This window comes from Rhinolophus sinicus, chromosome 5, assembly GCF_057876585.1.
Source record: "Rhinolophus sinicus isolate RSI-liver-muscle chromosome 5, RSI-T2T, whole genome shotgun sequence".
NCBI lineage: Eukaryota > Metazoa > Chordata > Mammalia > Chiroptera > Rhinolophidae > Rhinolophus > Rhinolophus sinicus.
The window spans coordinates 33,435,364-33,505,051 of record NC_142505.1 but is presented as its reverse complement, the minus strand read 5'-3'; the positions used below and the strand labels follow the sequence as shown (position 1 = coordinate 33,505,051).

The 69,688-nt window shown below is 41.9% G+C and overlaps 2 protein-coding genes across 2 annotated transcripts; both read right to left on the bottom strand.

The window, feature by feature from the left end:
- Positions 1-3,476: 3,476 nt before the first annotated feature.
- SRPRB (SRP receptor subunit beta) lies at positions 3,477-21,436 on the bottom strand. Its single transcript, XM_088798337.1, has 7 exons — positions 21,215-21,436; positions 20,524-20,618; positions 19,608-19,685; positions 16,977-17,059; positions 11,239-11,375; positions 10,010-10,064; positions 3,477-4,685 (listed from the first exon to the last, which is right to left on the bottom strand). Exons 1-7 carry the CDS (start codon positions 21,366-21,368, stop codon positions 4,472-4,474), a joined length of 816 nt encoding a protein of 271 aa, XP_088654463.1. The 5' UTR covers positions 21,369-21,436; the 3' UTR covers positions 3,477-4,471.
- Positions 21,437-25,236: 3,800 nt separating this feature from the next.
- Positions 25,237-50,141, bottom strand: LOC109444538 (serotransferrin-like). Its single transcript, XM_088798336.1, has 17 exons — positions 50,048-50,141; positions 48,008-48,180; positions 42,502-42,610; positions 41,555-41,731; positions 40,687-40,834; positions 39,823-39,878; positions 39,102-39,280; positions 38,138-38,315; positions 36,701-36,855; positions 35,239-35,329; positions 34,611-34,649; positions 33,087-33,242; positions 30,793-30,937; positions 29,372-29,436; positions 28,088-28,272; positions 26,742-26,931; positions 25,237-25,420 (listed from the first exon to the last, which is right to left on the bottom strand). Exons 1-17 carry the CDS (start codon positions 50,088-50,090, stop codon positions 25,386-25,388), a joined length of 2,124 nt encoding a protein of 707 aa, XP_088654462.1. The 5' UTR covers positions 50,091-50,141; the 3' UTR covers positions 25,237-25,385.
- Between the last annotated feature and the right edge of the window lie 19,547 nt (positions 50,142-69,688).

The following is a 69,688-nucleotide window of genomic DNA, read 5'->3' as shown; positions in this document are numbered from 1 at the left end:
CCATTTAAAGGCAAGAATTTAAGGTGAACCATAATCAACCTTTTAGGTGGCACCAAGCTGCCACATACCGTGTCCAACTTCACGCCACACCCATTAGAGAACATTTCTACGAGGCCCCCTTCAGGTCTCAGTCCTCTCCAGACCGAAAGATGCCCTGAAGGCCAGGAGCATTGTGGGACCAATCCAAAGAGGACACAAAGGCCATGACCAGGCACAGAATTGCCCTGGCCTGCGAACGCTAGGTGTCCTGGGGCTGCGGAGTTAGCCAACTTCACCAGGTCTCATTCATCTCCAAGTTCAACTTCACTAATTATCTTTCCCCTTTAAAGGTTCTGAAGTTTCTGGAACACCCTCCAATCTGCCACCTCAAGGAAGCCATCTCTGATTAGGAGGGACAGGAAATAGCTGTCCCAGCCCACTCACTTTTCTGCCTGCCAGATGTAAAATGTGAGGCAGAGGAGGTACAGCGGCCTGGGAGCTAGAGCACAAATGCTTGTATGGACCAGATGAAAGCCAGAGTAAATTCCAAGAATGTAAGGGGAGCCATAAAGTTCCATGATTACGGTATTTGGGGCACCGTGACTTCAGACAGCAGAGGGAGAATCATCTGAGTGGTGTTACACACACCACTGTCCAGCGGCCCCTTCCTTCCCTGGCCAGATGACGGAGGCACCATTGGGATGCCCCAGATGTGAGTGTGAAGAATGCAGCTGTGGACATCCTGCCTAAGGGCCTGCATGGATCAAGGGATGGGGCTCAAGCTCATTTTCCTTATTACTACAGCTGTGTTTTGCCGACCAGTGACTACGTGCAGAAAGGAGCTTTGATAATCCTATGCTAACCTCTAATTTTTTTAAAGGCCTATTTCAGTTGAAACAAAATGATCTTAACACCACACCAGTGCCTCACACTAACAGGACCCCAGGGAAACACGAACCCCAGGAGGTGCTGAGACACAGGCCGTGGGAAGAAGTGGCAGCCCTATTGGGGCGGTATGGTTCCTTGAGCCACCCAGGAACTCAAGGATAGCAAGGGCGAAGGTGAGGGCAGCACTGAGGGGGTTCACCTTGGAGCCCACACGGTGCTCAGAGGTCCAGCGCAGTCGTGATGGAGATCATGCTGAGGGAAGAGCAGGGTGCCACACTGAAAGAGTACATGTTTTTCACCTCAGAATGGGACCGTGTGCCTCGAGAAGCAGGAATTGTGCGTGTTTAGTATTCCTGGCACAGTATTTGGTGTTTTCTGAATGAACAAACACTATATACAAGGGTCTTTTGAAGTCTTTTGAATCATCAACCATGTAGGGCTTTATCATTGAAAAGTGGGATCACTTCCTGGCACAGAAAGCCAGGTGTAGTAATCATCTTGTAAATAAAAGTATATGAAGGGCTGAAATAGAGGAGGTAAGCATCTTAATTGAGAATATCCTTCAGCTGAGAATGGGCATCAACCACCTGTGGCTTCGATAAATCTGTGCTAAACTCAAACCTTCCAAAAAAAAAAAAAAAAGCAGCACATTGTTCTGGCTGAGGTGATTTCAAGTCAGCGGACCATGGCCAGTGCCTCCCACGAAGCAGGACCCAAAAGGTGCTGGGACGGAGGCCCTGGGAAGGTCAGTGGCAAACGCCAGGTCCTCCCCACCAATGGCAGCTGTTGATCAGGAACCAGCACCCCCGCAAACTGGCGGGGATACCAAGGCTGCAGAACCCTCAGGAAAGGGGCTTGAAAGAAGAGCCGGAATAAAGAACCGTGCAGCCAGGGCCTAGAGCCCTGTCCGTGGGTGTGCGCCACGCCCCGTGGAAGACTCCATCCCAGAAGCGGGCAGTGTTTGCCAGTGGAGCACCCAGGGCTCACCGCAGCTGCGTCTCACTGTGGCCTGCGCCTCTCCCTTAGCAAGGAATGATCATTCCCACGAGATGGCAGCTGTCCTGGGAGTGGATCTCAGGGCGCATGCACACGCAGCGGCTCAGACCCTGTTCTCGAGGAGGTGTTTCGAGCCACGACGGTCTCGTCTAGGACACACAATCGGGCCTCGTCTGCCAGTCCTCAGGACCTGACACCCCTCTTTTCACTCTGGCCACACTTGCCCCTCATCTCGTCAAGAAACGGGCCTACTTTGGCTAAATGGCTTCAGGACCACAAGGGGATACCACCCGAGTAAAGAACACATTGGATCTCCCATCAGAACCCCTTCCCAGCTCCCAAGGACTAGTCCCCATGACCTTACCCCGGCCCGAACCCACGTGGATGAAATGACTGGCACAGGCGTAGGAAGCAGGATAAAAGGCCCAGGAGAGACTCGCTAACCTGCCTGCTTACTTTACTCTGTTAGAAAAGCTAAACAGGGCTCGTGACCCAAAGCACCTAAGACCAAAACACACTAAAGGCACAGCCCAGGCCAGTCCCTTCTGAGGGTGCTCCCAGGAGCCCTGCGTTCCTGTAAAGGGCACGTTAAGCATGCCGGCTCCTGAGACCAGGCCATCTGCTGTCAAACTGCTTGTTCAGGAGCAGGGCTCTCAGATCAGCTGTTTAACCAGCATCGCAGAGAATTCTGATGCTAATATCTGAGATCCACTATCTGAGACATAACTTTCCTTTTTCAGATGATCATCTTTAGGCCTTGAATAAGATTCAACCCCGCTCCCCTTCTTCAGTCATTTTTTTGGTGTATTGCTTCCCCTAATAAAGTAAAACACTTTAACCAGAAAAAAAACAGCCACAAAAAAACAGCCACAAAAAAAGCTGAGAACCCATGCCTCTTAACGGAAGTATCAAGCCATTGATTTTTACTCACATGAGGACCTACTATGATTGTGTGAACACATCACGTTCATCACATTCCTTTTTGATTTCTGAATCAATGTTCTTACCCACTTCCTTGAATTACTACTTGGCGGGTAACAAAAGGGCAAGAACTAAGTCCAAAGGACAGTAAGAACACTCATAGCAACAAGGCTTTCGAATAAGAACTCTGCCAGGGTTAAGGTCTCAAGTCTTCTCTGTTTCAGCCTGCATTTATTTCACACACCAGTAGCAGGTGCAGGACACAGGGTTTGGGCGCAGGGGCAGGAGGGGAGCTGGAGTTCTCATTCAGAGCTAGAGTGGGTGACAGCAGGCAGAGGCTTGGGCTGTAGTGTACGTGGAGACCGTCCTCACTGGGACGTCATCAGCTCCATGCTTTTATTCTTCGACTCTCCCTGAGCCATCAAGGCCAGGTGAGGTGCTCTGGCTGCACGCCCCAGGGCACCCTGCACCTCTCCTGTACGGCTCTTCCCACACTGTTCTGGCGTTAGCTTCTCACTTATCCACAACCACCCTCGTCTCCTTTTAAGCTTCAGTTCGGCTTATCCCTGGGTGTGTGAAGTATGGATAGTTTGTTCCTGTGTACATTGCAATCTTTAGCCCTGGAAACGTAAGAGTTAGGCCAGAGTCCTAAGACACACTCCCATTTGTACTCACGAAACCATTCTACTTACTTGCTTTAAGCCACATATGTTGTTTTATTTACCAAGAAATGTATTAATAATTTATAAAAGCCATAAAAAAGCCATACATTTAAGAAGACAGCGAAGAACATCACTTTGAAAAGGCCGACTTTTTTTTTTTTTTTAAACCATCAGTGAATATGCACTTTAAAAATCTACAGAGAACTTTTCTCTTTTTGCATTTGTTCCACAGCATTCTAGCTAAGAGTACGAAATAGGAGCTGAGCAAACAGTACATGAAGACAGCTCAGAGCCCTCGGCTGCCCAGAAAAACAGAACAGCCTCTACACGTCCACATACCCCCCCGTCAGGGGAAACCACTAGGACGCACTAGGCCCCTGGCGTGAGGGGACTCAGGACGTACAGGCCTATCATCCGGGAATGACTCCAGGGTTCAGGACATGTTTTTGAAACTTCACTGCTATGAGGCCGGAGTGGGGACACGTCACCGAGCTGATGAAGCACAGGCTCACTGTCAGCACCGCCTTGATGTTTTCTCCCCGTCGTCACATGTTGCGAGACATAGTGTAACTGTACCTGCACATCTGAGAAGTCACAGGACTAGATGGCAGACTGTCCATGAACCTCAAGGGCAACTGGAAATCAACTGGTTTCATACACAGACAGGTTGGTTTCCAGGAAAAAGGGACCAAAGCACAAGATGAGAAAACTTTTCAGATGATAACCATGTTCTCTTGATAATATCTTCTCTATGTGGAGTCCACTTCTTCGGGTCACAAAGACCTCAACCCGACAGCAAGCAGACACTAAAGGGACATCACACTCACTTTAACAAAGGGAAGGCACACAAATGAAATAAAAGCACCTAGTTTGAAAGAAACAAGGGGAACTGAACTTAAACAAAAAATTCCAAGCTGAATTTAACAATAATTTGTTTCCAGAACAAAGAAATGTTTCTAGCTACAACCTTTTCCAAAACTGCCAGTCACCCCATACACGTTCCCGTCTTGCGCTGGAGCTGCCCCTCAGGCGATTTTAGCCAGCCATTTCTCCACGTCCTGGATGTCCGCAGAGCTAGTGTCCCCTCGTCCGCCCTTGGCACTGCACTCCAGGAACTCCACTTTGAGGGGTAACTGTGAGAATTCAAATTCTTTGCCTTTCTTTCCCAGCAGAGCAGGGGCAGGGCTGGAACTGTCCAGCGTGCTGGGGGCAGCAGAACGGGTGACTCGTAAAGTGTTGCTGGAGGGCAAAAGGAAAATGAGTCAGGAAGCAAAAAGGGATACAATTTGAGTATCACAATTAAAGGGCTTTAGGATATCAAACTCCTTCCTAAGTATTTCAGCACTCATTTAAATACTTAATCTTAAAACTATCATTTATGCTGTAACAACTGTTGAATAATCCTTTACATTTACAGATCATGCTCTTGGACAGAAGAGAGAGATGGGGGTCCAACCTTACAAGGCTAGATGACAGCAGCTCGTAACGGGTCACACCAACCTTCTTTCAGCCTAGCACCCCCTCCATTAGGATCTGCATGATGCTACTCCTAAGTATGTATTTTTAAATACATGCCATAAATATTATAAAAACTTAAGTTTCTGAAAGTTAAGGGTAGGTAGATAGGGTATTTATAGGTATCTAGAGTCTATTTGGATATAGAACTGAGAAATCCACAAACTCCAGATTCTCATCTCCAATCTGGGCCCAATTACTATTCTCCAGCCTACGGTACTGAACCACAAAAACCATCTCAGTTTAAATCACCGTACCGCCACCTGCTGGCCTTAATAAAGAGTGCATAAACAAGGCTCGTCTACTTCTCTCATCCCTTTCACTGTCCAGAAGCAGAGGAATATATACGACATGCTGCCAATCTGCTTTCTTACAAAATAAAGCATTTCTTGGTGCTGTAACATTGCATGAAAATTAGCAAAGAATCCATATGAAAAACAATGTAAACAATACCTTGTTTACAAAGACATACACATATATGGAAAAAGTATTTTATAAAACAAATAATACAAAATTAAGATATTACTTACCTCCTGAGGGAAAGAGGGAAAAGCTTTTGGGAAGAAGCACCTAAGTAAGGTGGTAGGTTCATGGGCATTCATTTCAGTATTCTTCAAACTCAATATATGTGTCTATATATTCATTTATATGTAAGATATTTTATAATTAAAAAAAGAGAGGAAAGCCAAACATTATATGTATTCAGCTCTTGCCATAAGGCCATGTAGATATATAAACCTTGTTATTCAGAAGACTATGAAATGCTTCAAAGCTGTTAGGGCCGAAGTCTCACTAACACAAGAGTAAAACAAAATTAGACTCCTAATTTAACAATACTAACTCTTACAACTTTTTAAAATTTTACTTCAGTGCCTTACAATACAGCATTTCCTTCTGTATTGTTTGTCTATGGCTCTTTAGAATGAAAAGCAAACGGGCTAAGGAAAACGTATTTTAAACATAGGAAGTAGACTATACTGCTTAATAAAAATACACAGATTAATATGATTGCTTTTTCCCCAAAGATAATTTCCAACAATTGCAACTGAATTTTTAGAAAAAACAAATCATCTAATTGTTTCAATGCCCTTAGCCCAATGACAATCAATATGTAGTCTCAAGAGAGCGAGCATCAAGAGTATGGGACGAGATGAAAATTTCAGAACGAGAGCAAACACTGACAGAGTGCCATCAGCAAGATGGCAGAATAGGAGTTTCCAGCACAAGTCCTCTCACAAAACATCAATCTGAATAATCATCCATGCAGGAAAATACCTTCACAGAAGCTAAGGAATCCAGGTCAGAGATTATAGCACCTGAGTGCAGCACAGAAATAAAAAAAAATGCATTGAAGAGGGTAGGAAGGACAGTTTCACACTACCAACGTTACTTCGCCTGCAAGCTTGCATAATGTAACATGGAGAGATACACTCCACGTGGGGGAAGGAGACTGAGTGAGCACCTACTGCACTACAGAACCCAGCATCAGGCCAGCCCATGGCCCGCAGGCCCCTCCTTTGGACCCAGGCGCCTGGCCAGACATGACAGATTCAGACTATAGGCCGACCCAAGTGGAAACTGGTGCCAGGCCAACTGTCATGAATCCAGGCAGTAGGCTGACCAGCCCATGGACGCACGCAGGAGCCAGGCCAGCCTCCAAAGGCCTCCAGAAGCAAGCCAACCCTGAATCTCTGGCCAGAGTGACTACAGAAGGGCTTTCTCTGGCAAAGCCAGTCTGTAAAAAGTATAAGTACTTGCTTTTTCAAATGTGCAAACACCAATGCAGGGACACAAAGATCACGACTCATCAGGGAAATATGACACTATCAAAGGAACAAAATAAAGTACCAATAACCAACCCTGAAGAAATGGAGCTCTACAAACTGCCTGACAAAGTAATCGTCTTCAAAATAATCGTCTGAAAGTTCAGTGAGCTATAAAAGAACACAGAGTGACAACTCAACAAAATAAGGGGAACAATATATGAACAAAACGAGAAGTTCAACAGAAAGATAGAAATCATAAAAAATTCTGGAGCTGAAGAACACAATGACTAACGTGAAAAATTCAGAGCTTCAACAGCAGAGTTGATCAAGAAGAAGAAAGAATCAGAGAGCTTGAAGACAGATAATTTGAAATTACCCACAGAGCAGATCAAAAAGAAAGAAGAGTGAAGAAAATCTACATAACTTATGGGACATCATTATGGGAGTCCCAGAAGGAGCAGAGAAAGACAAAGAAGCCAAGAGCTTATTTAAAGAAATAATGGCAGAAAAGCCCCAAAGCTGGAGAGGGCAATGGACATGCAGATCCGCTGAGCCCAAGGAATTCCAAATAGATTAAAGAGAGCTTCACAGGGACACATTATAATAAAACTCACAGAAGTCAAAGAGAGAATTTTGAAAGCAGCAAGGCAAAAAAGCCAATAGTCACAAAGGGAAACCCCACTGACTAAAAGTGGATTTTTTATCAGACCCTTGCAGGCCAGTAGAGAGTGGGACGATATATTCAGTGCTGAAAGAAAAAAAACTTCCAACCAAGTATACTATACCCAGCAAACTGACCTTCAGATATGAAGGAGAAATTAAAAACTTTCCTAGACACACAAAGTTGAAGGAGTTCATCACCACTATACCAGCCTTAAAAGAAATTCTTAAGGGAGTTCTTCAAGGTGAAATGAAAGGATGCTAATTAACAACACAAAACATATGAAAGTATAAAACTATTACAGTAAGAATATGCTCAAATTCAGAATACTCTAATACTGTAATGGTGATATATAAATCACTTTTAACTCTAGCATAAAAGCTTAAGACAAAAGTATTAGAAAAAACTACGGCTAAAAAGTACAAATAGAACTACCACCATATGACTCAGCAATTCCACTTCTGGGTACTGTGTTTCCCTGAAAATAAGACTTAGCCGGACAATCAGCTCTAATGCGTCCTTTGGAGCAAAAATTAATATAAGACCCGGTCTTATAGTAAAATACTATATATACTATATATATATGTAAAATATATAATATAATATAGTCTTACATAAGACCGGGTCTTATAATAAAATATTATACACACACACACACACACACACACACGTATATAAGACTGCGTCTTCTATTAATTTTTGCTCCAAAAGATGCATTAGAGCTGATTGTCCAGCTTGGTCTTATTTTCGGGGAAACACGGTATTTATCCAAAGGAATTGAAATCAGGATCTTGACGAGGTACCTGCACTCCCATGTTCACTGCAGCATTATTCACAAAGCCAAGATACGGAAGTAACCTAAATGTCCACTGAAGGATGAATGGATAAAGAAAATATGAGACGTATATACAACAGAATATTATTCAACCCTGGAAAAAAAGGAAATCCTGCCATTTGCGACATGGATGGATCCAAAGGACACTATGCTAACTGAAGTAACAGACACAGTAAGACAAAAACTGTATGATCACACTCATATGTGCAACCTAAAACGGTCAAACACACAGAAGCAAAGAATAGAATGGTGGCTACCAGAGGCAGTAGGGAGGGTGCAATGGGGAGATTATGGTCAAAGGGTATAAAGATTTAGTTATGTGAATAAATAAGTGCTAGAGATCTACTACACAGCACAGTCTATAGCTAACAATACTACACTGTATACTTAAAGTTCGCTAATAGGGTAGATCTTATGTTAAGTGTTCATACTTATGTTAAGTATGAAACACACATACACAAATTTAAAGGGGGCAGAGGGAAACTTTGCAAAGTAATGGAGATTTTTATGGCCTTAGTGGTGATGCTTCTGCAGGTGTACACTTATCCCAAAATGCACTGAGCTGTGTACTTTAAATATATACAGCTTTTTATATACTTCAATAAAGGAGTTTACATTTTTTCTTTGATATTTAATTTGAAGGCATGATGTCTTTGATAAATCTGATTAAGTGGCTTACTTTATTCTTCTATTTATATATTGAAAATTTAAAACATGTTGAATTAAATGTATCATTCTCAATTAAAAGAAAAAAAAGAAGCCACAGAAAATGATAAACCAGAGACCAAGGCTGGTAAACTTTTTCTGTAAAGAGTCATAAATTAAATATTTATGTGGATGACATTTAATATCTGCACATATTTTTCTACTTTTATTTTTTTTACCTGCCCTTTAAAAATGTTTACATGACTCTGCTTGCAGACCTGGAGCAGGAGTTCATGAACCCCTGAAGCAAACCATATTCTACTAGACTCTAAGCTCCTGAGTACAGAAACTACGTGACATTTCTTTCTATAGCTGCATCCTGAGTGCAGGGTGTGGCATACACTAGATGAAGTACAGATGCTTGTTAAATGAATACAAGAGTAGGTCAATGATAGTGGGAAAAAATGTGCTAAAAGTTGAATTTATACAGTTTTTCCTCATCAGATCTTTTAATAAAAAAGTCCTTACACAACAGCAATAAGAAAACATCAACTTGTTTATTATAATACTGGATGGTATCGCCTACATAAATAAGCTGTTAGCTAGCTCTCATAAATTGGCAGGACACAAAGACATGCTAGATTCCTTAAAATTCAAAAGCTTATTTAGCTTAATTTATAAAATTTTGAACAGGAAAATCAAGCTAAGTAATATTGCCACGTAGCTTGAAAACAATAAGCTATAAAATAGTATCACAGATTTTTATATTCTCCCAAAGTGTTTCTTTCTTATTCTGACAACAAAAATTTCCATGGCTTTCAAATTTTTTAGTTTCTAAAACCTTTGTCATCTACTACAAAGAAACTAGAAACAGGGGGGAAATAAATTGAGCTTAGTCTCAATAAACCTCAGATCATCTTTCCACAAAAATTTAAAATATTTATAAATACTCCATTAATGCTTTTTATAATTCCATTAATTATTTTTTCATTTATTTAACAAGAATATTTCACACTAATCTTCAGGCTAATTGTGATAGTCGTACACAACCAAAGACCTCAGGCAGTATAATTCATATTTCCTAAGTGTTAAGATACAGAATTAACCAATAGGACTTCAATAGGACTTAATTCATACTTACAGTTCTTTCTCAAGCTGCTGCTGAATTAACTTTGCTGATTTTGCCATTGTAATGTCTGTAAAAAAAAATAAAGACATTGTTGTATTTTAAACCAGAAAAGGTCTTTTCCTAAGACTTCTTGCACATATGGAAAATTCCTATTTAAACCAGTAAGTTTTTCCCCCCACTGTTTTAAAAGAGCTTTTTATCACTAGTAGCTTCATTACCAAAGTAAGTTTTATATTTGCATGTATGGGTTTTCTTACAGTAATGCTTATAAATATATTAAGCTGGTGACTATAAAATTGACTAGCTCTTTCATAAAAGTTTTCCATTAAATTAACATATACGTAACATATTAACATATACTTTTAAATTAACATATATGTAAGTCCAGCCAGTGTAACAAAAAGAAAACCTACCAGCTTTGTGACTGTAACAAGAGCCTTCACTCCAATCAAAATATTCTACCTGTCATATAAAAGTACCCTAAGTATATTTCCAGCTGATACTAAGATTACCATCAAGTACACACTGGTAAGAAACAAGCGCTGGGTTGACACACAGCAGAAGCCAAATAAATATCATCATCCCCTCTTCTTACACTGAATAGAAGGAATAAAGAGAAGGTCAGGTCATGCCCCTAAGACCAATTCCTGATTAGGCATTGTTAGAGATATTACCTGATCACTTCTGAGAAATATGCTGGGCTTTTCACAGAATCAGAATCTTAGATCTGAAAGAGGCCTGTAAAGATCAACTAATCTATCTTATTTTAGAGGTAATGGAACTGAAGCCTAGTTTCATTGGATGTGATTAAAAGTTTTTAATGGCTATGAGGTTAAAGAAAAAGAACATGTGCAAGCAAGCTCCCCTTAACGAAATGTGCTGGTTGATATATTTGTTTGAGAGACTCTATCGGTTCCTCCACAACTGTTTATCTGGTATGACATATTGTCAATCTGATGAACTTAACTAGGTAAAGGAACATGATTTATAATTAAAAAAACAACACTGTAGCAAAGAAAAATTAATAACAGTCACTCCTTTGTCATTTCTTAGAACAGCCTGGTAAGAAGACTAATGAAAATGCAGGCATATGTATTTTCAGATTTAAAAATCCTTCAATTTATAATTCATTAGCAGTTGTCTCTCATCCTAAATAATAACAATTGTAGATAACTATGTTAATTCTTATTTGCAATCCCAGAAAAATCTGTTACTAGGGGCAAAAAAACCCATGGTGTTACCTTGCTTATTGCAGGCAATTAAGAATGCTGGGGAGTTTTTCAGACCCATGCTGTCAACGAGGACTTGATACAGAAACTCAGCCACATCTTTCACCTCTCGCTGGAAGGCTGCACTATCCACAACAAACACGACAGCCCTGGAGGGGGAAAGAGAAAAACAGGCATGTGAGCACGCCATAGTGCAACATTATATTGAAAAACTATATCCTTAATTTTGTCCAATTCAATCCTAATGAATAATACAGAACAGACTCACATGCATAGGGAATCACATACACAGTCGTCACTTGGTATCTACAAGGGATTGGTCCCAGGACCCCGCCACCTGTGCCAGACACTAAACTCCTCGGATGTCCAAGTCCCTTAGATAAAATGGTACAGTATCTGCATATAACCTACACATATGCACACCCTCTCGTGTACTTGAAATCATCTCTAGATTACTTGTAATACCCAGTACAGTGTAAATGCCATGTAAAGAGTTGTTACACTGTATTTTTTAGGGGAAAATGACAAGAAAAAAGTTTGTACATGTTCAGTACAGATACAACCATCATAGGCCTAACACAGTCAGTATGTTGTTACACATCAGTAACAACATAACTTTCCCCCCCCCCCGAATATTTTCAATTGGTGGTTGGTTGAACCCACCGTTGTTGGCTGCACCAAGGGTGAGGAACATCTAAGAAACTGTGGAGCAACTACAAAAGATGTAACATATATGTAATGGGAATTTTAGGAGAACAGAAGTATTTGAAACAATAATGACTAGGAATTTCCCCCAAATTAATGTCAGGCACCAAATTACAGATCCACAGAAACCACAGGAAGCTCAGAGAACACCAAGCAGGGTTCATACCAAAAGAACTACACCTAGACATATTTTCAAACTACAGAAAATCAAAGATAAAGGGAAAAAAAACAAAAAAGTCAGGTAAAGAAAAACTCTGATTTATAGAGAAAAATAAGAATTACATCCACCTTTTCCTAGAAACCATGCAAGCAAGAACAGTGAAATATTTAAAGTGTTAAGAGAAAAATCCCAACAATAGAATTCTATACCCTGTGAAATTTACAGCATTGAATGCATATATCAGAAAAGCAGACAGACCTAAAAATAAATAATCTAAGCTTCTACCTTGGGAAACTGGAAAAATTAAGAACAAATTAAATCTAAAGTAAGCAGGAGGAAAGAAATAATAAAAGAGCAGAAATCAATGAAATTGAAAACTGGAAATCAATGAGAACATCAACAAAACCAAAAGATGGTTCTTTGAAAAGATCAATACAATTGATAAACTTCTAGTCAGGCTAGCTACAGAAAAAAAGAGAGAGGACATGAATTACTGATATCAGGAATGAAAAGACATATCACTACAGATCCCACGGACATTAAAAGGGTAATAAATACCATGCTTCTATGCTGACAAATTTGATAACCTAGGTGAAATGGTCTAATTCCTTGAAAGACACAATCTGCCAAAACTCACACAAGAAATACACAATCTGAATAGGCCTAAATCTATTAAAGAAACTAAATCAATAATTAAAAACCTTCTAAAACAGAAAGCACTAGGTACACATAGGTTCATTGGTAAAGTCTATCAATCATTTAAGGAAGTTTATACATTGTTAGATGTCAACTAAACAAATTTTTTGAAATAAAACATACAAATTCTCTACAATCTCTTTCAGAAAATAAAAGCAAAAGGAATATTTTCTAACTCATTCTATAGGTTAGCATTTCTCTAATACCAAAACCAAAGACACTGAAAGAAAATAAAACTATAGGCAAATACCTCTCATGAACTCAGATGTAAAAATACTCAATAAAATGTTAACAAATCAAACCCAAAAATGTATGAAAAGAATTATAAACCACAACTAATAGGTTCTGGACCCAATTCCAATGGGTTCCCACCATCACCAAGCAGTATTCCTGACACCAGCTGGGTGTCCTACAATTCAACTCTATTCTGACACTATCTACCTGAAGATAGCCTAAGATTCCCCAGGTTAAGGGCTCAGTCCCACAAGACTGCCCTCCACTTCAGATGTGAATTCACAAGCCCAGGTTATTACCTGTGCTTCTGACTGACTGGCCACAGATGGGAAGTTCCCACAACTCCCTCCTTGGGTTCGATCAATTGGCTAGAGCAGACCTCAGTCGCCAGTCCCAAGCCCAGGTTGTTACCTGTATTTCTGACAGGCTGTAAATCAGAGGTTCCCATGACCTGTTCCTTGGATTCAATTAATTTGTTTGAGTGGCTCACAGAACTCAGTAAACCCATTTACTCATTAAATTACTGGTTTATTACAAAGGATATTAAAGGATACAAATCAACAGCCAGATGAAGAGATACATAGGACAAGGTCCTGAACAAAGGACCTTCTGTTGCCATGGAGTTTGGGTCCTACATGGTGGCATGTGGAAGTATCCTGCTTCCCCAACCTGGGACCTCTCTAAACCCCACCCTTTGGGTGTTTATGGAGGCATAATTACTTAGGCATGGCTGATTAAATCATTGGCCAAGGCGATTGATTTGAACTTTAGCCTCTCTCCTCTCAGGATGGGACTGGAAAGTTGGTTCTCCTGGCAACAAGACCCCATCTGTAGGTGCTTTCCAAAAGTCAGTTCATTAACACAATAAAAGACCTTTATTGCTCTCATACTTAGGAAATTCCAAAGATTTTAGGCGCTCTGTGCCAGAAACAGGAAGATCAACTATATATTTCTTATTATAAATTACAGTATCACAATAACCAAGTAGGAGTTATCTCAGGTATGCAAGGCTGGTTCAACATTCTAAAATCAATTAATGTAATCAATCACATCAATACACTAAAAAAGAAAAACCATATGATCATATCAATAGACACAAAAAGCATTTGACAAAATCTAATATCCATTCACGATAAAAATACTTTCAGTAAACTAGGAATAGCAGGGCACTTCCTCAACTTGATAAAGAATATCTACAAAACACATATAGCTGATATCGTATTTAATGGTGAGACATTTGACATTTTCCCTCTAAGACAAAGAACAAAGCAAGGATGTCCCCTCTCACCAATGCTTTTGGAATATTGTACTGGAATTCCTAGCTAATCCATTAAGATAAAAAAAGGAAATAAAACATATATAAAGAAGGAAGAAACAAAAATGTTTTTGTTGGCACATGAAAGGATACAAGGTTAATACCAAAGTCATTTGCATTCTCAAATATTAAGAATGAACAATGGAATTTGCTATTAAAAACACAATACCATTTACCTTAGTTAGCATCCAAAAAAATGAAACTTTGGTATAAATCTAAGAAAATATGTACAAGCTCTATGTAAGGAAAACTACAAAACTCTGATTAACAAAATCAAAGTAGAACTAGGTAAACAGAGAGATATTCCACATTCATGGATAAGAAGACTAAATAGTGTCAACATGTCAGTTCTTCCCAACTCGATCTACATATTCAATGCAATCCCAACCAAAATTTCAGCAATTTATTTTGTGAATATTGACAAATGGATTCTAAAGTTTACATAAAGAGGCAAAAGACCCAGAATAGCCAACACAATATTGAAGAACAAAGTCAGAGGGCTGACACTGTCTAATCAAGACAGCGTGGTATTAAAGAAAGAACAGGTCAATACAGCAGACAAGAGTCCTGAAAGAGACCCCCATAGTCAAATGATCTTTGACAAAAGAACAAAGGCAACACAATGGAAGAAAAATAGTCTTTTCAACAAATGGTGCTGGAATAAGTAGATATCTACACGCAAAAAAAAAAAAAAAAAAATGAATCTAGATACAGACCTTACACCTTTCACACAATTAACTCAAAATTGATCACATACTTAAATGTAAACTACAATATTATAAAACTCCAAGGAAATAACACAGGACAAAATCTAGATGATCTTAGTGAAAATCTAGATGATGTTAAGCAATGAGTTTTAGATACAACACCAAAGACACAATAATGAAAAGAATAAACTGGACTTCATTAAAGATAAAAATGTCTGCTCTATAAAAGTCACTGTCAAGAGAAGAAGACAAGCCACAGACTGGGAGAAAATACTTGTAAAAGTTGTATCTGATAAAGGACTGTTATCCAAAATATATAAAGAACTTTTAAAACTCAACACTAAGAAGATAAACGACCCAATTAAAATATGGGTCAAAGATCTTTACAGACACCTCAAACAAAATAGATAGCAAATGATTATCTGAAAAGATGCTCCACATTATGTCATCAGGGAAATGCAAATTAAAACAATCAGATGGCACTATATACCTATTAAAATCCAGAACACTGACAACACTAAATGCTTGTGAAAATGCGGAGCAACAGGAACTCTCATTCATTACTGACGTGAACGCAAAATGGTACAACCATTTTGGAAGACAGTTTGGCAACTTTGCACAATACTTTTACCGTATGATTCCACAGTGGTGCTCCTTGATATTTACCCCAAATCTATGTCCATACAAAAACCTGCACATGGATGTTTATAGCAGCTTCAAAATTGCAAAAACTTGGAAGCAACCAAGATCTCCTTCAGTAGGTAAATGAATAAACTGTGATACATCCAGACAATGGCACATTAGCACTAAAAAGAAATGAGCTATCAAGCAATGAAAAGACATAAAAGTAACTTGGATGCATATTGGGAAGGGAAAGAAGCCAACCTGAAAAGGCTACATACTGCATGATTCCAACTATGACATTCTGGAAAAAGCAAAACTATGGAGACAGTAGAAATATGAGTGCTTGTCAGGGGTTAGAGGAGAGAGAGGGATGAATTGGTGGAGCACAGAGGATTTTTAGGGCAGTGAAACTACTCTGCATGATACTAGAATGGTGGATACATGTCATTATACGTGTGTTCAAATTCGTAGAATTTACACACCAAGAGTGAATCCAAATGTAAAATAGAGATTCTGATGCATCAATACAGGTTCATCAATTATATAAATGAATTCGGTGGAAGATGTTGACAATAGGGGAGCCTACACATGCATGGGGGCTGGGGTACACGGGAAATCTCTGTCCCTTCTGTTCATGGTTTGCTATGAACCTAAAACTTCCCTAAAAAATTGTTTTGTTCTTTTTAAATCACAACAGTCTCATCCGTACTAGATTGTTCATCATCACCCTCTTGTGGGCAAGGAAGCAACAACAAAGTGTAAGTCCATACATCTTCAAAAAATAAGAAACAACCTCATCCCATCAAACCTAAGATTCCATCAAATAAAAGACATTGTTTCAAATACAACTAAGAAAGAGAAAATACTGCCAATTAAACTACAACACCATCAACTGTGAGTAGCATTCCAATTTCATAGATACAAAATGTATTTTAAAAATCCATGAAATGGGATATATTGATTTTCCTCGTAAGTTCTTATCAGGGTTAGAGACTAAACAAAAATAAAGCATTTTAAACTGCAGCAGCACAAGAATTTTAGAAAATAAGAGTCAGTAACATTAGAAGAATACTAAAGAATTACATGACAAGGTTTAGCACTTTCTGAACACTGAGAAACACTTCCAACATTCTCTCATATAATCCTCATAAAATCCTAGTGAGGGTGGGCTTGCAACCCAGAAACGGCTGAGCCCAGGGTCCATGCTTTTCCACCCTAGGATATCCGTCTGCCTCCCGAACACCTCCACAGCAAACATGGGGGCCTTAATATACAGATTTCAGACAAGCCCGTCCCACTTCCTACTTACCTTGCTGAAGCCTTAAACCGCTCTAAGAACTGAAGTCTCAAGCTCTCATGGCCAGGGAGGTCAATCAAGGTTAGGCTAGTACCCTAAGGACGGCAGCAATAACATTAAATTAATGCTTCAGTCCTGATTCACTTTCACAATATAAACCTTTCTTATCCAATTTCAGATAACCGAAGAGTGGCCAATTAATTACTCAAAAAAATGTTCACTCATAATTAATGAATCAAACAAATGTCCCCAAGTATCTTCTATTTATAAATCATCAGTCAAGGAACAGCGAACAAAAACAGACAGGGTCCTGGCTCTGACAGGGCTTATAATCAGAAAGAGCAACACAATGTAAAATTACAACTTTGATAAATGTTCTGAGGGTACATGAGAAAATGGACCCTGTGGTCCATCTGAGGCCGGGGAACTACACCAATGTTAATAAAAGCCAAAACATGTGAAAACAGTAATAAATATTCACAAACTAAATAATATAAGAACCTATATGTTATCATATAGCATTTACCATTATAGGGATCCCCAATCTTTGTAACAAAACATTCTTTTACATTTCCACTGTAATTTAATTGTAAGTATTTGTCTACGAGACACATCATTTATTCCAACTCTGTCAGTATTTTCTGTCAATTCTTGATCCATATGACATCATTGATACAAGGAGGGGTTATGCCCCTACTGAACAGACTCTTTAAGCACCCACTTAAGTCAGACCCCTGGATCGTTTCGCAGATGTTCTCCTTTATCCACAGCCAGCCTTAACCACTGTTCAGCAGAAGGAGGTCAGCATCATGCATGGATTTAACATAATTACAGCTGGACGCATTATGACCTATCACTTAGTCTGTGAAGTCTTTTATGGGTAAATATAAAATGCGTATTATCCTTTTTAAAAAAGTTTGGGAGCCACCTCCGTTTGGGAGCCACTACCACATTTCATATTTAGCACTACATCACACACTATAAACAATCTAGAAGATATATTACTATCGAGAGAGAGACAGAGAGAGAGAGAGAGAGAGAGAGAGAGAGAAGATATAAAACATGGGGAGGTGAGAGAAGTAAAAAAAAGAAGGGAGGAATGTTCTACATATTCAATAGAAATATACAAGTCTCACATATATAACGTTAAGTTTTCTGAAAGCCACATTAAAAAAAGCAAAAAGAAATAGGTAAAAAGTACTTTTAAAAGTTTTTAATCCAATATATTGAGTAACTAAAGTATTACCATTTTAACGTAATAAAAAAAAAATCAAGACATCATTGATATTTTACATTCTTTTTTTCATTTCAACTCTTCATGAGCTAGTGTATATTTTACACTTACAGCACCCCTCAATTTGGACTAGTCACATTTCAAGTGTTTAATAGTCACATGTGGCCAGTGGCAACTCTACCGGAAAGCACAGGTCTAAGGCATACCCTGGAATACCCCACTTAAAAAATCTGGTACAAGTGCCCCAAGTATTAGAGATCTCCCGTCCCTGAAATTTCAAAATCTGAATCCTTGAGAGTTTAAAAAAGGACTGGGCTGGAAAGACTGTCATTACTGAAAAAAGCAAAAATATCTCTAAGACATTTAAATGATGTCTCTTTATTTTTGCTTGCAATGTTTAATTCTAGAGGCACCAGAAAAGTAGGGGGACACAAAAAGGGGACAAGGTCTCTAAGAACACCATTCTAATTCATCCATCTATACACCTATCTCATCAACCAGCCACCCAGACATCTCTCCATTCACTCACCGAATACTCATTAAGCATTAAAATTGGTTTGGCAGTCATTATCGACATTCTGGAGCTACAAAGGTATGTAAAAAGTCCTCTCATGATTCCTTGTTGGTATTTTTGATAGTCACATGTATACTCTTTAAGCTATCCACTACAACACTGTTTGTAAAAGCAAAAGATTATTACAAACTAAATGTCTGTTAATAAGGTTCTTATTAAATAAGACATTAATTGTACGGTGCAGCCACACAATGGAATACTGTGCAGCTCATAAATCAAGCATGTACAAATGAGGGAGAGAAAACAAAAATCAACCCATGTATCAGTCATATTGCTAAATTCAAAAATCAATCAATCAATCAAACAATGGTCAGAACAGAGTGTTAAAAGAAAAAAATTAAAGGCTATACAGATATGTTCATGTATACTAATACGTAGACAACCTGGAAGAGTACACAGGAAAATGGGAAGTTATTACCTGTTAAGGAGAAGACCAGATAGTAGGGACAAGAAAGGTAAAATTACTTTTCACCAAATATCCTTTTTAACTTTTTGAATTTTTGTCCTATATACATGTATTACATATTCAAAACATGAATGAAAAGCAAAAGGCTTAATGCTCACCCTTAAGAACTCAAGGTAAAGTTGTAAAGAAGACACAGACACAAAAACCAATAAAATGTGATGTAACATCAGTGTACATGAGGTACAACAAAGCAGGGGAGGGCATGATGAAATTCGTTGCTTGGATGGTGAAGAACAGAATTTGACACATGGTCTATATTTAAAATAAGCCACACCCACCCTTAGAATAATTTATCCTAGAAATGTATTTTCCTGACACATCCAAGTAAAGTAAAATTGTCAGACTCCCAACATTCTAGGAATCCCTTACCCTGGTATTGTTGACTCTGTACACAGCAGAGCTATCAGTGATGGAAGTCTGAGTGTCTCTGTAAAGGCCCGTTAACAACTGTAAAAAAAAAAAAAAAAAAGGGAACAATAATAATATGGGGGAGATCAGAGTAAACACCTAAATAGCAAATCTTGAGAGCACTTTTGTTCTAACTCCCCTAGTTGAGAAGCACATATTGATTTTTTGCCTTTTACTCGTAGAAAAATCTAATGAATTGCAAACTTCATTCCCCTCTTCCCAATGAAGAGATGGGGACAAAAACACTATTATTTTCAAATAATAGTTTCTAATGTTTAGTGGCCAAATTTACTAACGCTTCATAAACATTTTTAATCATTAAAAATGATTCAAGATTATTATTTCTTTAGTGGAAGGGAAATAATTTATACTCTCAAAAGGAATAATAATGAGAAAACCTCTGCTACTCTTCACAGCAAAGAAAAACCAGTTAAAAACACTAAATAGATTAAAAATAAATAGGGAAAAGAAGCCTAAATAACTCAATATGTCAAAGAATCATCCTCTGAAAAAGTTTCTTTGACAAGCTCTCAGGAGAGATTATACAATGAATTATATACCATATACAGGTTACTGTCTTCTCTCTCTTCAGTTGTTCTGCCATTCTTGGCCAGGGCATGAAAGTAGTTACGTAAAGTCCTTAAATGGGATAAGGACTAAATATCAGTATCTGCCCAGTGCAAGAAGATAGAAATGGTCACAGAATTCCAACGTATGAGTTTTCAAGTCTTTTTGTCCTCCCAGGTGACTCAAGAATTAACCCCCAAATTTGTCAGCCTCCGCTTCTTTTCCAAAATAAACCGTGGCTTCACAGGAAAAATGGGATGCCCTAAAATTTCCTATCAAGTTTAAGAGAGATGTAAATCAAAGCATTTACTCTGACAAAGAGTAATGTTTTCCCGGAGTCACAAAGGCCAACAAGCAGAACAGCTCTTTGACTGCTCCTTCTGCTCCGGATGAACTTCCAGAACACTGTGGAATAGAGAAAAACAACCCGAATTACGCGTTGATTATCAATAATATGAGTGTATGGCTGGGTGGGGAAATTAACTGAAGTCTACCACTGAACAGCTCAATCACCTGGAACTTACTGTTACTGTTATTGCCATCACTATAGTCGTTATTGTTGTTAGGGACCCCACTGAGTGCCAACCACGGTCAACTTTCCCGTCTGCACCTACTAACTACCCTCACTGTGGACTCAAGTGCAATCTTGTTTTATTAACTCTCTATCCCCAGCGCCGAGCTCGCAAACACAGGACTCTCAAACTTGAAGCAGAGACCCTGTGTGTCTTGGTAGTAAAAGCAATGGGGGCTGGGGGGGTGGGGGGAACCACGCACTCAGGTAAAAAGGGCCGATGAAGAAGAGTAACCCGTGCCCCAAGGACCATCACTCCGGGGGTCGCGGGGGATCCGTTTTAACGCAGCGCTGCTCCCGCTGCTTCAAGCAGAGGGCAGGGTGGCATAAGGAGTGAGTCTCCCTCCCTAAACGCCCCCCAGGTGCCTTCTTCCCACATCCTCCCAGTCCCAGCCCGGACTCTCCCGCCCGGCACCCGCTGCCTCTTTACCCAGCGTCAGCAGCACCGCGAGAAGCGCCACCACGACTGACAGCAGCGTCGGGTCGCTCTGCTGCAGCTCCTGCCGCAAGGAGTCGAGGTAGGGCTGGAAGGCTCCCCCGACGCCGCCACCATTCCCCATTCGCCGGGAGTCCGCGGAAGCCATGCTGAGATGCGTGGTCTCCAGCGCCGCAAAAGCAACGTGTCTCTAGGCTCTGCGCCGACGTCTGAAGCGGAGCATCACGGGAGTGGTAGTTCCTAAGTTGTATTTCCTCCTTCGAGGGCCGCGATCCCGAAGGCCCTGATGGGAGTTGTATTTCTCACGGACGTCGCTCCTCCGAAACGAGATGGCAGCCGCAGGTATTTCATGAGCGACACCCTTATCCTTTAAGATATGAGTCAAATGTCGCCACCCTCTTCATGGTTGTTGACAGAATGAATAAAATGAATGGCTCAAGAAATCACTGAGGATATCCAGTCGTTCCCTTTGTGAGGCGAGCCTTGTGAGGAATTCAAGCATTACACAAACATTTAATCTGAATATAATGTGGCATGGGATGTGACAGAGGATGTACGGTGCGATATGGGAATACAGAAAGGGACACTTAGTTCATCATGGAGTCAGAGAAACGCTCCTGGAAGAAAGTGACCGGAACTGAGCTATGAAAGATGAGTTCCTCTCCGGCGTTCAAGGAGAAAGGGTGCTCTGTACAAAACAAAGTGAGCAATTCAGTGTCCCTACACTGTCAATCCAGGGCCGCACCTAAAAGGTCTACGTTAATGGAAGCAGCCATGAAAATCGGGCTTTTGAAAACTGCAGCTGTCATTCCTACCCAAAAGGGCAGCCACAACTCTGCCAGGCAGGTATGTGGGACCCAGGTGGTCAGTTCTTCCAGCCTTTCAAGGGAAGCCATAAAGGCAGGTTTTAATGGGGAATTTTCCACTTTTCAAATTTCAGCAAGTAATGGGAAACATTAAAAAACGTGGAGCCCAAATAAAACACTTTAGCGAGCCAGAAGTGGTCTGCCTCAGGGCTACCAGTGTGCAGTCTCTAAGCAGGTGTCATTTCAGCTGAAGTGGCAGGAGATGAAACAAGAAAGGTTGGCAGGACCCAGACCTGAAGGCACTGTGTGCTATGCTGAGGAACCTAGACTTTATACAGAGCAACAAGAAGTTTCAGTTGGAGGTGACATAGATGATTGGCATGTCAATGGAGAACTGTCATTTGAGGGAGAAAAAAACTGTAGGCAGGGTGACCAGCTGGGGGCTTTTGCAGTGTTTTGGCAAAAGATGCACAGGGTCTGACCCAGGGACAGAGGTAGGTATGGAAAGGTGGGCAGAGATTTGAGAGATGTTTAGAAGGAAAGTACATAGGATGTGGTAATTAATTGAACATGCTGAGTTAAGGAGGAGAATTATCAAAACTGCATCTGAAGCAGATGGTGTCGGTTACTGGGAAAGTAAATTGCAAGACTCGGTTGGAGAGACTTTGGAGCTGCGGACACAGCCAGACTGAAAATTGCCCCTCTTTTGTATACGCATATATTGAGTTTCAGCTGCCTTGGGGAAATTAAAAATCTTATATCAAGTAGGTGATACCGGAAACAAATGTAAAGTTTCAGCAATAGGTGCTAGGTTTTCATTTGGGAGTCCTATGTAAGTGTATGGTCATTAAAATCATGGTGAGCATTGAAGAGTGAGAAGGAGAAAGGGTATTAAGAAGGAAGAAGAAATGTGCACACCTTCCACACTCAAGTCAGAAGGTGCTGCTGCCATTCTCAGGAAAGAGAGCAGGAGAGTATGGGATCAGCTGCTTCCTGTCCTCTCCTGTCTCCACCTAGTGGACACAACAGGTTTCCAGGAGCTCTGCGGGGATGAATCACACAGGAAGGACACGCAGATACAGACTGCTGCTTCCTGCAAGTACTCTGCTCCTTGATTCAAATAGCACACGGAGAATTACAACAAAACAAACGTAGTGAGACAATATTTCCTTCTTTTCCATTCATTAAAATATCTCATTCACCAGACTCGTGTTTCCCTCCTCTCCTGTTCCCAATAGTTCCAACGCACAAAGGAACCTATCTCAGACTCAGAGACACCAATCATGTGATTCCTCTGCTCTGGCTTCTCTTTAACTGTTTCTTTGAAAAAAAATATATATATTTAGAGGAGTTTTTTTTTTTTTTTTAAATAATTAAAATAAGACATGTTTATTATATTAAAAACTCAAGCAAAGAAGCAAGCCACAAATCACCTCAATTTTTATGCTTATAGTATCTGGTAAACATTATTTCAGACATTTCTCTACACATATGTTTCTCTGTACAAGAAGGCAGTCTAGAGGGAGGAATAAATAAACATATACAGAATTATTTTAAGAGACTATAGCATGCACTGTTGTGTTTGCAGTTTCTAGAGCAGTGTCTGGCTCATGGCAAGTGTTCGGTACATTGCTCACAAAATTAGGTTTGTTGATTCATTGCAATAAGACAGACCACACCCCATGGAGCATCTCACCAAACAAAGGAAAAGTTATAGAATTTGGGGTAAGGGTGGAGTTGAGGTGAATATTAAATAAGGCAGAGTGTTGATAGGCTCAAAGCAAAGTAGGGCTCTGTGTAAAAAGGTCAACATCAGATCCTGCACAGAAGTGGACCCAGGGTCCTGTTTCCTTGGACACTAGAAAGTTACGAGAGCTGTGGATGGTTGTGTCCAGAAACCCCCGTCTGCAGCTCTGCCCTAAGTGTAAATTGCAGCTGTGCTAAGAGTTAGCAAATAAAGGGGCAAACTGGAGAATTATTTAAAAGGCAAAATCAACAGAACTTGCTGACATTGGACATGGAGTGAGGGAAAAAAGTGATGTGAAATTTGACTCATTGCTTTATGGTGCCTCTGAGAGTAGAAGACCATGACTTTGGCTGATGTGAAATATATGGAAACAACAGTTGGATGAAGGAAGCAGGAGAGGGAAGCGGCAGGATGACCACCTCCGTTTTTGATGTGTTGGACTTCTGGTTGCTGTGAGAACTCTCCAGTATAGATCCATAGATAGGAGGAGGTATGAGTGGGGGCTGCTGGAGGCAGGGGTCACAATGATACATATAGATGAAGATACCAAGGAGTTGTTCACGTTACTTAGAGAGAGCCTGGAAAGTGAGAAGAGCGCGGGGTCAAGAGAAGAACCCCAGGAAGATATTCTTACAACTTCAGGGCTGGCAGCATGAGCCCACAGTGAGCCCACAAAGGCACAGAGAAGAGGAACCAAAGCAGAGAGCTGCCATGACAGAGAAGTTGGGCAGAGTTCCAGTGAAGAGTGAGTGGTCCACTGTATCGAGTGTAGTAACTTGACTCAGGAATGAACGAACTACAGTTGGTTTTCACAGTTGGCAGGTGCGTGGTGAACTTAGTCACCATCGCTGCAGTGAAATAAGTGGAGGAGAAGACTGATTTCTATATGTACAGCCAATAATGATAACTGAGGCATGGTAAGAGGGAGCCTCCACCTTTCAGGAGCTCGACTGAGAAGGTGAGGAGACAGGGCAATGACGGCTATGGAATCAGGGTCAAGGGATGAGTTTTAGCAAGATGTTCCAGGGGTTCATTTTTCCAACTAGTTAGAATCAGGACCTGATGAAATTCATTAACAATATTTTTAAAACATATAAATATTTTATATTCGTTTTCTGTACTCCCTTGAACACTCCATCTCAATGACTCACTCTGCATCCTCCTTCCTGCCCCTTTCCTAGCAACACACACACACACACACACACACACACACACACACACACTCACACACAACGATATACACTTGATTTTATTATAATGACCATGCAGACCCTTTTGTGAAAGAATTCCTACTTGGACTGCACCCAGGAGGGTGGCTTCGGCACCACAACCAAAGCTGTGGGAAGGATTGGGTGAATCTTGAGCTCTGAAGGAAGGCCTCAATTGCATGTGTATTTAGTCAGATAGTATAAAAGAAACCCTTCCAGGACAAACATTTAGGAAAGAATGACGCTTTTAAAAGATAAAACCAATAATTTGTATTTTATTTCCTGCATAGGTGGTAACATCGAACTATGAAGGCAGCCAAACCACTTAGGCCAGCGAGACCAGGGGCAGCTTATGGGTCACGTGAGCTCCCATCTCCATCTGGTGGTCGACCCCTTCTAGAATTTTAAATGCCGAGGAAAGTACAGACTTCCAGGAGTTCTGTGGGGGCAGAGCAGAAGGGTAGGACAGTCAAAACCTACCTATACTTATTTTATGTTGAGTGAATGAACAGTTAAACCTGATACAAAAGCATTCAGCCCATAGCCCTGCTCTTCTGGTGGGTGGACCAGCCATTGTCCCAGTGGCCTCTCCTCTTGCCGGCTCAGCTTCTGTGCCTACCCCAGGAAGTGTCCCATGCCAAGGATGGTGACATGATTTCCCTGCCCTGTATCATCCCCACCTCGTGTCTTATAGGAGGGGCACCCACATCTGAGTCCACGTGGCTTCAAGGAGCCCGGAAGGACTGTCCTCTCTGACCTCTTCAGGCAGGTGAGGAACTACCTTTGCAAGATGCACTAAGCACCTGGTACCTGCCAGTTTCCATGAAGAGGCTGGGGATGGAGCAGAAAATAGCACAACCAGACTTTTTCCCCTCTTGGAGGACTTACGTTAGGGAAATGTAACCTGGGTGCTCACAACAGTGGCTGTGGGCAAGCGCATTCCTTACATTAGAATTATGTGGGGCAGCTGTTACGATGCATAAAAACCTGATGGGCCACACACTTGCTGACTCAGTATCCCCAGGGCCTGAGTATCAGCATTTCAAGGGCCATGCACACGAAAGTTAAAGAATAGTCACTCTATAACCACATGTTATTCTCCCTTATCTTCCAAAGGACTTCAAGTGATTAAATGACGTCCAACATAGATACAGTGCAAAGGTGTGTTTGACTGTATTTTAATTCTTAGAAAAGTGATGTTCTAGATGAGTAGCTTGGATGGCAACTTTATAGTTTCCAGAACTTACCATTGTTCAAGCTCTCAGGAGCAGTGCTGTGTTCAAGAACTTTCTGCGATAATGGAAAGGTTCTCTTTGCTCACCTATACAGAGCCACATGTAGCTGTGAAGTATTGAATTGTGGCTGGTGTGACCGAGGAACTAAATTTTTCATTTGGTTTCATTTTAATTATTTAAATTTAAATAGCCATATGTAGCTAGAGGCTACCGTATGGGACAATGCGGCTCTGTATAAAACAGGAGTTTAGTGAAAAACTCTTCCTTTGCTGAGTAATAACATGGAATTCTGCACACCCAGGCAGGCAGTTTACTACTTCAGTGCCCTGAACTTGTGTCCTCTTTACCATCTGCCCAAACAAGTAGCCTTTCATACATGCTGGGGTTACGATGTCCCCTCAGTCTTTCATCTTGCCCGTGGGTCATCTCCTGAGGGCTACAGCCTACGTCTACTTTTGTACCCACCACCCAGAAGCCTGCCTGAGTTTGCTTTGCAGATTCCCCCATGCTGTTCCTCGTACTCACTCGAAGTTGAGCATTGTTTCAGGTTTGCCACAGCCGTGACATACTCTGCTCCTAAGTAGGATTCATACGTAGTTTTGTCCTGAAGAGTGGCCAGGCATTTTGTATCATCCCTGAACAGAAGGTCCTTGGTTTTAGATTGGAACATACAAAATTCGCCCAAGCAGACAGTTCCATTTTTTCCAAATTCCTCCTGTCAAATGGATAGAAAGTGCATGAGGACCTGTGGCAGTGAGCAGCTGGGAACACGTGGATGGGAAGGAGGAAGCTAAAAGCTGAGAACCAGCTTCGGGAAGAAAGGGAAGCTACAGAGGATGCCTCAGGAGTCTTTCCACCTCCTGCACCTGTCAATCACTCATTTGGGGCCCTGGCTCCATGCTTTCATGAGGCCCCATGAAATGGCCCTCCTCTGGGAAGTCCCTCCCACCCACTCCTGACTTCTGATCTCTCTTTCCCACTTCCTTGGCCATGGCCTTGGGGGCTGCTTCCAGGAAATACAAGGACAGAAATCCAAGTGTTATTGTTAAACAAGATATTAAACGTGAGCCACCCAGTGAGGGAAGGTACAGGTAGTTGTTACAAGTTCATGTTTGACTACATCTTTGATCCAGTCTTGGGCAAGAGGCTTGATTACTCCAGGCTTCCTAAGGTTATAAGTGAAATGATGATTACAGAAAGTTCAGCATTCCACTTAGTACCTAGGAAAGCTTCATTAAATCCTAATTATTATTATCATTTACCTTGAGAGGATTCACAAAGATATGCTGTCTTAATTTTTAAAAAAGAAAATTAATGGTAATCAATAGGCAGGAAGCTGTCACTCAGGGGAAGGTGATGTTTGTGGGTAGAGGAGTCTTTAGAATTAGAATACTGAGGCAATCCCTTGTCCTACTAAGGCTGGGCCTGGGTTGGTTGCTTTCCCCAGAGGATAAGCTCCTTGAGGGTAGGAGTCTTGGGTTTTTCTGGATGTTGGAATGGTTCTTAGCCTGTTTAAGCAAGGGAAATACAGATCTGCATTTCATGATGCATATCAAGGAGGGCTGGGAATCAGAATTAGTCTCCTCCATTTAAAAAAATGCAGACATTGGGAAAATGAGGGTACCACAGAGCAAGGTCAAGGACAAGCAGAAAGGCAGAGGCTCGGACCTGAGGACATGCAGATCAGATGGAGACTAATCTCCAGTGACCAGGAGATGAAAGCAGAGCCAGGCCTGGGAAACTCAGTTCCACAATCTATACTCTCTTAATCCTAGTTTCCAGAAAGAGAATGCTGGGCTGCACTTAGCAGTGAACTCCCCCCAAATAACCCACACAGAAAGAAAGGGTGGGAGGCCCTGGCTGGTCCGTACCTGCTGGTTAAGTAACATCTGACGAACACAAGCTGCCTTATCTTCCCTTGAGACCACACCATGATTTGGGGCTCGGGCGAGGTGGCATGTTTCAGCCTGGGACACAGACTTCCTGGTGCCATCAGTGCACAGCAGCTCAAAGTCTTCCTCTTTCAGATTCTTAGCCCAATCATCAGTGTTCTTTCCTGGGGACAGAAGAAGGGTTTTTTACCTTAGGCCAACTTCCAGGGTTCTTTCCTGGAGATAGAGATTCTCAGCCCAAGCTTCAGGGTTCTTTGGTCAAGGCACCCTCAGTGAGGGATGTGACTGGCCCACTGGCGTGTGCAGGGCCTGGATCCAGTGGCCAGCAGAAGTACACACATGAGTCACAGTGACGTGGAGAGGAAGCGACTTACCAGGAATTCCTAGTGACACCCCTTCCAACCCACTCCACCCAGCCATGGAAGAGTGAACTATATTCTGTGGGTACTATTCAAAATGATCTTCATTTCTACTAAATTCCAAAGCATTTGGACCTCTTGCTTCAGCGTAGGAAGAACGTGACCCTCAACTGGTTAACAATCTCTGTGCTATATCTTCTTGTACCAAAAAGTAAAAGAACTTGCCCCCCAAAGCCCTTTGGAAACTGCAGCAGTATGTGAAGTCTGACTCCCTCACACTGGTTCTGCATGAAAATGTGCACGTTCCTCTGTACGTACAGGTCCGTATCCTATTCTCAGCCCCTTGCCTCATCTGCTCTGTATTCCCTCTGAAGAAGAAAATCTCACCCATTCTCAGGGTTTGGGCTCCTTCCTCCAGAGGAGTTCTCCAACATGTTTACCCACTTTTTACGTTTGTCCTAAACTGCTGCATTGTAATCTTTTTCTTAATTTAATTTTCATCTAATTTTCTTCATTTAATTGAACAACTAATACAGGAATTCACAATCATAAAATGTTATTTATATATAAAGTTAAAATACTTCTTTTCCTACACTCCCCAAATGTACACTTTTAGTTTTAATAGAAAACTCCAAATTGCCTGCCTCTCCCCTACTAGTAACTGCACACATCTTCGCTCACCTTCTAACATTTATCTTTTTCTTTCTTACCAGTCCCTCCCACTCAATACCTTCCAAATGAAATCCATCATCGTTCTCTCCAAACTCATTTGTTCTACTCAGTAACTTAAGCATTTATTCAATACTATGTTCTCAGCCCTCTGCAAGACGCAATCTGATTAGAGGGGAAAATAGCACACATACAAAAGGCAAAAATTCAGGGCACAGAGTAACATTTTACGTACCCCCAGTGTTCTGAAAGACAGTCTGGTCTTTCACAAAGGCCACGTCTCCTTTCTCAACCAGGCACCTGCAGAGGGCCAGACAAGGAAAGAGAAGAAAGGAAGTCAGTGAGACACATCTGTCACTCCGGAGGGCTGCCTTATAGATCTAGGGCTAGCCATCTAATATCGGCATTTGTGACTCCCATGCTATCACTAATCTCCTCTTATTACCAATAATAGATTATCACTAATCTATTATCCCTAATCTTAAATATTACTAATGTAAGTAATAAAAAGAAAATGAAATCCCCAATTTGCTTTGTAGTTATACAGTCTCAGTTCCACACACTAAATCTTAAACGCTGCTACAGTTTCTCCAACAGAGACAGCTACATTATTTTCTTAGCATCAACACAGATATCGGAAGGTAGTTTTCCAGGAAGGTGATTCCTTACTCACACTCTACTTTGTAAAACTGGAACTATGTGGACTATAAATTGTACTTACTCTAACTCACATGGTTGTTCTAACTGGCAAAACGGGATAACCTTTGCTTTTTCCTTCACTACTGAGAAGTTCAATTACAATACTACCATCAGTGTGCAGCTGATGATTCGTGAACTATTAAGTAACACAGGCCTGAATCAGAAAGGATAGTATTAAGGTCATAAGGTGCACAGATATCTCTATAACTATGGGGCAGCTGGATGGCTCAGTTGGTTAGAGCATGAGCCCTGAACAACAGGGTTGCCAGTTCGATTCCCACATGGGCCAGTGAGCTGTGCCCTCCACAACTAGATTGAAGGACAACGACTTGGAGCTAATGGGACGTGGAGAAACACACTGTTCACCAATTTAAAAAAAAAAAAATGATAAAACACTCCATGAGAATTGTAGTTGAGAACATAGAGTATGTCTGTGTATTTCCAGGTGAGTATGGTGGTAGGTTCCCCAGAGGTGCTTGGAAGAGCATGAGCCAGACCCCTGACTCCTATGTTCAGCTGTAGCAGGGTTCCTCTGAGCCAGATCACTCTTAGTTGTAGGGTGCTGCCCTATGCATGCAGGATGTTTAGCAGCCTCTACCAATTAGATGCCAGTAGCACCTTTCCCGACCCACCCCAACCCCATTTGATAAGATAATCAAAAACGTCTACAGACACTGCCATATGTCCCCTGGGGGGCAAATCACCCTCAGTTGAGACCTTTTAATTTGCATCATACTGCCAATCTTTGCTGTCTATGACAACCAGATCTGGAGACAGTGTCCTGGAGGGGCTTAGATGCCCCTTCGCACAGGTTCTACATATGGTCGCTAAAAGTGGCACCCTGGTACATGTAGGACTAACAAGCTAGAAACATAAGAATCTCACCTTAGTTCCTAAAAAGGAATCTTGTCAGAGCTGAGGGTATTAATCTATTCATAGCAAGGTTGTAAGAGTTACCTGAAAGCCCCCGTGTAGCCATAGTATCTCTCATTGTTGTTGGGCTCACACTCCTTTCCTGGACCACTGGCCGAGCCAATGCACAGAGCACAGAGACTGGAGCTTCGGTCGTATCCAGGGGCACAGCCTTCACTGAAAAGTTTATCTGTGCAGAAGGACAGGAGGAAGTCAGCTTCATCTAACTCATAACAAGTGTGTATGGCCCAAGACAGGTAGAACATATTCATTGTGCCAATAACTCTGGAACTGCCAGGCTGTAGACTCTAAAAGCAAACTTAATTAAGACTGGGAAGAGAAGTTAGTGACCACCACAATTCAAGTGGAGGGGATTCCATGGGCACCCTGATAGTGTCCTCACTTATCGAAAGAGAAGAGATGGAAATGACATAAAAGTTGACATGAATGGGATAAAATGGAAGGTCTCACTCCCTGAGCTTGTGCCACCTATTTTCAGATGTCACCTTTCCCTGCCATTTATTAGAAGAGGCTTTAACAGAACTTAGAACTCCAAGCTCAGAAAAGGGCTGGGGAATTTTAGTCATAGCTCAGGTGTTCTTTCATGGCCGTGAAACTGCCAGGAGACTCAGGAGAGTAGAGGTGGTGCCCTTACTAGTTGGGAACCAGAACTTCGGAGTGTCACTCCAGCCACTCCTTGCTTCCTGTCACATTGGTGTCATAGAACACCCTGGTGCAGAAGTGTGATCTCATCTCCAGTCCCCACACACAGGACTCATCAGCTTCATACCTATTTTTAAGAGGCCTCTCCTTTTAAATCAATTGCACATATTTGGAGGTGGCAGAGAGGACGTACTCAAGAAGTTGATGTAAATAATGTATAAAAAACATTTGTCTGGGGTGAACTTACACAGGTTTTTAGGGGGTGTAACTAAGCTCATACCTGAAATATTCCGAGGACGGAGAATATATGGATTTCCACTCCTTGGAATGGGCCTAGGAGCTGGGCAGTCACTCAGTGACACTGCCAAGGCCTTAAAGAGACCCGAGGATCCGCACACTCACATTGCCTAGAAAGCCCTATGGCAGGGATTGTAGCAGCTGACCCAATGGCCATTGCCCCCTGTCCCTTGGTAACAAAGATCTAGTTTTTAAAATTGTTTTCTCCATTAATTATTTTATCGATATGTAATTGACATTTAACATTATATTAGTTTGCAGTGTATAACATAATAATTGCAAAATATTGTGAAATGATCACAGTAAGTCTAGTTAATATCTGTCACTGTACAGTCATAAAAAGTTTTTCCTTGTGATGAGAACTTTAAGATTTCTCTTAGCAACTTTCAGATAGCAACACAACATTATTAACTATTGTCACCATGCTGTAAATTACATCCTCATGGCTTATTTATTTTATTACTGGAAGTTTGTACCTTTTGACCTCCTTTACTCATGTCGTCCAACCCCACCCCTGACCTCTGGCAACCACCAATGTGTTCTCTGTATCAATGAGCTCGGGTGTGTGTGTGTGTGTGTGTGTGTGTGTGTGTGTGTGTGTTTGTGTGTGGATCTCACATTTTCTTTATCCATTCATCCATCGATGGATACTTAGGTTATCTCCATGTGTTGGCTATTGTAAATAATGCTGCAGTGAACATAAGGGTGCATATATCTTCTTGAGTTAATGTTTTTGTTTTCTTTGGATAAATATGCAGAAGTGGAATTACTAGATCATATGGTAGTTCTATTTCTAACTTTTAAAATAAACATCCAGTTTTAGTTGGGCAGAAACATGCCTAAATAAAAGATGATATTTTCCAGCTTGTTTTACAACTAAGTGTGACTATGTGCGTAAGTTCTGAGCAATGAGAAGTTACTTAAAGTAATCGGGTTAGATTTTCCGGATGGCTTCTTTAAGAAGTTCACAGCAGGTGACTCACACGTGTAAGTTGCTCTCACTGCTTCTTGAGGCTTCCTGGGTTATGGACGTGAGGCAACCATGGGTGACCTTAAACATGGAGGCCTCATGCTCAGAATGGTGGAGCATAACGAGCGAAGGAGCCTGGGTTTCTAATGACCATATCAGCATGAACTGCTCACCTCTCCTCTTTTTCATGAGAGAGAAAAGTAAGCCATCACGTATGTGCAACTGAAAAGAACATTCTGATTCAGCTCGCAGACCTACCAGCACGTTTAGGTAGTTCCTTGAGGTTCAGTGGAATCAACTTTTAACTACTGTAGACCCAGCGCCATCGCCTTTTGTGGCACACCACTCTCTTCCCGGTGTACCTCTTCCTGGCTGGCCTTGACCCCAGTGCCCTCCCAGAGCCGCTTACCGAATTGACAGTGGTTGATCCTGCTGTAGAGCAGGCCCATGGGGATGTTCCAGCCAGCAGTTCTGTCTACTGCAGTGTGACAGGACTTCTTGCCCCCCAGAGCATTCCAGTTGAGGTCCTTATCCGATTTCTTCACCACGGCCACAGCAAAATATCCTACAAGGAAAACCCCAGAGAAGGGTGTATTAACACTTGTAGGCCGTCCAGTGTGTCTGTCTGCCATCAAAGCCTGCCATCTCCCTATGGACGCAAAATTATTAGGAATCATTCCTTCTGTCTTTGAAAGGGCCTTTCCCAATAATTGAGTGAAGTGAGGTACAAGTCACTGTGTCAGGTGGAGATTAATCTGAAAACAAAATCATAAGGGTACATTATCCCCAGAGCAATGGCCGCTGCCTGACCCTCCCAAACGCATAAAGTTACTGACGTTAGAAACCAGCAGCTCACTCGCTACTGTGGAATTTCAGAGGAATAGATACTGAAGAGGACGTGTAACTCCAACATTTTATACATTGACACTTATTAGGAAAGAGTAGTAAATGACTGACAAATTACAGGGAATATTCTGGCCAGATAGTTTGTAATAAGGAAAATACAGGTTTGCACCAAAATAAATAGGCAAACTGGAAACAAGTCATCTGTCATCTTCAGCAGCAAATAGTTGCTGATCCTTAAAATTGGGAATGGACTATCAACCCATGATTTCAACTTCCTAATTTAATTAACTCAATAAACTATTTACAATAGAAAGCAGAGAAGTCATAGTATCCATGGAATAAGAATAGGCCTTTCTATGTTCTGCTACTGAGCTTGGCTCCTAGAGTGAGGGGGAAAGGCTGGGAGGTTGTAATCAGGGGAAGTCACGAGGACAGACTTGTACCCTAGTGGCTGGAAAATGACCTGGAGTGGCCTGAGCATAGGGGCTCTGGGGCCCAATGCTCACCATGGTGTAAGACTTCCTGACTTGCTCCTACCCCATCTTTCCAGATCCACCTCAGCCAGAACCCTGGGCAAGAGCCAGGTTGGCCTGGGTTCGGGGTCCCAGCCCTGGCTGGGAGGCTGGGTAACTTCGTGCTCCTCACATCTGTGTAAGCCTCTCTCCTCTGCCCTGCCTGGCACAAATACGCAAGGCTCCTTGGCTGGTGCTAACTCTTATCTAAAACTGCAAGCCTAATGTCATGTGAGGCAGTCGGGAGTGGTGGGGAGGGTGTGGATTTGCTTGCTGGATATTGGAGTCTAGACAACTTGTGAAGTCTCTCAGCCATTGGTCCTCTAACGCATCCTTAGAGAATGAAAAGTCCTATCTTATAGGATTAAATGAGAAATCCTTTGTACAAGTCATGGCAAGCATAAAAGAGTAACCATAATTACCAATTACTATCTTTCCATGATTTTTTTGCATTCTTAAAATTGATGTCTTCCATGGCCTTATCTACTTTTGATTTGAATTTAAATGTACCTTCCCCTTTTCCAAAAGCAATGGGAATTTATCTTATACTCATGAGGTTACCAATCCCAACTCACCTTTCTCCGGTGTGTTCGTACACTCAGCGCCATGAATTTCTGGAGAAGAGAAAATGAAGAAGTCACTAAATACTCATTTATAGGTTGAAATTCATGCCTTTTCCATGTTGCAGATCAGACTAAAAAATCCAGGAAAACTACGTATCATCTATTCTCCAAAAGTCCAGGCTGTCTTGATTATGCAAATTCACTTTAACTCACTGGCCTCTGGGATTTAGCCCAAAATTGTGAATGTCAAGTTTCCTGTTCTGTCTGTCCTGTGGCCACAGTGACCCCTGCCAACTATACTTGAATTCTTGCACCAGGGCAATAGAAGTGTGTGTTTTGGATACACAAACACCTGCCAGGAATCCCAGCTGAGAATCCCAACTGTCCTCTGCATTGAGGTCACTTTTAGCTGGAACTTCGCAGTGTGAAGACTCCGTTTCTCCTGGTGGAAGGTATGATAGGAGAGCTATCCTTCAGGACGACTGTGGGATTAGAGGTGCGGGAGCCCAGAGTCTGGGAAGGTGGTGCTCGGTCAGCAAGAGCTTTATGGCTGATGTTGTGTGAATCAAGCTATGATGTTCCCCTGTCCTCCCTCCATGGCCCAGAGGAAATAAAACTGAGAGGCATCCCCTCCACTTACTGTAGTTCTCTGCCAGGACAGGCACCAGACCACACTTGCCCGCTATGTAGATAAACCCTCCATCCAAGCTCATGGCATCAGCTTCTCCTTTCTGCAAAGACACAGCACATCACAGCAGATGAAAAGAGGCCATTTCCTGTCCCATCTGCCCTTCCAGATGTTTCCTCTAAGCAGCATTCCCAGCACAGGTCACGAAGGACCAGGGAGACAGCCAGTGCTAGTTCTGGATCCCCAAAGGATCAGTCAGGCACACCCAGCATAAAAAATAAAATGTAGGTTCATTTTCACCCACATCATCATGATCAGCTCTGGGCACCTTGCTTAGTTTCTTCAGGAGCTAAGACCCACATTCAGTCCACCTGTCCTCTCGTAGGACACACTGTCCCAGAGACATCCTCACAACGCCTTTCTGACACCAAGAATTCTCATTTGTAAAATGGCCCAGTGGAGTCAGGAACCGGAGGCTGTGGCTGTGGGTAGAACGCCTCCTGGTGGGGCATCCAGCCCTGAAATTGTGTCCACGTAGGGGGTTGAGTGCTATTTCAGTGTGTGGTGCAGACGATATGTTCAATAAACAAAATGTATTCAAATGCTCTAGTTCTCAGATTTATTAAGATCTTAATTACAGAGATGCTTAAATTCAACAAGCTTGCCAAGCTTTCCATTGGGTCTGGCAATATATTTCTGGAAGTACACCCTAAAGGACTAATCAGATATGTGGACAAATAATGGGCAAAATGTATGTCGGTATAAACATGCAAGTATGCTTCATAATAGCAAAATGATAGAGACAGACTAAATGATGTAATAGATGGTATGGATAAATGGTTAAAACAAATTGCATCACAGCCACACTATGGACTAGATTACAACTTTAAAAGATCAGGTTTTCTAAAACTGATTTTGACACAGGAAAAGGTTCACTAGATATCAGGTAAAAAAAGCTGGGGGGGGGGGCGTGAACTAGCAAGCTGTCTATATGATATGATCCAATTAACAGAATTTTCCGAGATTATAACTACTACTTGTTTTCTTCTTTATATGGTTCAAGATTTTCAAACAACTGAAAGCAAACATGGAATACTCTTTAGATGAACAAAAGTAAACTTCTCCTTGCTTGCACCATCAACATGACCCTACCACACTCGTCATGGCACACCATGGGCCGCAGACACTCAGTGGGTCTCAGACACCCACACGGTGGTCCAGTCTCCCTAAGCAGACACTGCTCAGAGTGCCCTCTACCACGTGCTAATACCAGGAGGACATGGAGCTCTAAGGAGCCCATCAGATCTACAAGCTCCAAAGTACTGAAACTCCCGTGGGGCTGGGCTCCCACAGGGAGGGCAAGGTTCTTGTGAACCTGGGTTTTCATATCTTTCCCAGGAATACCCACTCAGCCTTAGGGACAGGCAGGCAGCAGTGGCAGGGCCACTGCCCTGTGGAGGCAGGAGTGACATACCATGATCTTGGCAATGCAGTCTTCAGTGGTCTCTGCTGATTCGCACTCTATTTTCCCTCCACTGTTTACGCTCCACTCATCGCACTTGCCCCTCTCATGGTGACCTATTGCACACCACTTCACCTTCTTGCACACATCCTTTGAGGTATCCTGGCCTAGGGCATAAGAAAGAGAATGGGGTTCCGATGGGGCACCAGAAGTTGACTGCTGTCTTCATGAAAATGCTGGGGTTTGCCAGCAATACACAAACAGATCCCATTCAAGGAATCAATCATCTTAGAAAGAAAAGCCAATAACAGTCTCTTAGAAAGAAACCATTTGAAGCTAAATCTAAATGATAAGTTGACTTATCATTTAGATTTAGCTTCAAATGGTTTCTTCTGAGAAGCCATCATCCTCCCAAACCCTGGGCACTCGCCATCACTTCAGGCTCGTTTTTCTTCCTCTTCTTTTTGAAATACACTCAGCCAGTTGAGCTGTTCTTATTTATTTGCTCATGGTTTATGGTCTGTTCCCTGTAGGAGAACATAAGCTTGGCCAGGGCAAGAACCCGGACTGTCTTTTTCTCCACAGCACCCTCATTGTTCAGGGTGGTGCATGGCTCGTGGTTAGCACAATAAATGTCTGCTGAATAAATGGACACCTACTTAACTTTCAGGGTCAGCGAGAGAGTCACTTCCTCAGGGAAACCTTACCTCCACCTCAAGACCTGGTTTTCTTTGTTGTCATGCTCTCCTAAGGCCATGATATTTTGTTCTGTTTTTTCTTTTCTTTTTTTTTTTTTTGCCTTCTTCCAAATAAATCTCTTATTTTTATTGAACCTTCAGTAGAATGACTATTCATTGAACATTTGTCTTCTTCACTAGTGAGAAAGTTTCATGATAGCAGAATCTACGTTTGTCTCACCTTTGTATACCTAGCACCCAGCACAGTTGCTGGCTAGATAATTGATAAATGTCTGTTGAAGGAATGAATGATCAAACTAACCTCCAATGACCCGAGGAAACTCAGGGCCAGGGTGGGCCTGTATAGAGCTCCAGCTGCACTATACCAAATGTTGGTCATAATACGGGCTACAGATGTGCAAGTTTGAAACAATTTTGTTCTCTCTGACTTACTTTGTGTTAGGCTAATTGGCTTCACAAAGCAGGTGGGGCACCATAATTTATACAGGGAAATAATGCTGGTATCAATCCAAGTCATTTTAAGCATGAATTTCATTTAATGCCCTTTGGTGACATCTCATGATGACGAAGGCCATTTAGCATCAGTCCAACACGAGGCAGCACAGGTAGGGCAGATAAGGGAACGTCAGGGCTGGCGTTTAGTACCTGGACAGACTCTATCACTGGTCCCTTCCCTAACCAGTTCTCCAAGCTTCTGCCCTCAGCAGGTTTCCATACTCCCAAGGTCACCTGATCCTTCCCAAGAACTTACGTGTCTCTTCCCTAAGATTCCTGATAGCAGTGACATACTCATATCCCAGGTACATCCAGGAGTCAATGTTAGAGGGAATCTTCAAAAACCCGTGGGCAGAGTCCCTAAACAGCAGGTCCTTGCCATGAGAAGAGCTGAAGAGCTGGAAGTCTGTAGATTTTTCTGTGCCATAATGTTCCTGTTTATAGCAAAACAATAGAGAATGGCTACATTGACAAGGTAGGCTGTGAAATGGGACTGAAGAAAACCAAAAAGCCCAGAAAACTAAGTGAAACCATGAAATTTTCAGGATGCCAGGAAAGAGGGGAGTCAGACCTGCTCTTTCCTCCCCATCACCTTTTCCACTCACAGCCCTCTGGGGGATATGCCACACCCTATTTCCCTGGACGTGTTTCTGTGCCTATCTTCCTGGCTGCATTGACGGCTCACTGAGTGTAAGAGAAGCATCTCCATCAGAGGCAGCACTGTGTGGTTGCCACTTAAACTCTTAATGGATGGATGGGAGGGCTGGATGACAGACAGTTGGCTCGGTTTTGGCATTCTCCTGCTCTACAGAAGTAAAGCCGGTGTGCACGCGACTCCCTTGCTCAGACTGAGGGACATTAGGAGAGAGATAGTTTCCTTTTGGGGAGGTCATGGAAGGCCTCATTGGGGAGGGGGTGTTTTCCCTTGTCCTAGAAGGAATGATTTAGGTGGAAAGAAATGGAATAGAGCAATAAACAGCATCTTCATGTCATCGGCCCAAAATGTAGGGGTCCGCAGACAATAATGCGGGACTAGGCTCTGTGTCACTCTTGAGAAGAGTCCTTGCTGGGTGCTTTTAGACAAATGGATGATGTGTGGCATGGTTCCCACTATGTCCTGAAGATAGAAAGTTCTACAGTGGCAATAAGGGAATGAAAGAAAATGCCCCCAAATCTAAGCAAGGACCACGAAGCAGGAGGGAGGATGGTGGATTTGGTACCTGGGCCTGGTTGAGAAGCTCCCAGATCAGGTCCTCCTTGCCACCCATGCTTCGGGCCACCACAGCATTGGAAGGGACGCTGGACAGGTGGCATTCCTCATATTTGTCCACCGGCTTCCGGGTATTGTCCTTGCAGAGCAGCTCATATTGGTCCCTGTCAGCCTGGCGTGGCAGGCTCTCTGGGGGAAGAAATCCCACATAAACCTACTGCAGGCAGAGCCATCAGCTGTGGTACCGCCCCCCGCCACGCCCCAATCCCTTGCAGTCCCATTGAATCATAAAGTATGTGAGCTGAGATGCCTGCAGTGAACATTGAGGGCCAGTGAACATGAGGAAACTGACTTGCTCAAGTTCCCACAGCCAGTTACAGGCAAGGAAGTTTCTGATACCCAGTGCAGAGGTGACTGCCCGACACCCCGCAATTGGTCTCATCTCAGCAGGCCAACTACAGGTGAAGGTTGGCCAGACCTACCCTAAATCCCTTGCTATGGCAACCCTGACCAGGAGGAAGAGTCCCTGTATCCAGGAGAACGAATGATGCAAAGAGGCCCAGGAATCCGGGTGGGACCCCACAGGCACAAACCTGTGCACAGGTAGGAACCCAAGCAATGAGAAAGGAGGAACACACTGTGCTCATGTCTGACTACTGAGCATGAAAAGGGGGCAGGTAAAGAGAAGGTCCACTCCTGGGAGGGGATCTGCACGTTCTTCTGTCACTTACCCAGTACCGCTGGGTGATTGACAAAGGCCACGTCCCCAGCATCATCCTGCAGACACCTGTGAGCAGAGACACATTAGGAGAGTTCCTGCAGGACAGGCCCTTCTCCTCAAGCCTGAGGGTCTGGTCACACTGTCCAGCTCTGGGACAAGGGGACAGTCCAGTGGAGGCCAGTACAGCCCACATCACAGGAAGCACCGTGTGACACTGATATCCAGGGTACCACCGGGGGGAGTGGGATTGGGGGGTGAACTCACAGGACCTAGAGGTCCCCTGCCATGTGCCTTAAAGCAGGACAAAGGCCTGGAAGATGTTTTAGAACAGAGAAGAATTACCAAACTTCTGAAATGCATGATAAGGGCATCGTATCTCCTGAGGGAAGAAAGGTGCACCTAGCTGGCTATGAAGCTTTAGGATATAACCAAGGAAAAGCAAGAAGCGAGAAATGAGCCAAATGAGCCATTCGCACCAAGGTCACGGGGGAGGCAGGAGAGAGGTCGTTGCGAGCAGGTGACACTGCTGCAATAGAGAGCAGAGGGTCAGTCACTGAAGAACGGCTTGGACATTAGGGAAACCTGTCCCTTTGGGCTCTGCCCAATACAGGCAGAGGACACACTGACCAGGTTCAAGGGCTCTGGGGAGACAGAGGGTCCCCAGGAGAGGGGTTTCGTTATCGATGTCACATGAGGGAAGAGGCACTGAACTGGCCTAGGGAGTCCAAGCAGAATCACTGAGTCACTGTGAGGGGACTAGGCCTCCTGAACACCCCTGTTGCATGATGGGCTCTGCTGTGACTCAGGAAGGGATTCTTTGCCTGAGGACATTGAACGCTTTGGCTGCCATGGAGCAGCGGCCAGTCTCACTCACATTATGGCACCGGCGGGGCCGAAGTATGGTTCCTCGGCGGCGCAGGCACACTTGTCTGTTCCTTTACCCGCACACAGTTGACACAGTTTGGGGAAGGCCGTCTGATCTGCACATGGGACACAGCTGCCCGCGAAGAAGTTGGCCACTGCTGCTCAGCACAGAGACAGGGAACACACAGCATGAGACAGCCTGGCCAGAGGCAAGAATGGCTTCTGCCCCGGCTCAAGGGTGCACAGGGAGTGACCAGAACAGACCAGAGGCCAGTCCCCGCCTGCCCGTATGTGTGGCCCCCCTTTAAGATCAAGGGATTCCAAAAAGGCACGTGTTAACTTCTATCCTTCCACCATCATCCCCACCAACCAATGCCTGTCGCAGGTTGCTGTCAGCTCCCCTCCCTGCATTGACAGCCTGGAACAGCTCAGAGAGAGTTCTCCCCTGGAAGCCATGCCTGGGAGATGGGACACCTGCCTGGAGAGGGGCAGGCCAAGCTCAGGGCCAGTGGGTGGCCACCAGAGAAAGCCCCAGCAGATTGGGAAACACATCAGCCACAGAGAGGAAAGCACCCCAGGGAGGGGGCAACAGGGCCCAGCCATCTTGGCCCTGCTGAGCCTCTGTCACGCCTGATGACCTCGCCCCACTCCTCAGGAGCCCCTGCTAGGGGGTTGGGAGCTGAGAGAAGACAGCTGACACCTCCCAAGGGCTGCTGTGCAGCAGACCCGACAAGTTTAAAGCTGGGTAACTCCTACCTCCACCCCAAGAGTCATCACACACGGTCACCTGACCATGTCTGAGTGACAGCCGTGTGGCTTGTGTGGGCATCTAAAGAAGGGACATCTGCCTGAAGACACTCGCCCTCCTGCCCGCTTACCTTTCTCAAGAGGTTCACGTGGCTCAGGCAATTGCCAGTAAAGTGTGCCGATGGGGATGTTCCAGCCAGAGGATCTGTGAAGGCCTGTGTGGCAGGACTTCTTGCCTTGGAGCTGGTTCAGCTGGAAGTTGCTGCCCTTCTTCACCAAGGCAACGGCATAATAGCGGTTTTCGGGATCTGCAAAGACACAGAGCAAATGGATGATGCTCAACCTGGGCCACAGGGAAACTCTGCTCATCACTCCTGACGAGGGAAGGGGACCTAAAGGACACACAGCATGTCCTGTAAAGAGGGCGGGATCAGAATCCCTTTCTCAGGCTCACAGGGAAAGAAGGAACCACAGAGGGGCCATTTGTGACAACCCTCCAGGCAATCACAGGGAGAAGAGGGCCGTGTGCACATGAGCCGGAAATGCATTCTGCTCCTTGGCCCTGCAGGGTGTCTGCCTGTACCTCCCAACCAAAGCCACCAGGAGATGGAGCTGGAGCATAAAGGCCACATTTCTGACTCGCTCTGAGTACTTCCTGTTCCCTGACATGGGCCCAGGAACAGTCAGTTTACTGTCACAAGAGACACAGGCTTTTGGGGCTCTGAGTGTGTGCTCCAGTGTGCTCTCCTCTGTGTGTGCCATCTGTGGTTCTAGGAAGACGTCTCTATAAGCTCCGACCACAATGGTTCGGGTCAGGCTGCACACAGCTTGCTCTGATTCTTCAGAGAGCACATTTCCTGGCTCAGAAGGTCAGTGTCAGGAGCACCAGTCCTCAATCAGCCCAAAGCCCCAGAGGCCTTTGAGGTGGCCCTTAGGGCCACTCATTCCCCACTGACTCCCCAATGGGGAACGCTCAGCACTATCTAATCTCCATTACCTGCCTAAACAAGACAAGACTCTGCATCCCCCAGGAGAGAACAAGGGCCGCAAACCCTCTTCTGGGCCCGTGAGAACTTACTTTCTTTTGTCCCATAGTTCTCTGCCACTACAGGCTTCAGGTTGTAGGGAGCCAGGCCAGCCTCAAACACCAAACCTGCGTCCAACGTCACAGCATCGGCTTCGTTTGCCTGAAAGGGAACAGACCAGACGCTAATGAAGCCCTCACTTTAAGAAGGCACCTCTAAGCCGGGATGAGTGGGGGGTGACTGGGGGGGCTTCTTGGATCTGGGACCAGAAAATCCCTCAACTTGGCCAGACCACACACCACACCATGAGCTTCAGTTGACTTGACCTCCCTGTGAGGGGATTGGTCACAATATAGATTCCTGTTCCTCCTGCACAGAGGAAGGAATGGATTCTTTTTCTTCTCCCTAGTGAAATGTCTGGTTCTTGACCCAGAAACCTATGTGTGGTCTTCTAGGATCAACCTGAGTTACGGAGGCTTCCCCTGGCAGGACTCATGGGGCAAAGCTGCCCTCCCCACCCCAGACTGGGTGCACAGCCCACGCACTACAGGCTCTGGAAGGGGGTTGCCGTCAACCACTCAGGTCCGCCTGCCGGGACGTGCTCTTCCACGTGTTTACATTGAGAACCCAAGAGCTTTTGTTTGGTGACCTCTTTACCTTGAGCCTTCAGCTGAGGTCTTTCTCAGGCACCACTGTGAAGCCATCCTTATGGGGGAGTGGAGCTTTGACAACACTCTTCTCCACTCTGATTCACTACTCAGTACCTTTCCTCCTACCCTGGGTCTATATAGCTGCAGGAGTCTTTCATTCACGGGTTTGGGGTTTCTTTGGGTTTAACTTCTTGCTTTATTCTGAATTAAGTGTTGAACGATTATTACATCCTTTATGGCTCATTATTCATTTAATCTTAACTACTCAGATATGGCATAGCTCACCACTGTCTTAATCAGCTGCATTTGCACATTGAAAAATAGAGACATAGAAAGTTCACCTCACTTCCTCAGCCCACATAGCTAGTAAGTCATGGAGCTGGGGTTTAAATCCAGGCACTATGGGTGTATTTCTTACATTACACTGTTACCCACTGCATGTTGTTGCTATTATTATTTTAGTTTCTGCTTTGACTAAATCTCATCTTTAAAATAATAGTTCACTTGATATATTGTAGGTGCATTCCCACTGGGTCTAGAATTTATATTTTCTTAAAGTGAGAAGCACTGTTTTTTAATATAAACACTTACTAATATATTTCTATTGCCTTTTTCCCCAACTATCTTTGATCAAAATAATTTTTCCAGTGGGGCGGCCAATTGGCTCAGTTAGTTAGAGCTCGCGCTCTTAACAACTAGGTTGCCGTTTCAATTCTCACATGGGATGGTGGGCTGTGCCCCCTGCAAGTAAAAATTGAAAATGGCAACTGAACTTGGAACTGAGCTGCACCCTCCAAAACTAGATTGAAGGACAACAACTTGGAGCTGATGGGCCCTGGAGAAACACACTGTTCCCCAATATTCCCCAATTTAAAAATTAATTAATTAATTAATCATTTTTCTAGAAGCTCTTACCAGTACTGTATGAATAGTTCTTGTTAATTAAATTATAAGGCAGAAGCTAAAACTCCATGACCTATGTCACGTTACAGGTAAGTAGTAAGACAACAGTATTTCTAAGTGAAATAAAATAATAATGTAAGCCAAACTATATATTTGTCTACCTGAAACTTTTATTTTTAATGTTGGGGTTGTTTTATTATAATAAAATAAATAACATAAAATTTACCATTGAACAATTTTGAAGTGTACAATCTTTGAGGCTTTCTTCGTATCACAAGAGGTATGTGAAACCTCCAGAGACTCTCCACACCCACCCCACACACTGTAGGGTAGGAAGAAAAAGCAAAGAAGAATATTTCCCAGGGCAGTGAGGTTAGGGCTTTCTTAGCCAAGACACCAGGATTCTGGGCAGGAATCACTGGAACTACAGGGGCTCAGGAACCAAGAAGTGAAGACCTCACTCATGGGGTCCACAGGAGAAGCAGGGATTCTGAAGGGAACCTAAACCAGTAGGGAAGGGGAAGATTACAATCAAGCATTACCTCCCAGGTGCAGATAAGCAAACCCAGAGGAAGGTAAGCCACAACGGTGGGGATCAACAGCAACAACAGACGTGGGCCCTCAAGAGATGTGGAGGTTGGAACTGTCAGATGCAATGGAGGAGAGCTACCTATGAAGTATTTTGTTTTATGTACAAAGTGAAGGCTACAATCATAGGCATAAGCATAGAAAAAGAAAGTAGCGGGATAAAAAGGAAAAAATTAACTGGTACTTCTAGAAACAAAAATATAAATTTGAAATCCAAAAGTAAATCATGGCCAACGAGTGATTAGACGTGGTTAAAGAGAGAATTAGTGAACTAGGAGCTGTATCTGAAGAATTTATCCTGGATGCTGCCAAAGAGAAGCGCAGATGATAGAAATCATAAAAGAAGGATTAAATGATATGGAGGATAGATTTTTAAAAGTCATCCGGAATCCTAGAATTTCAAAGAAAAAATGGAAAGACTGAAGAAAAGGCAGTATTTAAGAGATAATGGCTTCAAATTATCCAGAACTGAAGAAAAACATGACTCCACAGATCCAATATACCCTAAGCAGAATAGGTACCAGGATTTCTACAACTGGAAATATCATAGTGAATCTGTGCAACATCATAGACCAAGGAAATGAAATCTCAAAATTAGCCAGAGAGAAGGTGATTGAAAGAATGACAGGACAGCACCAGACTTCTCACTGGCTACAATGGAAGTCAGGAGGCAGTGGCATAATATTTTAAACACTGTGAAAACATCAAACTAGAATGATACATTCAGCAAAATTACCACTCAAGGATAAAGGAGAGAGTAAAGCATTTGCAGCGAAAACAAACAAGCAAGGAACTGGGAGAGTTTAACACCAAGAGATTCACTCTAAAGGATCATCAAAAGGACATATTTTAAGAAGTAAACATATCCCAGAAAGATGGTCTGAAATATGAGAACAAATGGTGAACAGATTAAATGGGGAAAATGTAGGTAAATCCAAATATTTCTCTCTCTCCCCATCTCTCTCTGTCTCTTTCTCTCTCTCTCTCTGAGTATGTACATACACACATATACATAGACACAGACACACACACACATATACATATAAATATATTTATGTTATTATATAGTGTCTACAGATACATAAAGTATCTACATTATGGGGTTAAAAAGATAGACACATAAAAAAAGATAGACATAAATATTAAATAATAATATCTAAACAGGGAAGAGGTAATTCCAGAGTACTTTTATTATTTGGCAAGGGGGTGGGGGTCAGCATTATTTTACTATAACACTTTGGTAAGCTAAAAGTATATAGTAAAAATTTAAGACAAATCATTAAAGAATATAAATAAAGTGTTTAAATTCGCAACCAATGGGAGACAGTGGAATAAAGGGAAAACAATGCAAATGAACACATATATACACTCTCAAATTTCAAAAATTCAGAAATTGGGGAACACAGAACAAAGAGAAAATGAAAAGGTAATATGGTAGAAATAAGTCCAAATTTATCCATAACAACAATAATTATTAATAGTCTAATTTACCATATAAAACAAATGAGATTGTCAGATTGCATTAATAAGCAAAATCCAGAAATATAGTTTTTAAAAGTCACACCTGAAACATAGATTTATAGAAAGTTGAAAATAAAGGAGTGGAAAAATTACAGGAGAAGATTACTAACCAAAAGAAAGTTGATGTAGTATGTTAATACCAGAAAAGCAAAGTTTAGTCAAAAAGCACTACGAGCGGTAGAGATTATATCATAATCATAAAATATTAAATTCACTAACAATGATATGGATTATTCTCCCATATCCTGCTAGTGGAAGTAGAAATTGAAATAACCACATTGGGTTTGCTTACAAATCAATACATTTGGCATTGTCTTAAAAATCAAATACTGACATATCCCATGGCTCAGCAAGTCTGCCCCTACATATAAATTCAAGAGAAACTTTTAATATTTGTATCCCTGGAGATTTGTATAAAAGTATTCCTCAAGTCCTGATTACAATAACAAAAACTGAAAACAACCCGAATGTTAATGATGGGAAAAGAACAAATAAATTGTGGTATACTAACATAATGGATTATTGTAGAGCTCTGAAAATAAATGAACAATAGCTACATTCAACAACATGGGTGAATCCTAGCATAATATTGAGGAGGAAAAAGCAATATGAGAAGGCAACACAGAGTAATGTTATCTTTACAAATTTTTTAAGAAGCAAAACTATGCAATCATTCACACATACCTACATAAGTCTTAAAACTGAAATAATGCAATAATTCTTAGGATTCTCTGGGGAAACACATAGGTCACTGTAAGTAGGGCCAGTGGGTAACAGCCCCCCAAGTGGTGCCATTCCCATAGAATCCAATGCTGCCACACAGTAGTCCTAGAAGTAAGCTATTGGCAGTGACGAAGTTTAGAGAACCTGTGGTGGGTCATGGATAGTATTATTTTGTATTTTAACATATTTAAAAATAAAGGGGTATGCATAGATCAAAGCTGAACATGTGTCATAATTCAAAGGTTACAATTAAGCCACGATAAGAATTGAGGTCCAATTTGAAAGAAAGAAACAGAACAGACCAGTTGTTTATACCAAATCAGTGATTCCCTGAGGCTCCTTCTGGCCGAGTCTACCTCTCCCACCTCATCGCTCCTTCCAGTCTCCTGCTTGCTCTCCTCTGTCTCGGGCCCTTTGCACACGCTGTTGTGTACTTCCTAGAATATTCTACCCAAGGCTCTTGGCATCCTTACCCATGCTCATCCCTGGGGTCTCAGCTTCATTGTTCTCTCTCAGGGAGATTGTCCCTGAAACCCAGGTCAAAGCAAGTTTCCTCTGAAAGTCTGTCAGAACATTCTACTTTTCCCCCTCACTGTACTTCACACAATTTGGAATTACATGTCTACTTGTTGGCACGTTTTTCTTCTCTCCTAACTAGACTGTAAGCTCCTCAAGAGTAAAGACCATGTGTTGAGATTCACCACTGCAGCCCCACTGCCCAGCACAGGGTCTGACACACGTTCAAATGAGCAGGAACAATGGTGAAGGAGTGAAGAGGATTTGGGAAAGTCTAAGAACAAAGGACAAGCCGTCATCTGCAATCATGACACTGTTAGTTCTCATCCCTGTGAGTGTCATGCAGCTACTTCCCAGGGTGTATGAGGAACTTACAAAACAATGGGGTAAGACTACTTTGATGCAAACGGCCATTTTTGTTTCTTGCATTCAGAGAACATAATACCTCAAAGCTGTCACCTTTCAGAATGCATTGGATTTTGCTTTAAGACTTGTTAAAGATGATCGCTGCTACTTCCATTTCTACAGTGATGATACTATCAGTGGGGCTGACTGCCCACACACCAGCCTCCTACATGTGAGTACAGAATTGGTCCAGCACCAGGACCATGAGAAAGTATGGACGCCTTCCACTCTCCTTCAGGCAGCAGCGACTTACCATGATGGCCTTGATGCACTCAAGGGAGGAGGTTTTCTTCACACAGGTAACAAGAGGGCCCGTCTCAGGAAGGACTTTTTTCATACTGTCACGGAAACTGGAGCACTTGCTGGCCTCCTGATTTGAGATGGTGCACCATCTCACCGTTTTGTCGGGGACAGCCAGACACAGCCCTAGGGGAGAAAGGCCAGAGGTTCCTGTGCCAGTGGAAGTGGCAGCAGCACCTCTGAAGGGACTTGAAGGCTCTACCCCCTCTGTCCTGTCCTCCTCCCACTCCTGTCTGTGAACAACGAAGGGTACACGTTCCACTGCATTCTGAGACTGGGAACAGGAGAAGGGAAACCTAATGACCACCTAATTTCCCATTCGCCACGCTGTACTGGCCTGAGGGATGCCAGCTTGACCTTTGGCTCTCAACTGGAGACCACAATCTGCTCCTCTGTGTTCTCCGTGCCTCCTTCCCTCCCCATCATGGGGTTGCAGTGGAACATAAGCCTCATCGAGGTGACAGGGCATTTTCAGTCATTTGAAGGCATTGGCTCACTACCACAACTTGGGGAAACCAGCAAAGTAGGAATGCCCATTTTTAAGAGGAGGAAACTGTGCTTTACCGAGTGTCCACCAGACTATTAGTGGCCAAGACGGGCCTAGAAACTGGTCTCCAAACTTTGGTCTCTGCCCAGGGAACAAAAGAAGATGGCATTCTGAGTGATTTACATCTGCTTGGCCAGTAGATAGGGGTAAGTGAATGATGAGATAATGAATTTGCCTGTGACACTCATCTGTCGTCCTCTGTTGCAGGAATAACTAGAAACTCCATATATTCAATGGATCTCTCTGTTTCCAATGGCCCTCAATTCTCGCCAGTCTTGTGGGCTGCCAGTAGAAGAAGCTGGAGCCCCCCGTGTCTGTAGCTACTAAAATCCATGTGGTTGCAGATGTGTTGTCCCCATCATGTGAGCTGTGGCACTGTCTCCAAAGCCCTCTTCTGTCCACTCTCTGTGGATCAACAGTAGAGGGCTGACTCAGGTAATACGATGCATGTCCACAAAGCACAGAGCAGAAGAGGGGGAGGGCACCAGTGCCCCAGGATGCATAAAGAGGGCCACAGGGAGCTTACCGCCCCAACCACCCCTTATCCCACCTCTGTCCCAGGAAATCACAGGAGACCTCAGGAGTCAGCGGCAGAGCTTCCCGGCACAGCCCCTCCCGGGGTCCCAAAGGCAGGAATTTGTCTCTAGGCATTTAGGTTGCACAGCCCTGCGAAGTGTGGGGGGTGGAAGGTGGGGACGGGGCAAAGGCAAACAATGTGGGACCATCTCTTAAGGGTAAACTTTTTCAAGAGAGACAAATGACTAAATGTAGATGTCTCGAAAGGTGCACCAAATGCACCGTGAGTGGCAGGCAACAGTTAGAGGACAAAGGAGGCTCAACAATCTCAGGCGGTGATGCGAGTGGGAGAGGCCATCCAGTGACAGGACCCACGCAGGGACCTATGGCCTCAGTTACCCTCACGGGACCCTCCCAGGCAGGGCTCTACTCCCCTTCTCACAGGTGAGGACCCAAGGAGTCTGGCTTCACAGCCCACGCTCCAAACCCCTCGGCAGCGCTGCCTCATTAGCAAGGACAGCATCAGCAGCACGGCCTCCCGTGGGACATCCCACTGCCAAGGGCAGGAGATCAGGTCCCGGGAGGCCTTCAGTGCCAGGCTAACCAGTCTGGGCAAAGGGATTTGATAAACCGTGATGGGGGCGCTCTAATGTATCGTATTCCACTGCAAGATTTACTGGACAACGAGGAGGAAGAAGCGAGAAGAGCATGAAAAAGTGGCAGAGGCACAGGCCCGACGAGCAGGTTCACGCTGGCACAGAGCTGTGCCTGCTTGAGCTAAAGCCGGTGCAGGAGGGCTGCAGGGAGGAGCTAAGGAAAGGCTCCGGTGCTCCCAGACCAAAGCGGAGCCCAGGACGAGCTATGGCGGGGTGTGGGGTGCAAGGGGCGCCCGGGCCGACGACTCGGCGGGTTTCCGCTCGCCACACTCACCCAGGACCGCGCAGGCCAGCAGGGCGCGGACGGCGAGCCTCATCTTCGCGGGTCTGCGGTGTGGAGCAGCGAGCACAGACCCACCGGCTTCTGCGCTGCCTCTCTGCGTCCCGTGCCCCTTTTATCTCCCGCCGAGTGGGCCAAGCACAATCTTTGACCTCCTGTGTTTGCGCAGCCCGCTTGCTCAATCACCCTTCATCCCTCCCCTTTCATTCCTCGCCCCCGCCGATCACCTCATTTCCTGAGCTCTGCGACAGACCCGTGGATGGAATCCAGCACACAAAAATGCTGATTGGAAGGAAATTAAAGAAAAAGCAATCCCTTGTTAATGTGCACTCCCTCTGTGCCAGGAACGGAACTGCAGAGGGTAGGGGTGGGGGTGGCTGTGCTCCTGAATCCCTGCATGGCACAGCTGGTCGTACACCAGTCCTACGTGCTCATTCCACAGATGGAAGAGGGAAGAAAACCCCCACCCCAATCCAGACTGGAACTGGAGAATGACCTTCCTGAAACAGGGCATCAAGGAATTATAAAGCTGGCCTGAAGTCAAAGAGGACAGGCTCAGCGCCCTTACAGGCCCGGGGCCCTGAGGAGCTGCTCTCTCCCCATGTGCCCTGCTAAGCTCTGGCTCCTGGACTGGAAACCCTCCTTCCCTTCATGGGGCTTGCTGGACACCTTGGCCTAGGGACAGAGTTACAGGGGAGACAAATTCTCTCCCACGAGAAGCTGCCCACGAATGTGGTCAAGACACTGTGAGACTCAAAACAAAGTGACACATGATCACAAAGAAAGGGGCGCAGGGGAGGACGTGGCCTGATCCCAACGCCCTGGGTCATCCCTGGCTCCTTCCAGCTAAGCCGTCTCCAAACCAGTTTGATTGCACATCCTTCTCAGCACAACCTTATGAGGTTGTACATTCTATGTACTTTTTAAACTAATATATCTTAACTAATATATTTTAAACTATAATATAAACTTCTTAAACTCACTTATAAATTTCTATTCCTCTCAGGATTGAAAGGCATTGAGGAGAGGGGGTCAGGCTTCACATGGGAACCTTCAGGCGCAGAGATGAAGATGGCGGGCGAAACTAAGGTGCAGGGCTGGCGGGAGAGGGCTCTGCAGAGCAGGCATGCCCACATTCAGCCGATGCCCTCCGTACGCCCTGCAGTGAGCTTGCAGGGTCAGCCTGGAAGTAGGAAGAAGAGTTGCCAAATGTTGAGCTAATCCACACTCAGGGGAGCTTCCTGGAGGCCGTGGGAGGCCAAGGACCCTGCCTCTCCTCCCTGGGCCCCTGCTGCACTCACACAGTGAGCCTTTCCTGAGGCAGCTCCTCCGGGGACAGGCCCACCGCCTAGCCTGAGTCACTCACAGGGAACACTATCTGGCCAGGCTGAGCCCTCTCCAGACCAGCCAACCATATGCCCTGCCTCAGTGGAACCCTCTGAGCCCAAGTCCAAGACAGGTGCAGGGGAGGACGTGCAGAGCCCATGGGATCTGAAGAAAGGCCAGATGAAATACGGACGACAGGAGTCCCACATACTCTACTCACATGGCCGGGAACCCAGGGCCCTAATTCTTGCTCAGGAGAAGGACAGGAACAGAGCACTGTCTGTCAAAGCTCAGAGGCAGGGGTGAGGCTGGCTGTGGGGTGTCCGAGTGTGTAGGACCCTGTATGGCTATGCCCACGTCTGTAATGAGTGTGTGGGGGGTGGGTGTGGAGGTAAAGGTTAACATGACAGTGTTTTGTGTCCTTGATGGCCTGTGACATTTGTGCCTTATGGTGTTTAACTCTACACCAGAGGTGCTCTGGAGTCAGGAAACTCATCGCCCCTCTTTTAACACTTAATAATGGCTAACCCTCACTGAGAGTTTCACTGGACGCTAACCCTCTGTGATGGGTGCATTAGAATCCCCATTTCAAAGATGAGATGAGGAAACTGAGAACCTGAGAGGTTAATAACTTGTCCAAAGTCAGCCGGTGAATCAGATGCAAAATCAGGCAGTCTGGTTCCAGAGTATATACCCATTCACCAGGGACACTCCCTCTTCTAGAAAACAGGGACAACACAGGCCCAGGGGCTCATCTGAGAGAGAGAGACAGACAGGGCACTTGCAGCTCCACCATTTCTCCACAGACACACAGCCCTAGGTTTTGGTCTGCAGAGGGGCTGGTCCATCTGGGAGAGGTCTGACTACAGACCAACTGCAGAACCTCAGGCACACACAGGTTTATGCTCAGATGGAAAGAAACTATCATGTTTGCAGCCCTTCCATTCTCCAAGCTTAGGTCTTGTGATTTTGACCAACTGCCTTAGGAGGTAAGATCAGTACCCCCATTTTTCAGATATGGACACTATAGTAAAATGACAGCTCCTCATTCACAGAGCTCTGGAATCTGAACTCAAATCTCCTAAGTGTCCCAGCCTTCTCTAGACCACAGCTGCCTTCCTTCTTGTATTGAGGTTCTCTTTATGCATACAGAAGAGGAGGGGAGAGAGGTAGGAAGGAAGGGAGGAAAGGAAGAAGGAAAGAGAGGAAGAGAATGAATATGAGAGATTTTCTGGTTACAAAACAATCCAACTCATGACTCAAATCTTCTATAACAAACTGAATGAAACTTAAATTTCAATGAGATTGGCCCACCTGTAGAAAGAGCTGAACTTGTGTGTACGTGCAGGGGGGTTGGGTAGCTGACCTAAAGAAGATGGGCAGAAAGGTATTAGTTCTCTGAACCAATATTTGTTTTTTCCAAATGTTGCCTCATTTACAAAGAAACAGAGCAAACAAAGAGCCTCTGTCTGCTTAAACCAATCCCTCCTCCACCTCCCACTCACTGTACTCTGCCCAACAACAGGGCTTCTCTGAAAGACCTGAGTCTGGGTCATAGACTCATATGCTCACAGACCCGTTATCTCACAGACCTGCTGGTTCAGGGCGAGATAGTGGGAAGCAAGGGCAAGGTCCTTTTAGGAAAATGTCACGTAATTTGAAACGCCATATACAACCACTACTCTCTCTAGTCTTACCCTTCAGAAGTCCCTGGACAATGAAAGGTTCTCAAAGTTTCCATTCTTTTCCCAGGGGATCCATAAAACTATCCTTTACATGAAGAATAGTCCAGAGCCAGATAGCTTCATTGATGAATTCTCCCAGACATTTAAGAAGAATTAGACAATCTTACACATACTAACCCAGGGAACAGAAAAAGAAGGAGCACTCCCTAACCAATTGTTTGAAGCCACTAACTACAGTTTGAAAGCAAAAACCATCAAGATATCATGAAAAAGATGAAAAAAACAATACCTTTTATGAACATAGATGCAAAAATCCTAAGCAAAATATTAGCAAATTGAATCCAGCAATATCTAAAGGGTACACAAATAATTACCAAGTTGGATTTATTCCAGGAATGCAAGTTATCATTTGAAAAATCAACCAGTGTAATTAATCACATTAACAGAATAAAGGAAAAAATTATGACTATATCAGTCAATATAGGAACAGCATTTGGTAAAATTCAACATCCATTTGTTTTAAAACCTCTTAGCAAACCTGTCCTAGGAAACTTGCTTAATCTGATAAAGAATATGCACATATATGTGTGTGTACATATATACAAACATATATAAATGTTTTATATATAAATCATACTAAGTGATGGAATGGTGAATAAAATCTTTTTCCCTTTGAGAGCAAGAAAAAAATCTGAATGTCTATAATTATCATTTCTAGTCAACATTTTTACTTGCAGTCCTTGCCAGTCCAGGCAGGTTAAAAAAAATTCACACACATACATACACGGTACCAAAAAAATGTATACACACTTTAAGAAATGAAAAAACTGTATTAAAATTGTTATACTCAATATATACCAATAACAAAAGATGAATACAAGTCATTTTGACTTCTGCAATTACAAGAGTTGCTCAAAGTGGTTACCATCAGCATAATTTTAATACAGTTTTTTCCTTTCTTAAAATGTGTATACATTTTTTTGGAGATGTGTGTGTGTGTGTGTGTGTGTGTGTGTGTGTGTATGTGTGTATGTGTAAAAGGATTGAAAAGGAAAAATGAAACTTTCATTTTCATGGATGATATGATTGAACATATATAAAATTCTAAAGAAACTATTAAGTATTAAAAAGGTGTTAGGCAATATTTCTGGATACAAGGTAAATATACAAAAGTCAATGGTATGCCATTTAAAGTAATATAATATTTAATAACAAATGCCTAGGAATAACTTTACCAAATGATGTCTAAAATTTTTACACACCAAACTATAATATATTATTGAGAGAAATTAAAGAAACTTTAAGTTAATGAAGGGTTATACCTAGAACATAGAGTGCAGACCCAATATTATATAGATGTCAATTCTCCCCAAATTAATACATAGATTCAGTGCAGTCTCAATCTAACTCCCAACAAGTGCTTTATTGTTTTTGGTGGGAATTAACAATATAATTCTAAAGTTGATATGGAAATGCAAAAATCCTAAAATAGACATTTGGTTGCTTATGTAACTTGTAGCATACCAAGGTAAAAACAGAATGTATTTGATTTTTCTAACCTTGTCTGCCCAACTCTGAGCATCAAGATCTATAATACAATTATCAGTCCATTCAATTCAGGTATTCACTATCAATAATATTACCTAAGTGCTTTCTATAACTTGATACTGGACTAGTAGTATGGAATGAAAATTATATGCAGTCCACTAAATATTTAAGGATTTGTAGATATATGTCCACTACAACTTGTATAATCTAGTTCTGCTCATTCCAATCCCACGTTAAGTAAATTAAATTATTGACTAGCTACGGTGTAAGGTCTTTCAGATTCTTCTCATCTTCCTCCTCCTTCTTTCGCATACATGAAAAATTTCAAACATACACAAAAGTAGAAAAAATAATGCAATAAACATCCATTTATACCTTACCCAGCTTCAACAACTGTCAATCTTACGTCATCCATCCTTCCACTCCCACTTTTTTTTCTGGAATAACAAGTGTCATGTTATTTCACTCACAAAAGCGTGCATCTATAATAGCTAAGGAATTTTTTTACATAATCGTAATGCATTTATCACACCTGTCAAAATGAACAATTATTTCATATTACCACCTAATACCCAGTTAATATGCTAACTTCCCTAGTTGTCTAAAAAAATTTTTTTTAAGTTACCTTGTTCAAATCAGAACCTCAAACAAGATCCAGGAGTTGCATTGGTGATATCTCTTAAATCCCTTTTACTCTAAAACAGTCCGCCTACCTTTTATGCTATTTACTTGCTGAAGAAACTGTATCATTTGTCCTTTGGAATTTCCAACATTCTGGATTTGGCTTATGTGTATTCCCATGGTGTTATTTTGTTAACAGCATTTCGTAGAAAGTCCCTGAATTTGGGTTTGTCTGATGTTGCTTTGTGATTTGATTCAGAGTGTGCATTTTTGGCAGTCACATCACAAAAGTGATGCTGGGTCCTTCTTTAGGGTATTAGAAGGAGCACAGTAGTGATTTTTCCCATTATCACTTTTGTTCAGTTTGTTTGCTTGGTTACGGTGGTATCTGACAGGTTTCTACACTGTAAATTTACCTTTGTAATTAATGGGTAGTTTGTAGGGAGACACTTTGAGACCCTAACATTTTGTTTGTCATACTTTCACCCCCTAGTTTTAGCACCCATTGATGATTATTACTCTATTGGTTGCCAAATAGTGATTTTCTGATTATATTGTTCCCTGTGCATTTATCAATTGGCATTCTAAAGTAAACAAATACTTCTCTTTCTCCATTTATTTATTTAGTCAGTTAGTTCCTTATATTTGTTTTTATTAGCATGAACTCAGGAAGTCTTTTTTTTTATTTAGTAGTTTATAATCCTTTACTATCATTTTTTTAAAACTTATTTTTCAATTACAGTTGACATACAATATTATATTAGTTTCAGGTGTACAACATAGTATTTAGACCTTACAAAGTGAGGACCCTGCAGTCTAGTACCCATCTGACACCATACACAGTTATTACAATATTATGGACTATATTCTCATGCTTCCTTTTTATAACCCGTGACTATTTTAATAAGTGGCAACTTGTACTTCTCAATCCCTTTCACCTTTTTCACTCATCCATCCAAGCCCCCTCCCACCTGGAAACCACCAATTTGTATCTATAAGTTTGTTTCTGTTTTGCTTGCTCATTTATTTTGTTTTTTAGATTCCACATATAAGTGAAATTATATGGTATTTGTCTTTCTGTGTGCAATTCAGTGGTATTAAGTACATTCATATTTTTGTGTGGCCATTACTACCACTCGTCTCCATAAGTATTTTCATCTTGCAAAACTGAAACTCTATACCCAGTAAGCAGTAACTCATTTTCCCCTACTCCCAGCACCTACTCTACTTCCTGTCTCTGATTTTGACTATTCCAAGCACCTCATTTAAGTGGCATCATATAATATTTGTCTTTTTGTGATTGGCTTATTCACTTACCAAAATGTCCTCAAGGTTCATTCATGTTATGGTATATGCCAATAATTTCCTTCCTTTCTCAGGCTGAAAAATATTCCATTGTATGTATATATTTTATTTTGCTTATCTGTTCATCTACTGATGGACACCTAGGTTGCTTCCACATTTTAACTATTGCGAATAACACTTCCATAAGCATGGGTGCCTACATCTCTCTTCAAGACCCTGCTTTCCATTCTTTTGGGTATATACTCAGAAGTGGAATTTCTAGATCACACGGTAATTCTATGTTTAATTTTTTTAGGAACTTCCAATTTGTTTTCCACAATGGCTATACCATTTTATATTCCCACCAACAGTGCACAGAGTTCCAATTACTTCACATCCTCAACACTTACTACTTTCTGGTTTTTCTGATAGTAGCCATCCTAATAGTACGAGAAGGTATCTCTTTACAGGTTTTATTTGCATTTCCCTAATTATTGGTGATCTTGAGCATCTTTTCATGTGTTTATTGGCCACTTATATAATTTCTTTGAAGAAAAATCTATTCAAGCCCTTTGCCCACTTTTGAATTGGTTGTTTGTTTTTCTGTTGTGGAGTTTTAAGAGTTCTCTATATATTTTGGGGTATTATTCCCTTATCAGTTATCTGATTTCCAAATATTTTCTCCCATTCTGTAGGTTACTTTGTTTGTGGTGTCTTTTGATGCACAAAACTTTTAATTTTCATCAAGTCTAGTTTTGTCTATTTTTCCTTTGTTGCTTGTGCCTTGATATGATGTCTAAGAAATCATTGCCAAATCCAATGTAAGGAAGCTTCTCCCCTATGTTTTCTTCTAAGAGTTTTATACTGTTAAGTCTTAAGTGTAGGTCTTTAAGTCATTTTGAGTTAATTTTTGTATATGGTAATGGAGAGGAACCAGCTTCATTCTTCTGCATGTTTATATTCAGTTTTCCAACACAATGTTGAAAGGACTATTCTTTCACCCATTAAATGTCCTTGGCCCCCTTGTAGAAAATCATTTGATAAATGTGAGTGTTTATGTCTGGGCTATTCTATTCTTATTCTGTTCTGTTCTGTTCTGTTCTAATTCTAATTCTAATTCTATTCTATTCCGTTCAGTTCTTTTCCACTCCACTCCACTCCTCTCCACCCTGTTCTATTGGTCTGTGTGTCTGTCTTTATGCCAGTACTATGCCTTTTTGATATCTTTAACATTACGAGTTACATACGTTTTGAAATCAGGAAGTGTGAGTCCTCCAGATTTGTTCTTTTTCAAGAGTGTTTTGGCTGTTCAGGATCACTTGAGATTTCATATGACTATTAGGATGTTTTTTCTATTTCTGCCCCCAAAAAAAGTCATTGGGATTTTGATAGTGATTGTATTTAATCTATAAATTGCTTTTGGTAGTACTGACATCATATCCTAACAATATTAAGTTTTCTAATCCATAAACATGGGGTGTGTTTACATTTATTTATGTCTTCTTAGTTTTTTTCAGCAATGTTTTGGGTCTTTCACCTCTTTGGTTAACATAATTCCTAAGTATCTTTTTGATGCTATCATTAATGGAATTGTTATCTTAAATAACTTTTTTGAATTTTTGTTAATATATAGAAAAGCAACTGATTTTTTTTAAATTTGTTTCAGGTGTACACAACAATGTAATAGTTAGACATTTAAACCCCTCATAAGGTGATAACCCACCCCCCAAGCCACTACCCCTCTGACACCTTATATACCTGTTACAATACCATCGACTATCTTCCCTATGCTGTACTCCACATCCTGTGACTATATATACCTATACATTTACTTATAATTGACATTCAACACCCCTGTACTTCAGCTTCAGGTGTATAGCACATTAGTCAGGCATCCACACAGTCCATGACATGACCCCCCTGATAAGCCTAGTGCCCATCTGGCACCGTACATGATCTTTACAACATTGTTGATTATATACCCCAATACTGTATTAACTATCAATTTGTATTTCTTAATGCCTTCACTTTTTTCACCCTGCCCCTAACCCCACTCCCAACTATCACCCTGATAGATCTAGTTGTACCTTTCTGGCACCTTACCTAGTGATTACAATATTATTGAATATATTCCTTATACCCTACAGCCCCATGGCTACTGTTTAACAAGCAATTTGTACTTCTTAATTCCTTGCCCTTTCACCCTTCCTTACCTCACCTATCTTAAAGAAGTCCCTCTAAGATTCCTTGTAATACTGTTCTCGTGGTGATGAACTCCTTCAGCTTTTTCTTGTCTGGGAAGTTCTTTATCTGTCCTTTAATTCTAAATGACAGACTTGCTGGGTAGAACAATCTTGGTTGTATGTCGTTGCTTTTCATCACTTGGAATGTTTCCTGCCACTCCCTTCTTGCCTCCAAAGTTTCTGTTGAGAAATCAGCTGATAGTCATATGGGGGTTCCCTTGTAAGTAACTAACTGCTTTTTTCTTGCTGGAAAAGCAACTGATTTTTGTGTGTGTTGATTTTGGATCCTACTACTTAGCTGAATTTGTTAATTAGTTCCAATGATTTGTGTGTGTGTGTGTGTGTGGAATCATGAAGGTTTTATACATATAAAATCATATCATCTGCCAACAAAGATAATTTTACTTTACTTTCCAATTTGGATGACTTTATTTTTGTTGATTCCCTAATTGCTCTGGATGGAATTTCCAGTACTATGTTGAACAAAAATGGTGAAAGTGAGCATCCTTGCCTTATCCCTGATCTTACAGAACAAGCTTTCAGTCTTTCACCATTGAGTATGATGTCTGCTGTGGGTTTTCATATATGGCTTCTGTTATGTTGAGGTAGTTTCCTCCTATTCCTAGTTTCTTGTTTTTTATCATAAAAGAATGTTGGATTTTGTCAAATGTTTTTTGTGCATCAATTTAGATGATCATGTGGGTTTTCCCCCTTCATTCTGTTAATGTGGTGTATTACACTGATTGGTTGTGGTATGTTGAACCATCTTTGCATTCCAGGAATAAATCCCATTTGGTTATGGTATATAATCCTTTTTTAAAAAATTTATTGGGGTGACAATTGTTAGTAAAATTACATAGATTTCAGGTGTACAATTCTGTATTACATCATCTATAAATCCCATTGTGTGTTCACCACCCAGAGTCAGTTCTCCTTCCATCACCATATATTTGATCCCCCTTAACCTCATCTCCCATCCCCCACCCCCCTTACCCTCTGGTAACCACTATTGTCTGGGTCTATGAGTTTTTATTTCTCATTTGTTTGTTTTGTTCTTTTGTTGTTTTTGGTTTATATACCACATATCAGTGAAATCATATGGTTCTCTGCTTTTTCTGTCTGACTTATTTCGCTTAGCATTATACTCTCAAGATCCATCCATGTTGTCACAAATGTTCCTATATCATCTTTTCTTACCACCGAATAGTATTCCATTGTGTATATATACCAAAACTTCTTTATCCATTCATCTATCGAAGGACATTTTGGTTGTTTCCATGTCTTGGCCACCGTAAACAAAGCTGCAATGAACATTGGAGCACACTTCTCTTTATGCATAAATGTTTTCAGATTTTTTGGGTAGATACCCAGGAGAGGGATTGCTGGGTCATATGGTAATTCTATTCGTAATTTTTTGAGGAACCTCCACACTGCCTTCCATAATGGCTGCACCAGTCTGCATTCCCACCAACAGTGTATGAGGGTTCCTTTCTCTCCACAGCCTCTCCAACACTTGTTACTATTTGTCTTGTTGATGATAGCCATTCTGACTGGGGTGAGGTGATATCTCATTGTGGTTTTGATTTGCATTTCTCTGATGATTAGTGATGTTGAGCATTTTTTCATATGTCTATTTGCCATTTGTATGTCCTCTTTGGAGAAATGTCTCTTCAGGTTGTCGGCCCAGTTTTCAATTGGGTTGTTTGTTTTTTTGTTGTTGAGTTGCATGAGTTCCTTGTATATTTTGGATATTAGCCACTTATCGGAGGCACTGTTTGCAAAAATCTTCTCCCATTGAGTTGGTGGCCTCTTTATTTTGTCAATGGTTTCTTTTGCTGTGCAGAAGCTTTTAAGTTTTATATAGTCCCATTCGTTTATTTTAGCTTTTACTTCTCTTGCTTTTGGAGTCAAATTCATAAAATGCTCTTTGAACCCAACGTCCATAAGTTTAGTACCTAAGTTTTCTTCTATGCAGTTTATTGTGTCAGGTCTTATGTTTAAGTCTTTGATCCATATTGAATTAATTTTGGTACATTGTGACAGATAGCAGTTCAGTTTCATTCTTTTGCATGTGGCTATCCAATTCTCCCAACACCATTTATTGAAGAGGCTGTCTTTTCTCCATTGTATGGTTTTTACTTCTTTGTCAAAAATTATCTGTCCATACTTATGTGGTTTTATTTCTGGGTTCTCAATTCTATTCCATTGGTCTATGTGTCTGTTTTTCTGCCAATACCATGCTGTTTTGATTATTGTAGCCCTGTAGTATAAGCTAAAGTCAGGGAGTGTGATACCTCTAGTATTGTTCTTTTTCCTTAAGATTGCTTTGGCTATTCGGGGTCTTTTGTGGTTCCAAACAAATCTGATGATTTTTTGTTCTATTTCTTTAAAAAATGCCATTGGGATTTTGACAGGGATTGCATTAAATCTGTATATTGCTTTGGGTAATATGGCCATTTTAACTGTGTTGAATCCATGAGCATGGAATGTCTTTCCATTTCTTTGTGTCTTCCTCAATTTCTTTTAAAAATGCCTTATAGTTTTCAGCATATAGATCTTTCACATCCTTGGTTAAGTTTATTCCTAGGTATTTTATTCTTTTTGCTGCAACTGCAAAAGGAATTGTTTTTTGTATTTCTTTTTCTGAGATTTCATTGTTAGTATATAGGAAGGCAATGGACTTTTGTACGTTGATTTTGTAGCTGGCAACTTTACAGTATTTGTTGATTGTTTCTAAGAACTTTTTGGTGGAGTCTTTAGGGTTTTCTATATATAGCATCATGTCATCTGCAAAGAGTGACAATTTAACTTCTTCATTTCCAATTTGGATGCCTTTTCTTTCTCTTGCCTGATTGCTCTGGCAAGGACTTCCAACACTATGTTGAAAAGCAGAGGCGATAGGGGACAGCCCTGTTGTGTTCCTGAATGTAGAGCAAAGGGCTTCAGTTTTTCACCATTATTTATGAGATTAGCTGAGGGTTTGTCATATATGGCCTTTATTATGTTAAGGTATTTTCCTTCTATACCTATTTTATTAAGTGTTTTAATCATAAGTGATGTTGTACCTTGTCAAATGCTTTTTCTGCATAAATTGATATAATCATATGATTTTTGTCCTTTATTTTGTTTATGTGATGTATCACATTGATGGATTTGCGGATGTTGAACCATCCTTGTGCCCCGGGGATGAACCCCACTTGGTCGTGATGAATAATCTTTTTAATGCATTGCTGTATTCGATTTGCTAGAATTTTGTTTAGGATTTTTGCATCTGTATTCATCAGAGATACTGGTCTGTAGTTTTCTTTTTTTGTGTTGTCCTTACCAGGTTTTGGTATCAGGGTAATGCTGGGCTCATAAAATGAGTTAGGGAGTACTGTCTCTTATTCAATTTTTTGGAAGAGTTTGAGCAGGATTGGTATTAGATCTTCTTTGAAGGTTTGGTAGAATTCACTAGTGAAGCCATCTGGTCCAGGACTTTTGCTTTTGGGAAGGTTTTGGATGACTGATTCAATTTTGTTACTGGTGATCGGTCTGTTTAGATTTTCTAGTTCTTCATGGTTCAGCCTTGGAAGGCTATATGTTTCTAAGAACTTGTCCATTTCTTTTAGGTTATTGAATTTGGTGGCATATAGTCCTTCATAGTATTCTTGGATGTATTCTTCATAGTATTCCATAGTCCTTCATAGTATCCTTTGTATTTCTGTGGTGTCCGTGATAAATTCCCTTTTCATTTCTGATTTTGTTAATTAGTGTCTTCTCTCTTTTTATCTTAGTGAGTCTAGCCAACCGTTTGTCAATATTGTTAATCTTTTCAAAGAACCAGCTCTTTGTCACATTAATTTTTTCTATTGTCTTTTTGTTCTCTATTTCATTGAGTTCTGCTCTGATTTTTGTTATTTCCTTTCTTCTGCTGACTTTGGGTTTCATTTGTTCTTCTTTTTCTAGTTCTTTCAGGTGTAACATGAGGTTATTTATTTGCTATTTTTCTTGTTTCTTGAGATAGGCCTGTAATGATATAAATTTCCCTCTTAAAACTGCTTTCGCTGCATCCCAAACATTTTGGTAGGATGTATTTTCATTGTCATTTGTTTCTATGTATCTTTTGATTTCTCCTCTAATTTCTTCTTTGACCCGGTCGTTCTTTAAAAGTATGTTGTTTAATCTCCATGTATTTGTGTTTTTTCCTGCTTTCTTTTTGCAGTTGATATCCAATTTCAAAAGCCTTGTGATCAGAGAATATGCTTGGTATGATTTCAATCTTCTTAAATTTGCTGAGGCTGATTTTATGTCCCAATATATGGTCTATCCTTGAGAATGTTCCATGTACACTAGAAAAAAATGTATAGTCTGATGTTTTAGGATGAAGTGCTCTATGTAGGTTAATTATGTCCATTTCATCTAATGTGTCATTTAGGACTGCTATTTCGTTATTTATTTTCTGTTTGGATGATCTATCTATAGCTGTCAATGATGTATTTAAGTCCTCTAGTATAATTGTGTTTTGGTCAATTTCTCCCTTTAGTTCTGTTAGTAGTTGGTATATTTCAGTGCTCCCTGATTGGGGGTATAAATATTGATGACTGTTATGTCTTCTTGCTGTGTAGTCCCCTTTACCATTATGAAATGTCCATCTTTGTCTCTTGTTACCTTTTTCACCCTGAAGTCTGTTTCATCTGATATCAGTATGGCTACACCTGATTTTCTCTGGATACCATTTGCTTGGAGTGTCAATTTCCACCCTTCCACTTTGAGTCTATGCTTGTCCTTGTAGCTGAGATGAGTCTCTTGGAGACAGCATATGGTTGGGTTTAGTTTTTTGATCCAATCTGCTACTCTGTGCCTTTTTATTGGTGAGTTCAGTCCATTTACATTTAGGGTGATTATTGATATGTGAGGATTTCCTGTCATTCTATCTTTAGTTTTCTGGTAAGGCAGTGTCTCCATTGTTTCTTTGCCTTTTTGTTGTTGTCTGTTATTTCTGTATGGTGGTATTCTATGATGTTTCCCTCTGTTTCTTCTTTTATTACAGTACATATTTCAGTTCTGGATTTTTTTTGAGTGGTTACCCTTAAGTTTATGTAAAAGAAAGTTTGATATTTAGAGTATTCCATTTTCTTCGGCACGCTTACTTTCTCCATTCCCATATTCCGGTTCAGGCCTTTACTCTCCCCCTTTTTATGTTTTGGTTGCCACAAATTGTCCCTGTTGATGGTGGTCGAATAGCCTCCTTTAGTATTTCTCGTAGTGCAGGTCGTGTATTAGAAAATTCCCTCAGCTTCTGTTTGTCTGGAAAGGTTTTTTTCCTCCTTCATATCTAAAGGATATCTTTGCTGGATATATTACTCTTGGCTCATAATTTCTCTCTTTCAATAGTTTGAATATTTGGTTCCACTCCCTCCTGGCTTGTAGAGTTTCTGCTGAAAAATCTGATGATAATCTAATGGGCTTTCCTTTGTAGGTTACCATCTTCTTTTCCCTGGCTGCCTTGAGGATTCTTTCTTTGTCGTTGATTTTAGACAGCTTCAATACAATGTGCCTTGGAGAAGACCTGTTGGGATTGAGGTAATTAGGTGTTCTATTTGCTTCTTGGATTCGAGCATCCAGTTCTGTCCACAAGTTTGGGAAGTTCTCATCGACAATTTGTTTGAATATATTCTCTGTTCTCTTCTCTCTTTCTTCTCCTTCTGGTATGCCCATTATTCTTATATTGCTCTTTCTGATGGAGTCAGAAAGTTCTTGTAGAGTTCTGTCATTTCTTTTAAGTCTCAAGTCTCTTTCTTCTTTCATCCGTGTAAATTCCCTATCTTCGATGTCACTGATTCTTTCCTCCATCTGGTCAACTCTACCACCTAAGCTGGCTATTTCATTCTTAATTTCTTCTATTGAGTTCTTAATCTCCACAAATTCTATTTGGTTCTGTTTTAAAATTTCAATCTCTTTCGTAAAATGCTCATGTTGTTCTTTGAATGTGATTCTGAGTTCATTAAACTGCCTTTCTGTGTTTTCTTGCATCTCGTTGAGTTTTTTCAGAACTGCAATCTTGAATTCTCTGTCATTTAAGTCACATATTTCCATATCTTTAAGTTCCTTTTCTGGAGGTTTTCACTTTCTTTCTGAGCTGTCTTGTTGCCTTGGTTATTCATGGCAATCACTGATTTATTATTTCTCTTCCTAGACATCTACAGGAGTGGCTTCTGCAACAAGTTGATAGGAAGAGGTCTTTCTTTTGTTTTCCAGTACTTGTTGGTAGAATGTTTTATTTTCTCTCCAACTGCAGCCTTTTTTTCTCTCTCATATGGTAGTGCTATGTTTTCTCTGCACTATTCCAGCTTCTCACACAATGGGGGGATTCCCTGGGAGATGGGCTTCTCCTCTGTTAATAGTTCACCTGGGTCACAGGGCACAGCGTCTGTGTGGGTACGCAGAGAGCTTTTAAAGTTCCAAAGCTCTTCCTGCACCAGATTCTGAGCCCGTATGTTTCATCAGTTCTGTTTACTCCTGCAGGGATCTGCCCAGATAGGTGGGGCCAGGGGCCGGGTGAGTTGTGAGAGGTGGCCCAGAGCAATGGCAGAGATCACCACCACAGCTGGTCCTGCTTCCACAGCTCCTTCCCCTTTGCCCGAACTAGTTGGGCTGCGAATCTGTGTCTGGGGTCCGCAGTTCTCAGAACAGCAAATATTCTGTTGTTTTGATCTGACACTGCTACTGTTCTGCTTCTAGCACCAGGCAGGTGGGGGCGGGGCGAGCTCTGGGAGGGTAGGGAGGGGGCAGCTAGTCTCAGTGCCTAAGGCTTCCGTTCTCTGCTCGGCAGTGAGGGCTTAAACCACTGTTTTCAGCCTTCTTCCCTCCGTCTTTCTCCGAGGTCTCTGCCGTGAGTGTTGGGTTCAGCCATGTTATATGCTGTCCCCTCAGCCCTTTGGGCCATAAACGGAGCCCTAGCAGTCCGAGTTCTTCCCTCTCCTGGAGCTGCAGTAGTTCCGGGATGCAGCAAGCTTGGAGCACTGAGCTAGTTCTGCGTCCTGCGCCCGCGCGACTCTGTCTCCTTACTTCTCCCTTCCCTCCTCCCCCACTCATGCAACTCGCCCACCTTTAGGTGAATTCAATAGTGGGCCTCTTCATCTTGCCTGTCTGCTGTGCAGGGAGTCCTTTGTGGAGTTATTGTTGTTTGATTAGTTGTAAATTCCAGGGGAGCTTTACAGAGGCTCACCTCCTGCCGCCATTTTGATGACGTCTCTCCTATATACTCCTTTTAATATGCTGCTGAATTCAGTTTGCTAGTATTTTGTTGAGTGAATGTTCATAGGTTTATTGGTCCGTAGTTTTCTTTTTGTAGAGTGTCCTCGTCTTGTGTTAGTATCAGGTTAATGCTGGCTTCATAGAATGAGTTGGGAAGTATTTCCTCCTCTTCAATTTTTTGGAAAAGTTTAAGGAGGACTGGTGATAGTTCTTTGAATATTTGGTAGACTTCACCAGTGAAACCAACAGGTCCAAGGCTTTTCTTTGTTGGGAGATTTTTTTTTATTACTGATTCAATCTCCTTACTAGTAATAGGTCTATTCAGATTTTCTATTTCTTCATGACTTAATCTTGATATGCTGTGTTTTTCTAGGAATTTGTCCATTTTATCCGGGTTATCCAATGTATTGATGTACTATTGTTTATAGTACTCTCTTAGAATCCTTTTTATTTCTGTAGAATCTGTGGTAATGTCTCCACTCTCATTTCTGGTTTCAGTAATTTGAGTCTTCTGTGTTTCTTAGTCAAGCAAGATAAGGTTTGTCTATTTTGATCTTTTTGAAGAACCAACTTTTGGATTCGTTGATTTCCTCTAGTTTTTTCTATTCTCTATTTCATTTATCTCCACTTTCATCTTTATTATTTCCTTACTTTTGTTAGATTTGAGTTTAGATTGTTATTCTTTTTCTAGTTCCATGAGGTGTAAAATTAGGCTATTTATTTGAGCTCTTTATTCCTTTTTACTGTATTTATAACTATAAATTACCCACTTAGCACTGCTTTTGATGTGTTCCAGTTTGGGTATGTTGTGTTTTCATTTTTATTCATCTCTAAGTATTTTCTAAATTCACTTGTGATTTCACCTTGATCCACTGGTTGAGAGTGCACTATTTAACTAACATGAATTTGTGAATTTTCCAGTTTTCCTTCTGTTGTTGATTTCTAACTTCATCCTGTTGTGGTCAGAGAAGATACTTTGAATCATATCTATCTTTTAAAATCTACTGAGACTTAATGTGTGGCCTAACCTAGAATGGTCTAATGTTCCATGTGCACTTTAGAAGACTGTGTATTCTGTTGTTGCTTGGCAGAGTGTTCTGTATATATCTGTTTGATATAGTTGGTTTAATGAATTTTTCAAGTTCTCTAGTTCCCTTCTTGTCTACTATTTGGTTGTTCTGTCCATTATTAAGAGTGAAGTATTGAAGTCTCCAACTATTATTGGAGAACTATCAATGTCTCCCTTCAATTCTGCCAATTTTTGCTTCATGTATTTTAATGGTCTGTTATTAGGTGTGTAAATGTTTATAATTGTTATATCTTCTTGCTGTGTTGAAACTTTTATTAATATATAATGTCCTTCTTTGTCTCTTGTACGCTTTTTTGATTTAAAGACTATTTTGTCTGATATCACTATAGTCTCTTTTGGTTACTATTTGCATGGAATATCTTTTTCCATCCTTTCATTTTCAATCTATTTGTGTCTTTGGATCAAAGTCTCTGGTATACAGTGTATAGTTGGATCATGTGATTTCCCCCCCATTCTTGTAATTTCTGTCTTTTGACTGGAGAATTTAATCCATTTACATTTATAGTAATTACTGATAGGAGTGACATCAGCATCACAGTGGAATGAGAACCTTTGGTCTCTCCCTTTCAATATACAACTGGTGGGACATCTAAAACCCAACAAAGGTTCTTATGCTAAGTACACTGGGACACCAAAGAGATTCACACATAGGTATATCTAAAGGTGGGCATATGGGGACTTGTATGGGAGGCAGAACAAGGGGAATGACAGGGAAGGTGCAGCCTTGGTTCCCCAGCTGCCCAACTAAGCCTGCAACCCCAGTAAATGTGGTAGCAGTGGAGGAGTTGTGATGCAGCCCCCACACCACATCCCAGCAAAGTGAAGGAAGGGCAGCATCAGCGTCAGCACCCGAGAATCTGGCTCCCTCTCCTGGTAGTGGAAGTACTTGCACCACCAGAGAGGCCAGTAGCAGTGGTGGAGGTACATCTTGAGCACCCTGGCCATAACTCAGCAGTGCCAGCATACATAGGGAACCAGGTAGCTTTGTACAGGCTCACAAACCCAACTCTCCCCAACTTCCTTATACCCCCACCATGGTGGCAGTACCCCAAGACTCAGGTGGCCCAGAAACAGCAGGGGCACCCACCACCCTGATCATGAAGATGATGATTCCCACAACCCGAGCAACACCCCTGTATCACAGGGACATCGAAGGCAACAGCACAACAGTGATTCCTGAGGCACAGATAGAACAGGTAAGAGAAAACAGAAACTTGCACTATAGCACCATCTACTGAGAAACAAAAGAAAGACCTCTACAGTGGAAATGTAATGGCTGTATGCGATGTCAGAAGGGTAGTAGATGGGAGGAGAGGGGTTATCACTGTGTGAGGGGTGTAAATGTCTATTACATTGTTTGGTACACCTGAAACTAATAAAAAATAAAATAAATAAAAACAAAACAAAAAAACAAAAAAGAAAGACCTCTAATTATCAATCTGCTGAACTATTAAAATCAAAATGGTACCTAAATAAGAAAGATCTTCACTACTTAAATACACCAGAGAAACAACACATCAAGCACCATGAACAACCAGGGTAACATGGTATCACAGAAAGGAAATGACAATTCTCTAGAAACCCAACTCAAAGTCATGGAAAATTGTGATCTAAGTGATAGAGAATTCAAAATAACAGTCAGGAAGAAACTCAATGAGATGCAAGAAAATTCAGATAGGCAGTTGAAACAGCTCAGGAATAAAATGAATGAACAGAAGGAGTACTGTACCAAAGAGACTGAAACGCTTAAAAAAGAACCAAATAGAAATTATGCAGTTAAAAAACTCAATAAATGAGATGAAGAATGCATTAGAAAACACTGGAAATAGAGTAGACCATATGGAAGAGAGAATTAGCAAGCTCAAATGCAGAAATCGAGAAATGAGGCAGAAGAGGAGAGACAACTAACATTAAAACAACTCGTAAAAACTATCCAACTCCACTAGAAAGGGCAACATAAGGTTAATGAGTATCCTAGAACGAAAAGAGAGGGAGAAAGGAGCAGAGAGCCTATTCAAAGAAATAATAGATGAGAACTTCCCAAACCTGGGGAAGGAACTGGACATACATGTACAAGAAGTTAACAGAATACCTAATTATCTCAACACAAAAAGACCTTCTACATCGAAACTGTCAAAAGTCAATGATAAAGAAAAAATTCTTAAGGCAGCCAAGGAGGAAAAGACAGGAACCTACAAAGGAAACCTCATCAGGCTGTCATCGTATTTCTCAGCAGAAACTCTACAGGCCAATAGACAGGCCGAGAGAGAGTGTAGTGATGTATTAAAAATACTGAAAGATAGAAACCAGCAGTCAAGAATGCTTTATCCAGCAAAGTTACCCTTTAAATATGAAAGAGAAATAAAAGCTTTCCCAAACAAAAGCTGAGGAAATTCACCACCACAAGACCTGCATTACAAGAAATGTTGAAAGGAGCTCTTCCACCTGAAACAAAAAGACCAAAGTACACAAAACTTTGAGTAAAGTGACAGACAGACAGCAGAAAATTGCAACTCTATTTCAATATAGGGTGTTAAAAACTAAACTGTAACATAAAGGTTAAAGAGAGAAAAGCATGAAAAATAACTATAGCTACTTC

Excerpts from the sequence above, each read along its gene's own strand:
- SRPRB (XM_088798337.1), bottom strand. The coding sequence starts at position 21,368 with ATGGCTTCCGCGGACTCCCGGCGAATGGGGAATGGTGGCGGCGTCGGG. Across the intron at positions 19,686-20,523 it reads AAACATTACTCTTTGTCAGA|TTGTTAACGGGCCTTTACAG; the intron begins GTAAATGCTTTG and ends TTTTTTTTACAG. Across the intron at positions 17,060-19,607 it reads ACAGAGTCAACAATACCAGG|GGTACTAGCCTAACCTTGAT; the intron begins GTAAGGGATTCC and ends TGCCGTCCTTAG.
- LOC109444538 (XM_088798336.1), bottom strand. The coding sequence starts at position 50,090 with ATGAGGCTCGCCGTCCGCGCCCTGCTGGCCTGCGCGGTCCTGG. Across the intron at positions 41,732-42,501 it reads GAACTATGGGACAAAAGAAA|ATCCCGAAAACCGCTATTAT; the intron begins GTAAGTTCTCAC and ends GTGTCTTTGCAG. Across the intron at positions 38,316-39,101 it reads AGCTTCTCAACCAGGCCCAG|GAACATTATGGCACAGAAAA; the intron begins GTACCAAATCCA and ends TGCTATAAACAG.